This window comes from Triticum dicoccoides, chromosome 2A (genome assembly GCF_002162155.2).
Source record: "Triticum dicoccoides isolate Atlit2015 ecotype Zavitan chromosome 2A, WEW_v2.0, whole genome shotgun sequence".
NCBI classification, from domain to species: Eukaryota; Viridiplantae; Streptophyta; class Magnoliopsida; order Poales; family Poaceae; genus Triticum; species Triticum dicoccoides.
Window position 1 is genome coordinate 31,637,372 of NC_041382.1, and position 56,216 is coordinate 31,693,587.

Below are 56,216 nucleotides of genomic sequence, written 5' to 3' on the forward strand. Positions count from 1 at the left end.
ACCCTTGCCGCACAGCCAGCTTTGCACTATGATTCTTACCCAGACTAGCTTTGCCATTCATTTATGCTATTGGGAATCATGATCATCCATAATGAATAAACCATTCTTCTACTTCTAAACTTGATGGTTTAGAAGCAAGAACTGACGCTGATATTCAAGTGCTCTGCTTCTGCTCTGACATGTCACAGTTATGTATGTAAGTGGTCTACTAACGAAAGTTCATTGGTGACAAACTGACACTGATATTAAGATCATAATATGGCCAATAAAGCTTAGAAAAAAAACGTGGATGAAACTTTGAAAACATAGAATCCACAATTATGTGCATACCTTTGGAAAGCAGGCTCTGCACTATATTGAATTGTTCTGTACTTTAAGGTTTCAGGCTAATTCTAATGAACTACAAGCTGAAAGTGTCAAACAAATATTGTGACATCTATGCTGACCTAACAACACATACACGACCAGAACTTTACATATTCTGTGTGACAGTAGTGCGGCATCGTCCTTTTCATTCATCATCCTTTTTTGTTAGCCATGTGTTAATTGTCCTACTTAATTTCTAACTCATCATATTGCTCTTGATTTTTAGTCATGCTTCGAGCTTTGGTCCGTGCATCTACATGAAGAAAGCATGTCTTGGCTAAAGGTAAAATTGAAACTTGGAGGTGATCAAATCATATGCTTTGGTCTGTATAAGAGTGTAAATTAAGGATTACAAATTTCTTGGCACTAGATTTTGAGTTTATATTTTTAGAATTTTGTGACCTGGCCTGAAGTTCAGATTTTTTGAAGTTGATATATATCTTCTGTAGATCTTTTATTTTTCCTTTGGGTTTGGGGCCAGTATATACAGATTGAAAGTATTATTTTTTTAGAAAAATAAGATTTTGTAATTCTATTTCACCATAATTCATGTTTACATAGTTTTGAGAGGTACTTAACTTAAGTTTCCTCTTCAACTGACTAATTGTCAAGAAAGGAGATCAAAAGAATATTTCGGCGTGTAAGGAGACACAACGCTTGCATGCGAGGGAAGCTGCAGCAGGGATGATCAGTTTGTCACTACATGAATGGAGACCACATGCCATGATGTTTGACACACAATTCTTAATTAGAGAAAAAATTAAATTACTTGTTTTTATTCCGTGGTGCAAGGTATGCATGCATGCCACACACATATATCAGTTGTTGCAAGTTGAGATCATCCGCCAACTATCTTAAAAATCAATCTGCCAACTTAATTAATCAATCATGTTGAATTGTTGCCAACTTAATTAATCAATCATGTCGATTTTTAGACACGGTGACTAGAGGATGCAAAATTCCTGTTTAGTTGATTTTTAGTAGAAGGTTTTGTGCCAATGTAGAACAAAATCTGATTTGGTTGGTGTTATATATTGATAGGACTAATTAAGCTGCGTGCATGCTGAATGCCCTTCCTGATGTTTTCTACTGTTGAGATTACGCTTTTGGCTCAATGGGCATCACAGGTGGTGCACACCTCCTCCCCTTCATAGTGGTGGCGGATCGGCACGAACTTGTGGGGATGGAACCAGGACGGAGAGTGGGGCGCTTGGCGGTCCGTTGGGGAATACGGTGTGAAGAAGAGAGGGCGCCATGGTGAAGGAGATGTGGACATCATCCGGTTTTAAAGGAGGGGGCTCTAACGAGAAATGTCCCACTACAACGGGAAACCTAGCAGGAATGGAAGGGTCTGGCAGGAAAAGGAAAGGGTTCATCTTTGGTAGGGCTTTTGTGTTGGGCCCTCTCTCCTTCGTGATGGATAGTCTGGATAACCACATTCTACACCACACATATGGTCTGGGTTTGGGTGAGCCATACTATCCGCATTTTGGGGAGCATGCTGGACGCCCGTTTGATGTCCGAACACGCCCGAACGCATTTAGGGAATATAAAGAGAAGAAGGCATAGCCCATGTGTAGTTTGGAGGCAAACAAAGCATCATTCAATACAGTCACTAAATGAGGATGTGGTGGAACAAATGTTTCCTGGCTGAGTCCTTTCTCTTATTTAATTTTAATTCTTTTTTCTTATTATTTTGACCTAACGTGAGGCGCCTTATGAATCACCATTAGTTGTTGGTGTTCCAAATATATTAGAGAGCAACACAACGACAAAGAAGCCACAAACATAGTCAAAGGGCAGTGAATTGAAAGATGAATGATGTAGAGATGTAGAAGGTGACCGATAACAACTTGATGGAAAGGTCTGTTAGAGGGGTGAATGGTGTCTGTTGAAAAGAGAAAGGAAGATGCTTGTGTTTGTTGTCCCATGGAATATCACACACAATATGCGCATTCATGGACAAAAACTCAAGCAATATTTACATTCATTTGTTGGCCCGTGGCAACGCACGGGTTTTTTTTCGTCCCACCTTTCCTGGGTTGTTTTCGTCCTCCCTCCCACCTCTCAATTTCCCCGCAGTAACGATCCCACCTCTTAGTTTCGTCGGTTTTTTTTTCTGTTGGTTTTTTTCGTTTGGTTTATTTTCGTCTCATCTCTCACCACCCCTCCCATCTTAATTTTTTCTTCTTCCCACTTAAAACCGAATCACGTCCGATCCTCCTTCCATTTATTCGTGCTTGCTTTGGCAGGTATCGATTCAATTCAATCATGTAAATATTTTGGCAAGTTCTGATTCAATAAATCAAGAGCAATCAGCGTAGCCGGATTCGGTAATTGGTAATTGAAATTGTAGGCAAGAGATCTCCTCGTCCATCAGTGTTAACTTCCTCTTTTTTGACAATATGAGTCCCATCTTCCTAGCGCCAAAGTGTAATATATGGAAACAAACTCAACGAATTATAACAGTGATTAACCCGATTATTACATACCAAACATCAGGTACGCCATTAATTCGCTTCCTTCCCTTCCCTTCGTTCCTCAATCCCACGCTCATGGTGCTGTAGTGGCGGAGTTGCCGATGGCGACGAGGACAACCCGTGGCAGCCCCCATCCTACTCCCTCACTTCCTCCAAATTCCTCGACCCCTACCGTCTCGATCCCGTTCACGCTCTGATCCGAAGGCCGATGCAGCTCTGGCCGATTGACAATGCAGGTTCGGGATCGTTCCTTTCAGCGCCCACTCTTGGAAGAATCGGCAGCGTGCCATGTAGATCGAACCCGACCGAGATCACGGGATGCTTGCACAGGGCTCGCCGAGATTGCTATTCTGAACTTTTTTGTGAACAAAATGAAGAGTGAGACAGGATCTGCACTTGTGCTAATATAAAATATACTTGTGTAGTTGCAGGTTTTGTTTTAAAAATCCAATTGTTGTTTATCTTTTGTCGCGAAAATGATTACTAATTATGACATTGATTTTATTTCTTCTGGATGTTGTATATTCTTGGATTGAAGGGACTCCCCGACAAGGTGAAAGATCAGGTTACATCTGCATGTCGTTTTATACTTGTTTACCTGATTATTTGATGCATAATTTCACATGGGTAAACTAAATTTTTTTAGCCTGGTTTAGATGATGCAACCCAAATTTTGGCATTGGTCGTAATTTGGTAGTTCTTCAGCTGAGTGACACATTCATTTGGAGAAGCACTAGCTGGAATCAGAGACCTATTTTTTAATGTTTCCTGCTTATTATAAGTTAATGTGGTCCCGTTGTAACGCACGGGCGTTCTTCTAGTACCAATAAATGAACTCGTCTTTTACTCCTCTCTACGCCCTCATGTCGGCACGTTTGCACCTCGTCCACGCAACAAGAAGATCGACGTTCACCCGTTTATGCCACATGGCGAACGACGTATAAAATCCTCCCCTTTTTGCTAAAGTATGTTGTCTTGAACTTTGAAATAACACCACAAGGTTTTATGTGGTTGGATGATTAGGGGGACAGTGATATCCCAAACCCACCAGGGTTCAAAAAATCCCGATGCTCACATTTTCCTAGATTTATTTCAAGAATTCTGGTGATGTGCGCTCGGTGGGAGGAGGCATTCCCATCGACTAGATGATATATCGGCTTAGTCTCATAGGTCGTGAGTATGCCCGTTCATAGGGTTGGGTGTATGGGCCTATATATGAGGCGCTTGCGTTTGTACCGTGTTAAAAAGAAGGTTTTGTGTTGTGTCAAAACATTGAACAGGAAAAAAGTTTACTTTTTTTATTAACAAATAAAAAAGATAAAAGTAGAATTGGTAAAGGAAAGTGACAACGCGGCGTGGAAGAAGGCCGTGCGGACTCCATCTCTGACCATCGCCTTTCTTCCTCCTTCTCCCTCCCCCTTCCTCCTCCTATCTGCAAATCCTCCTCCCGCACCGCGACCCACGCCCCTCTCCCCCCCTCCGGCGGAGGCGGCCGTCGCGGTGGTGCACCCCCCGGCCCTCAAGCTGACCCCACCCAGCCGCTACGCGGAGGCGGCCGGCGCCGGCGCCGGCGGGGCGGAGCGGGGAGACATGCACAGATCGGCGGGGGTCGCGATGGCGTGGAACGTCTTCCGGTTCTGCACGGCGCTCCGGGGCCTGGGCTCCATCATGATCCTACTCGTCCTCGCCATCGTCGGCGTCACCTACTACGCCGTCGTCCTCTGCAACTACGGCCCCGCCCTCCTCCTCGGCGGCGGCGCCACCCTCGCCGCGCTCGCCGTGCTGCTCCTCTTCCACTTCCTGGTGCGTGCCGCTCTCGACCCGGGGCGGGGCGTATTTCGCGATTTCGCTTCCTGGCGCGCGCGGTCCCGGCGATTTCGTGATTTAGGCCGGAGATTCGCCGTCTGGCTGGGCCGGAAACGATGCGAATTTGCGGCGGGATTGGGAGTCGTCGTTAGCTGTTAAAATCTTGGTTCTTCAGAAAGCAATGTTTCCTACATGGGTGAAATCGATCGATTTTGGGGAGCTACGATGTTGAATGCGGCATATTCTTGGATTGTTGATGCAGGCACCGTGCTGCCTTTTAGCATATATATCTTCGTATGCTATGCTAGTTTCTTCTTAACATCGCTACGCTATGCTAGTTCTTCAGGAATCAATGTTTTTTTTTTAATTTGCAGAAATCAATGTTTGGTATGCATAGGTAGAAAAATTTCTATTTTGACCATTATGCTGGGGCCCAGGAGCATATTCTTGGGTTGCTGATGCAGGCATGCTATGCTGCCTTGTGGGACATCTTTCTGTGCCAGTCCGATGTTAGTTTCTTCTTAACATTTGCTTCTCTAGGTGGTACTTCTTGGTATGTAGCTAGTTGCAGGCGCGCTGATTAACATTTGTTTTCCTCATATGCTCTGTGGGAGCATAGTAGATCTCTGTAGGATGTGGACGCTTCCTAATGAGAGAAGTTCTGAAAAGATGCTATATTGGGCTGATCCAATGCATTTTGAATGCTATTGGATTATTGAGCCACAACATGAACTGCTTCTTCGCAGAATTACATGGCTGTGAATGCTAGTGGCATTATCTTGCGATTTAAGACATGGCCTGCGTGTGCTTTTGTCAGTGTTTTAATGGCACGGTTCTTTTGAATTTGCAGCTTGCTATGCTGTTATGGAGCTACTTCTCTGTTGTCTTCACCGACCCTGGTTCTGTTCCGCCAAATTGGAACCTTGATTTTGACGAGGAAAGGGGAGAAACTGCTCCGCTCTCTAGCTCAGACTTCAATAGCCAAATGAACCCACAGCAGTCTATGGCTCTCGGTGATACGGGAAATCCGAGGATGAGGTACTGTAGGAAGTGCAACCAACTGAAGCCCCCTCGGTGCCATCATTGCTCTGTCTGTAAGTTGTTCATAATTTATTCTTCAGGATGAATGCTATGTTATTCCAGTTATTATTACTAATTGCATATTCTGCATCGTACCGCTTATCTAGGCCTAAATTGTTTTTCAGGTGGAAGGTGTATCCTTAAGATGGACCATCACTGTGTATGGGTTGTTAATTGTGTTGGGGCGCTGAACTATAAATACTTTCTTCTCTTCCTGGTATGATTTTATTATCCTTGAGACAATGATGGTCCTCTTTGGAAGGCAGATTAGTTAAGCTTTTGTTTTTAAATTATTTTTTTACCTCTGAACTAGTTGCTCTTTCTTATCATGTATGTAGATATGCAATATTTGGTGATACTTTAACCATACCTTTTGAATTGAGAAACTGATTTCCTTTTTCCTGTGCAAATTTTGAAGCTTTAAGGAAAAAAATTATGGCATTTTGTGTGTCAACCACTTACTTAGTTCATCATTGATACTACAAATAGTTTCTGCTTTTGGATGATCCTGTTGTAAACGCATTTAGAAATAAAGTTATTTTTATGGGGTTTTAATATACAGTTTGTTATGCATTCCGAATAGATATTAGACATCAGGGGTTCGGCATTTTCCTGTATTCTTAGTTTCTTCTATGTAAGTACAGCAATGATTAAAGGCATCAAATGCAAATTATTAGTTTCTTAACAGATCATTGCATCATGGTTCCTTTGATTACTGTACTGAACAATGCAACACCTCGTCACATGTCCATGCCTCATGGCTCCTGTCAGTACTGTACTCTCTGCCACACCCCCTCCTCCATATATCTGTGCATAATTAGTCCCCTTGTCAGCCAGGTTATTGCTTGATTAGCTTAGCAAGCAGTTAGCCAACTCCCTTGATAACTTGAAATGCAAGATTCACTAGTCAAATTAGTAATTAGTAAAATGATTCTTCCACTAGTCAAATTAAATTTATTATAGTGTATTATGTTATGGAAATTGGTTTTGGCTCTCGAGCTCACCTGGACCTGAAATCTGCGCTGTCCAGATGCATAGAGATCCGTGTTGGTCTGTGTATTTGGTTCAGTATTCGCCTGTTTTAACTCATTTCCGCCAGATACATGGCCCACGCCTGCAACCTCATATTTATTGCTTCAGAATGGTTGAACCACTCGTCCAGACGGTTGTGGCCTCTTGTTCCGTCACATTGAACGTACCGGACGTCCACAGCGCTGGATGTGTATCACCTGCTTGTGCTTATGCAAACTCTATAATGTCTGATTAATTGAACCCATTTTTATCAATCTAGATGGTACACCTGAACATTAACGTTGTTTGTCACTGTAATTAAGTCATAGAATCACTCCGGGACCATCATGCAGTCACACACTTTCGATCAAGCAATTCAAAAAATCATCCAAGTGAAATTCATACAAAGTTATTACCCAGAAAATAGAAAAAAGCCTTGCCATTACACGATCTCGCTTGCATAAAATAATTTTCAGATACCAGTTTTTTTTTTGGACTGAAGGAGCTCAAAACTCCCAATTTCATTGCCTGAAATTGATAATTTCAGATATCAGTTGACATACCAATTCCACCAGCAACAAATCATACATCTATGCAAGTAGTAATCCATAATGCTCCTGCAAACCACTTTTGCAGCTGTGGTATATCCTAAATGCGTCACACCATTATTCTGTCAAGATTTAAGCACTGATTAATTATCTAACATGATTTCAGCAACAGAATTGGACACTTCATGGACATCGTATACATAATAATTTCAGTACACTTACAGTCTACTTCAATCCACAAAATCTTCGGATGTCCAACCGCTTTAATTTTGAGCACCCAACTTTGGATACCAAGCAAAATGTCTATCAACTATTACCTTTTTGTCAACTGCTTGTGAATCAATTTCCCCGTCGACTGCGCGGATGCTCTGTCGGCACCGCTCCTGAATCACAGCAAGCTGGTCTGCTGCCACAGCTCATTGACCTGCATTTTCCTCCATGACATACCCGTTGTCTACTTAGCTCTCGCTGTACGCCGGCCCGCCGTAGATCTCCATCCCCTACACTCGCCGTGTCTACTGCGTGGCAACCTTGACGAGCTGTCTGCAGAATCTCCTAACCAAGGCTCCGCCACCGCCACACCTGCTCCGTGCAATCCATTCGCAAATAGCCTTGTGGTCCTCTCTGCATCATCTTGCAGTCCACCCACCACCGCTACACTTTCGGCCTCATCTAATAAGACCAGCAACCTGGATGCAAGGCAGCTGAGCTTCCGAATCGACATACCTGTCATTCAAAATAAAGCATCTGATCCTGGAGAGTTACTTGTCCACAGGATCGACTGAAAACTGCCGCACCGCCGGAAACTCCTCCCCTGTCTCTAAATGACTGGGGTTATAGTTCTTTGCGTCCATATCTATACTTTTGGCCTCTTCAGCATTTCAATTGTTTCCACCGCATGACGCTTTGGTCGGCAAATTGCTGTTTTTTTTATTTGGGTCAGCAAATTGGTTGGTGAGCCGCATTCACTTCGTATCCTTCCAGGTGGAGCTGCAGGTCGATGCTTTGCCAAGGTCCAATCGGCCCACCTTTATGACTAAACCAGTGACGCCGTTCGTTTCCCGTCTGCAGCCTCTCTCCTAGTACGCTACGTATGTACGCCTGCGTCCCCTGTATTCCAGATCCAACAGTTCTGTATGTCACACTGAATAAATGCTGGCACAGATCCCATAGACCAATTGGACGTCCAGGATATAGGATGCATTTGGACCCCAAAGCCAAAACGCCCCTCCCATTATGCTAGTAGTTGTTACTTTCAAAAGCAACGAATTTAACCTTTTGTAGAGCAATAAATTGACCTAAATTGTGATGTTTCCCTTGCTTGGGATGGATTTGGATTGTGCAAATGATGATACAGTTGACTCCAAGTAGTTAATTTAGGACCATTTGAGCATGACAATGCAAGCCATCTCAACTAAAAATGAGTAAAACTGTATCCTAGAGTTCAATGCATGAGGTTCTTTCTTTACCCTATTGTATTGTATAGTAGGCCTTCAGTTTGTCCTCATGCATCATGCTAACAACATGTATCATACAGTTATTAAGTGAAATTGATTAACTTGTGTTTTGGAAATCCGCGTTCATTCATATAAATTGAAATATTAAGACCTTGCTTCTTTACTTAAAGAGTCATCTCATTTGTGCAGCATGTGTGTTCGGTGGTCTTTTTATTATAGTACAGTACAAGGACTGCTTGTTCAGTACTTATCTGGGACTTGTTTTGAAACAGTGTACTCTTCCATGCTGCTATGTTGATCATTAGTTTTCTTATACAAATAAATCTGTTTGTTTTTATGGTGCTTGCAGTTTTACACCTTCCTTGAGACATCGCTTGTTACCCTCTCTTTATTGCCTCACTTCATAGCCTTCTTCAGTGATGTCGAGATCCCAGGAACTCCTTCAGCACTTGCAACCACATTTCTCACATTTGGTAAATGCATTACTACTTTTTGGAAAAGAAAAGTATGCTTTCAGCGTGATTGATTGAACATCCACTAAAACTATGATGTTTCTTGCAGTGTTGAATCTGGCCTTTTCCTTGAGCGTTCTGGGTTTTATGATAATGCACATTTCACTTGTTTCTGGTAATACAACAACGATTGAGGCAAGTATCTTGTAATATAATGTTAAAGTTTATTGTTTGTTATATCATGATGAAATCAATTTGTTACTTTGTTGTTCAGGCATATGAGAAGAAAACTAGTCCACGTTGGATGTATGATCTTGGCCGGAAGAAGAATTTTGCTCAGGTCAGGTTTATAAAAAACTATATTTTTTCATAGTCATCTGGATAATTTTCTATGGTGCTAGTATGTGTCAAATTAGTTTTATTTCAAGAAAATGATAAACCTGTCTTGTTGAGGTGACTTTAAAGTTTAAACTTCCTATAAATACGATGACTACGTGTGGATTCAGATATTAATGGTAGCTCAGGCTCAACTCATATTCAGTAGTCATTATCACATAATATTTTCGTAGAGATGATTAAATAATCATTATGTGAGCTGAGCACATTGTTATAACAAGGTTTGTAATGGCATAACCTGAAATTTCCATGGGGCATGTATTAATACATAGAACTTTGGTAACTGCGGAAGAAGATTAAGCAATGGAAGTTAAATTTCCTTATTAAACCAGAATCTAGCACTTGTGGTTGATAAACGATCATGTTGGGATATTCCATGATATTCTCTTGTTGTAGTTTCATAAACCTTGAGTGTGCCCTTTCACAGGCAGTTCTGCCGGGTTCATGATACATATGTGCAACATACCATATCAATATTATTTTACTTGGGATTCTCTAGCATTTATATTTTATTTCTGTTCTGTACATGGACTGTGATGCCCAAATATAATCAAGGGGGCAAAATATGGAAACTGCATGTCCTTGATCATGTCCGTATTTATGACCTTCAACATCTGAAACATGACCTTTCTCCATTGTTATTTTCCTTCTTGCTGGCCATAGTAGCACCAGCAGACTTGGTAAACAACGACATTCCTGAAGTTACTTTCATGCAAAACTATGTTAGTAAACAATGGTCTTGTTATCAGGTCTTCGGAAACGACAAAAAGTATTGGTTCATTCCGGCATACTCAGAAGAGGACCTTCGAAGGATGCCCGCTCTGCAGGGCCTCGACTATCCTGTCAGGACAGACTTGGATGGGCAAGAGTTGTAACGACACGAATTTCCCCAGTGCCCCCGACCACACAACCTTGTGCTGGACGGACAGAATGTTTCATGTAAAATTCGACGGTTTTCACTTAAGCTGTCGATGGTATGGCAAAAGAAAATCAGGCATACTGTATACACCAGCTGTTGTGTTACACTCACTGGTCCTAGAGGGCATGTGATGTAAATTATTTCTAGCATATGTTCTCAAAAGGAAAAAGGGAAATTCCGGTGTCCTCTAGATGGGCATTGAGATGCATATGCTGTACTTTGACTGAGAGTAGCCAATTCAGAAAGATACCATTTGTTGATGAAAAATGACTTGCGTAACTCGGTGGATTTGTGGATATGTAATTTTTGTTGTTTTAAGTCTTGTATAATGTCCACTTTGTATGTCCATCTTTCCCTAAAAAAAACTTTGCATGTCCATCTTGCACCCCTTTTCTGAGTAGCACTGAAGTTGCTTGGTTTTGGCAGTAGATTACGATAGCAGTCTTGCTTGATTGATGTAGTATATGATTTTTGCCTTTTGGTCACCTGATTTGATGCATTCTGCCTGAAAGGTCTACAGTAGTTCGGAAATTGCTTTTGGAGCTCGTTAATTTGAAGAAGAAGAAGAATCCACATATTTGTAAGGATGTATTCTACACGTGCGTAAAGTTTGACCATGATATGTGTTTACCACGTGAGCTACGCCAAAAAAGGACACTTTTCGTGATTTTGAAAGCGGTGAACAGTCACTATTCACTTTTAAACTGTGCAGGTTTAGGTGTGGAATGAAATGTTCCAGGTTCAAAAATAAATAAATAAATAAAAATCGATGATTTTGTGTTTTGAATAAAAACTAGTTTGATTTGCCTGCCTCTCGGGTTGCTTGGGTGGAGGCGATCCAACTCCTAGCTAACAAACCCTAGTGCTAGGGTTTGACGAAAGGGTGGGAGTATCGCATATCATCGTGCTGCGGTTGGGTGTGGTGTCCTGCGCTATGGTGTTGGGGCTCGGGTGCCAGGCCTGATCTGCTGCTCTTATGATCTTTCTCTCCTTTCTCCGGGCGAATACCCAGATCCGCCTTGTTGAATTGACGATTGGCGTCCCTGCTTAGTTGGAAGCATCATTTCGGAGGGAACATCTGCGATGGCGTGTCCATCAGGGGCTGGTCGTTGGGAGGTGGTGGTAGGCAACTCAAGTACACTTGATATGTAAGCAGTGTCAGACGAGTCTTGTTAGTCGGGATCAGAGTGCACATGTACGCCCCCTTTAGATATGTCTCCTCTGTCAATGTCGATAAGACGAGGTAACGCCAGGCTCTTCTGCTCGCGCACTCTACCACCATGCCGTGGCATCGGCAGGTCGCGAGCGCGCTGGCCATGGAGCTCCCGCGGTGTCCGTGGCCGTCGCGGCGGCCGCGCTGTACGCGCGCGCCGCGTCGTCGCTCCTCCGGCCCGGGCTCCCGCTCCTCGCCGCCGCGCCGCTGGCCTTCGCCTCCTCCGCCATCGTCCGGGGCGTCGCCGCCTTCTTCCTCGCCTGGCTCGGCGCCTTCAAGGTCGCGCTCCTCGCCGCCGGCCGCGGCCCGCTCGACCCCGCCCTCCCCGTGCTCCCGTTCCTCTTCACCGCCTTGCTCCCCGTCAAGCTCCGCCGCGGCGGCGCCGCTGGAGCAATGTCCGAGGCCAAGGCGGCGCCCTCGCTCGCCTCCTGCGCGGTCAAGGCCGCCGTCATGGCCGCCCTCGTGGGCCTCTACCGGCTCAACGCCCGGCTGCACCTCTACGCGCGCCTGGCGCTGTACGGCGTCCACACCTACTGCTTCCTGGACCTGCTCCTCCCCTGCATCGCCGCCGCCGCGCCCGCGCTCGGCATGGAGACGGAGCCGCAGTTCGACCGGCCGTACCTGGCCTCCTTGCTGCGGGACTTCTGGGGCCGGCGGTGGAACCTCATGGTGTCGGCCATCCTCCGGCCGTCGGTGTACGACCCCGTGCGCGCCCGCGCGGGGGGCGCCGCGGGCGTGCTGGCCTCGTTTGCGGTGTCCGGGGCGATGCACGAGGCCATGGTGTGCTACCTCAGCCTGCGGTGGCCGCCCGGCGGCGGGATGGCCGCCTTCTTCGCCCTCCACGGCGCCTGCTGCGTCGCCGAGGGGTGGTGCGCGCGGCGGTGGGCGGCGAGGAGGCCGCCGCGCGCCGTGGCGACGGTGGGTGTGGGGCTGTTCGTGGCGGGCACGTCGTTCTGGCTCTTCTTCCCGGCGCTGCTCAAGGACGGCGTCGAGGAGAGGTTCCTGGACGAGTGGGCTGCCGTGGCGGCCTTCTTCCTCGACGCCGGCTGAAAGATGAATTCCATTGTTGTACAGTCGACGGAGTAGCTAGCAATAGTAATTGCTTCCATGAAAGCAGTCAAATCATGGATCACCAAGTGAACTACTCTGATGGTTCAGTGAAAACGAAACGAAAAGCGCCTGGAGTATCTCCAACAGAAGCGTTATATAAACGACGCGCGGTATAAAAATTACTTTTAGCGCGCGGGGACCCGGTTTGAAATCTCCAGCAGCCGCACAAAAAGCGCGCGTGTGTTATAATTAATGCAGCACACGCATCAAAAAGGCATCGCGCGCAGCATATTTAGTGCGCCCGGTCATTCGCGCGCTGCAAACTCTGGGCTGCTGCAGATGGGACCGCTTGATTGGGACCATTGGACTCGCACGCACAACATATTTTGCAGCGTTTGTTGAAGCAAACGTCTTCTAGCGCCCTAAAAAAATATGCTTGCGCGTTGTAAACCCGTTTTTTGGGCGCCGCGCATTGAGCGTCTGTTGAAGATGCTCGATAGCAATTAGAAGTTGGATGAAGCAGTTTAATTTTTTTTGATTTGTTAAAAAAGCGCCCAAATATCAGTCAAATAGTAGTCCATCACTGCTAAGAAACTGATAACAGAAATAGGGAATGCAAATGCTTAACTAAGGCCCTGTTTGGAATGGAGTTGGTGGAGCTCGGTTTTGACAGCTCCGTTAAAATGAGCTGAAGTGTGGTCCGCTTCGGGAGTGGAGTTACGAGGAGCCGAGAGGAACTGAACGCTCCCTAAATCTTTGTCTTTGGTTTTTGCATAAATCTCTCGATAGGTTTGCATTCAGAAACACGGTAGCCACCATGGTCAGAACTCAGAAGCACATCGATCAGTTGCTGACAAGAGAGGAAGAAGTAAAGTAAAGGAGAAGCAGAGGAAGACGACTTTAATCAAAGAATTCACAAAAGGCCATGTAGCATAGAGCCCAGTCTTGCAGCTTAGCATCATCATCATCAAATACCCAAAAAACACCGTTTCGAAAAGGAAATAGCCTCAAAATCATCAGCTACCGAAATAATTCTAGCGTTACAAACATTTTGAGACTTCAGCATGCAGTGCTAAAGAAAGTCCAGGTCGACGACTCTACCTTTCATCTTATCATTCAACGCCCCTTCTCGCGCTTTGCGTGGCACCCGGTGGAGAGCTCCCATGATACCTCCGGCCTGGTCATGGCTGCAATGTATGCAACTTCCATCACCTCCTGGTGGAATGATCTGATCTGTCCTCCCTGCAAGAAGGCCACATCTACACCAGCTGGAATATCTGAGAAGGCAAGGAACAGACGGGTATTCGAGCACAAGACTCTTGCTGAGCATAGCGTGTTTCTGCTCATTAATCAAGAAATCTTGCAACCTATGCTTTCCCTCCACTGGCTTAGAGCATCTATAGTCGCGGACAATCCAATCTCTCAAACACCTGCAGACGCGCCCACGGGCATTGACCGGTCACTCCCTCTTTTCCATAATAAAAAAAATGTTTTTCAAGCTAACAAAAGTTGAAAAACGTTCTTATACTATGGGACAGAGGGAGTAGATTCTTAGGTCATGACATGGATTGAACTTTTCTTGCGTACTCAAGGGGTATGTTGATATGTTAATCTCTACTGTTGATTTATCATAACTCAGAGCATTGAATCTCCACCCTTTCTTTTCTCCTGCTTTCCTTTTCGCCGGTGGATCTCACGCGAACGTCAACCGCCTCTACCGTCTGCCATGTGCCACCTTGGCCCATGTCTTCCTCTCAATCTTATCTCTTCCAGAGAAATCAAGGCTTCTTCCTCTCCCCGAAAATATCTCACGCCTCTCTCCTCTATTTCTCGGGTTACCGCATACACTATTAGGAAAAGGCCTGCTAGTGGCGCACCTGTTTTGGCTACTAATGGCGCACTACAGGTGCGCCACTAGCATCACGCCATTAATTTTTTTTACTATTAGTATCTGGTATACTAATGGCGCACCACGCAGTGCGCCATTAGTATGCCTCCCAGGGGGCCATATTTACCCATGTGCTCTGGCTTACTAATGGCACACTAGTTGATGATGCGCCATTAGTGTGCTCTGGCTCACTAATGGTGCACTAGTTGGTGGTGCGCCACTAGTATGAATATTAGGGATTTTTTCTTTTATGATATTTGCACAGGTTACAAAATATATTATTGGACAGAATATAGACAACACCACATAGCAACAGCAGATTCATCGAATACAATAGAAGATTAGTCTCCGAATACAATTCATCATATTAGTCTCCGAATTCAAAAGACTGAATAAAGATAGAACATTACAAGTCTCGAGACCGCGAGTAGCGAGTTTGTCTTCACATTATAAGTCGATATCGATCATCTAAACTACCATCACATAGAAGAGAGCTGCGGTCATCACGATGAGCATCATCGCGATGAAACTGGTCTTTATCCGGTTCCTCCTCCGCTCCCTCCTCTCTCCCGCTAGATAGCGCGCGTATCTAGATTCCGCCTCCGTCCTAGTGGTGTACCCTTTGTAACTGTTACCGCTGAAACGGTGAACCTGTCTCCGACACTCCTCCCAGTTGTCGTAGACTCCGGGAACCTTACCCTTATACACGACATACGACGGCATCTCTATGCACTAGCCAAACAAAACGTTAGTAGCAATTCACAGACAATACATAAGCAATATATAAGTATGCAACAAAAGGATCGGAAGAGAAAAGCAAGACATTAATAGCACGATTCATGGTCCTACTAATAAATAGTATCGATTACATCTAAGTTGAACGACTGTCCAAACCAAGGAGACATACAAGTTCATTAAAGTTTAATTACAACATGAGCTAATCGATATTTCAGAACTACACATAGCATCACTACTTTCGACTCAACTTAGGGACCGGAGAGTGGATGAAGCCGCCGTCTCTCGTGATGGTCATGAAATCGCGGGCGTTGTCAGCCTGCATTTGTAGCGTTGTGTCTATATCACTGTTGGACGGTTGATATCTGAGGTAGAACTGCCCCGAGGTACGAAGGACATCTTGATGGATGATTTCCGCAAACTCCGACTAGATGCGAAGGGATTCTTGTCTAATGTCCGCGTCCTGGATTGCCGACAAGCTTGCGGCCCAATCTTTGAGATTATTTGGTAGCAGAAGGTGATTATGGTCCCGTACGATCGCCCGCATGTGATGGAGGGTGCAATAGGCATCCTTCTAACCACCAGGTGGCTGCTTGACGCAGGGGAACGTCGTATTGTGGGCGAACACGTGCTTGCCGTACCTACAAACTGGCCTGGTGAAGGTGCCTCCAGATCTGGCATAGCCGGGGAGAATATCATCAAGAACTTTCTTGATATTTGTGTAGTCTTTCTTCGACTGACGGTCCGAGCCGAAATACGTGGCCATGGAATATTTCGGGCTTAAGAGGATGAGTGTGCAATATGTGTCACTGCACAAAACACGGAATGTTAGAAAAAAAAGAACGATCGAAATCTAGGAAATCATATGTTACGGGGCGGTGAGGGGATGACTTACTCGGGAAAGTAAGGCACGAGGAAGTTATCCTTATCTGGGTTTGCCAGAATGATGCCTTCGAGATATGAACTCGCGACTTGCTGGTCCCCAGCGCTGCCCAAGATCTTGGCACACATGTAGATGGGGTCGACTATAACGATGTCCGGGGTCTTGTCTCTAATGATCCACATCTCCATACTCAGCGAAAATAGCCGAGCGAAGGTGTAGTGCAGCGGATGAAGGTTAAACATAGCGAAGATGTCATCAAACCGCATGACGATCGTACCCCCGATGGCGTTATACACAAAGCCCTTGCCCTCTGGCACCTTGGCCACGATAACCGGGTATGCCACATCATTCTCGGAGAGACGCCGCTTCTCCAAAGAAAGAACATTGTCATGCAGACTCCGCATAGCACCGGTTGCAACATTGAGCAGATTAGTCGGTAGCATCGGCCTACCCGCCACATGCACCCTCCTCGAGATATCCTTAGGTGAAGGTGGACCGTCCTGAGCACGGATTGTACTCGGTGCTGGCTGGCTCGCACCCTTGTTACTCTTTCTTTTCCGTCCCTTCTTCTTCTGCTGTAATGGGATCGAGTTCTGCTCACAGACCGCCTTCTTGAGTGTGTTGGGGCTGATAATATTTCGCACCTCAGCTATCTGAGGCTCGGTGAAGGAGGCAGCTGGAGGCGTCTCCTGAGAACTGAACGCGATCCAGGAGACTTGGACCCTGCTCCAAGGAACAAAAGAGGCGGTCACGAGGGTGGGGGGCGCCCCCCTAGGGCGCGCCCCTTGCCTCGTGGACTTCTTCCTCCTATATATACACACGTACCCCCAAATGATCAGAACAAGAGCCAAAAACCTAATCCCACCGCCGCAACTTTCTGTATCCATGAGATCCCATCTTGGGGCCTGTTCCGGAGCTCCGCCGGAAAAGGGCCGTCATCACGGAGGGCTTCTACATCATCCTAGCCTCTCCGATGAAGTGTGAGTAGTTTACCTCAGACCTTCGGGTCCATAGTTAGTAGCTAGATGGCTTCTTCTCTCTCTTTGAATCTCAATACAAAGTTCTCCCCCTCTCTTGTGGAGATCTATTCGATGTAATCTTCTTTTTGCGGTGTGTTTGTTGAGACCGATGAATTATGGGTTTATGATCAAGTCTATCTATGAATAATATTTGAATCTTCTCTGAATTCTTTTATGTTTGATTGGTTATCTTTGCAAGTCTCTTTGAATTATCCGTTTGGTTTGGCCAACTAGATTGGTAGTTCTTGCCATGGGAGAAGTGCTTAGCTTTGGGTTCGATCTTGCGGTGTCCTTACCCAGTGACAGAAGGGGCAGCAAGGCATGTATTGTATCATTGCCATCGAGGATAACAAGATGGGGTTTATTTCATATTGCATGAATTTATCTCTCTACATCATGTCATCTTGCTTAAGGCGTTACTCTGTTTTTAACTTAATACTCTAGATGCATGCTGGATAGCGGTCGATGAGTGGAGTAATAGTAGTAGATGCAGAATCGTTTCGATCTACTTGTCATGGACGTGATGCCTATATACATGATCATGCCTAGATATTCTCATAACTATGCTCAATTCTGTCAATTGCTCAACAATAATTTGTTCACCCACCGTAGAATACTTATGCTCTTGAGAGAAGCCACTAGTGAAACCTATGGCCCCCGGGTCTATTCTCATCATATCAATCTCCATCACTTTAATCTTGCTTTGCTTTTTTACTTTGCCTTTACTTTTTACTTGGCATCTTTATACCAAAAATATTATATCTATCAGATCTCACTCTCGTAAGTGACCGTTAAGGGATTGACAACCCCTAATTGCGTTGGTTGCGAGTAGCTATCGTTTTGTGCAGGTACGAGGGACTTGAGCATGGCCTCCTACTGGATTGATACCTTGGTTCTCAAAAACTGAGGGAAATACTTATGCTACTCTGCTGCATCATCCCTTCCTCTTCGGGAAAAACCAACATAAGCTCAAGACGTAGCAAGAAGGATTTCTGGCGCCGTTGCCGGGGAGTCTACGCAAAAAGTCAACATACCAAGTACCCATCACAATCCCTATCTCTCGCATTACTATATTTGCCATTTGCCTCTCGTTTTCCTCTCCCCCCAATTCACCCTTGCCGTTTTATTCGCCCTCTCTCTCTATCCTCCCTCTCTATTTGCCTCTTTTGCCCATTTGCTCTTGTTTGCTTGTGTGCTAGTTTGCTTGTTTGTCGCGATGGCTCAAGATACTACCAAATTGTGTGACTTCACCAATACCAATAATAATGATTTCCTTGGCACTTTGATTGCTCCTCTTACCAATGCTGAATCTTGTGAAATTAATACCGCTTTGTTGAATCTTGTTATGAAAGATCAATTCGCCGGCCTTCCTAGTGAAGATGCCGCTACTCATCTGAATAGCTTCATTGATTTATGTGATATGCAAAAGAAAAAAGATGTCAATAATGATGTCGTTAAATTGAAGCTATTTCCTTTTTCGCTTAGAGATCGTGCTAAAGCTTGGTTTTCGTCTTTGCCTAAAAATAGTATTGATTCATGGAACAAGTGCAAAGATGCTTTTATCTCTAAGTATTTTCCTCCCGCTAAGATCATCTCTCTTAGAAACGATATTATGAACTTTAAACAACTTGATCATGAACATGTTGCACAAGCTTGGGAGAGAATGAAATTAATGATACGTAATTGCCCTACTCGTGGTTTGAATTTGTGGATGATTATACAAATTTTTTATGCCGGATTGAATTTTACTTCTAGAAATCTTTTAGATTCGGCCGCGGGAGGCACTTTTATGGAAATCACTTTAGGAGATGCTACTAAACTCCTAGATAATATTATGGTTAATTATTCTCAATGGCATACTGAAAGATCTTCTAATAAAAAAGTGCATGCGATAGAAGAAATCAAAGTGTTGAGTGGAAAGATGGATGAACTTATGAAATTATTTGCTACTAAGAGTGTTTCTTCTGATCCTAATGATATGCCTTTGTCCACTTTGATTGAGAATAACAATGAATCTATGGATGTGAATTTTGTTGGTAGGAATAATTTTGGTAACAACGCTTATAGAGGGAATTTTAATCCTAGGCCATACCCTAGTAATCCTTCTAATAATTATGGGATTTCCTACAACAACTCTTATGGAAATTATAATAAGATGCCCTCTGAATTTGAGAATAGTGTTAAAGAGTTTATGAATTCACAAAAGAATTTTAATGCTTTGCTTGAAGAGAAATTGCTTAAAGTTGATGATTTGGCTAGAAATGTTGATAGAATTTCTCTTGAGATTGATTCTTTAAAGCTTAGATCTATTCTTCCTAAGCATGATATCAATGAGTCTCTCAAAGCCATGAGAATTTCCATTGATGAGTGCAAGGAAAGAACCGCTAGGATGCGTGCTTCCAAAGATGCCTTTATTAAAGCGTGTTCCTCCAATTCCTATAAAAATCAAGATGAAGATCTAAAAGTTATTGGTAGGATCGAAAGTATGTCTAGAGGGGGGGGGCTGATTAGACTACTTGACCAAATAAAAATCTAGCCTTTTCCCAATTTTAGTTCTTGGCAGATTTTAGCTATCTTAGCACAAGTCAAGCAATCTCCACACAATTCAAGCAAGCATACAAAAGAGTATATGAGCAGCGGAAAGTAAAGCATGCAACTTGCAAGAATGTAAAGAGGAGGGTTTGGAGGATTCAAACGCATTTGGAGACACGGATGTTTTTGTCGTGGTTCCGATAGGTGGTGCTATCGTACATCCACGTTGATGGAGACTTCAACCCATGGAGGGTAACGGTTGCACGAGTCCACGGGGGCTCCACCCATGAAGGGTCCACGAAGAAGCAACCTTGTCTATTCCATCACGGCCGTCGCCCACGAAGGACTTGCCTCACTAGCGGTAGATCTTCACGAAGTAGGCGATCTCCTTGCCCTTACAAACTCCTTGGTTCAACTCCACAATCTTGTCGAAGGCTCCCAAGTGACACCTAGCCAATCTAGGAGACACCACTCTCCAAGAAGTAACAAATGGTGTGTTGATGATGAACTCCTTGCTCTTGTGCTTCAAATGATAGTCTCCCCAACACTCAACTCTCTCTCACAGGATTTGGATTTGGTGGAAAGAAGATTTGAGTGGAAAGCAACTTGGGGAAGGCTAGAGATCAAGATTCATATGGTTGGAATGGAATATCTTGACCTCAACACAAGTGTAGGTGGTTCTCTCTCAGAAAATGTGTATTGGAAGTGTAGGTATGTTCTGATGGCTCTCTCCATGAATGAAGAGTGGGTGGAGGGGTATATATAGCCTCCACACAAAATCTAACCGTTACACACAATTTGCCAAACTCGGTGGGACCGAATGGTTAAACTCGGTCGGACCGATTCAGCAAACCTAGTGACCGTTAGGATTTTCGGTGGGACTGAGATGCAACTCGGTAGGACCGATATGGTTAGGGTTAGGGCATAACATAATCTCGGTGTGACCGATTACACAAACTCGGTAGGACCGATTTTGGTAATAAGCTAACCAGAGAGTTGGTCAGGTAAACTCGGTGGGACCGATTCGCTCATCTCGGTGAGACCGAAGTGTTACAAAAGGGAAACAGAGAGTTTACATTGCAATCTCGGTGGGACCGATCGCTCATCTCGGTAAGACCGAAACGTTATAAAGGGAAACAGAGAGATTACAATCCCATCTCGGTGAGACCGAGATCCCTATCGGTGAGACCAAGATCCCTATCGGTGAGACCGATTTTCCTAGGGTTTGTGGCAGTGGCTATGACATTTGAAACTCGGTGGCGCCGGATAGAAAGAATCGGTGGGGCCGAGTTTGACTTTTGGTTTAGGTCATATGTGGATGTGGGAAGGTAGTTGAGGATTTTGGAGCATATCACTAAGCATTTTGAGCAAGCAAGCCATTAAGCAACACCTCATCCCTCCTTGATAGTATTGGCTTTTCCTATAGACTCAATGTGATCTTGGATCACTAGAATATAAAATGTAGAGTCTTGAGCTTCAAGCTTGAGCCAAACATTTTGTCCTTAGAATTTTGAGGGATCCACTTTCCTCATCCATGCCATGCCATTCATTGAGCTTTTCCTGAAATATTAATCTTGGAATAATGTTAGCTCAATGAGCTATATGTTGTTAGGAATTACCAAAACCACCCAGGGATAGTTGCACTTTCAATCTCCCCCTTTTTGGTAATTGATGACAACATATAGATCAAAGCTTCGACAAATGATAATAGGAGTGAAAGATATTGTCGCTTTGAGAAGTATGTGAAAAGCAAGAGCTCCCCCTAAATTTGTGCATATCTTAAGATTTGCTTTGGACTGCAAATGCACAATGAGTTAGGATCATGGGTTACTCTTCCATGTCACATACATCTTGGTGGAGCGCTCAAAATAATAAAGATTGAATATATGCACTCATCACCAAGCAAAGTGAACGATCATATAAGGATAAGTAAGATAATATCATCTAACAAGCATAAGTGTAGCTTATGATCAACCACATGATCATCAATGTCTCACAGATAATAGCATAGTATCTCAAGCAATCAAAAGACAAACAAAGTTCAACCATCAAAGCAAGAGAGAATAAAAAGCAACGCTCTCTCTCAAAGCCTATGATCTATACATGTTTCTCCCCCTTTGGCAACAAGTTACCAAAAAGTTCATAGAAAATGCATAGCACTAAAACGTCTCTCAAGCTTGGTCTTCAGGTGGTGGTGTCCGGAGAACTCCAAGAACGAAGGCTTCAGTCGAAGTAGATGGAGCTGATGGAGTAGGTGCTGGAGCTGGTGGCACTGAAGCTATAGCTGGTGCAGATGACGTGGCTCTGGTGTCTGGAATAGGCACTGCAGCAGACCTCTGAGCTCTAGGCACTCTGGCAAATGCATCAGTGGTTGTCTTGCCCTTCCTCTCCTGCATATCATCTTGAAGTTGCTCCACAACAGACTGAATCTCAGTTACCTTCACATCCAAGTCATAGAATTTTTGCTCCACGATTCTTTCCAAGCTCTCCTGGTTTTGAGTCTGGGTGGCCAGTCCCTTCTCAATCCTAGAGTGGATGCAATCAGGTAGCCAAGCTGATCTTGCTTGCTCTTCAGGAGATACTGAGATGCTTCTTCAGTAGTTGGCATCCTTGCAGCTTTTTCTGTTTTTGCCTTCTCTCTCTTGGCTTGTGCTTGTACTGAGGATGGTTCATCTTCATCCATAACCACTTGGTTGTCCTCAAAGTCAGGATAGAGAACAAAGTGTTCCTTATCCAACAGATATTTTCCTGTGCCCATCTTTGAGTTAATAAACTCCTAAATTTGTGGGGCATATCCACAACTTCTCTTTTGGACTGCTGTTGTCCTCTTGATAGTCTCAACCATGAGGCTCATGACCTTGAATTTCTGTGGCACATCAAATATGTGTAGCAAATTAATTGCATGCCCTCTGATCATGTTGTGGTCACCTGACTTGGGAAAAAGAGTGTGCCTTAGGATCCAGTTGATCGTTGGCAGTCCTGACAGAAGAAAATGGACTGACCCAAACTTGAAAGTCTCAAGAGCTTTGTCTGGGATCTCCTTGTACATCTGTGACATAGAATTGTGATGCATCTTTTTCTTGGCATAAACATCCAAGTCATCTTCACTTTCCTTTGGGGCATTGATCAGATTGGCCCATTCCTCAATAGTTGATTGGTATCTCGTTCCTTCAGACATCCAAACTATTCTGCCATCTGGATAGAAATGTGCTGTGGAGTAGAATTGCATAATGAGCTCATCATTCCAGTTTGTGAGCTTCTACCCAATAAAGTCTGCAACTCCACACGCATTGAAGCTGTCATACACTCTAGGATAGTGTTCTTCATTCTCCTTCATGTAGGTTCAGTCGACCCACCTCATATCACACACTATAAGCTTCTTGTCCAACAAGATTGTCTCATAGAAGTCCTGCTGTTCCTTTGTGTGGAACCTGTAATCAACAGCAGTCCTTCTCCTGGTGGCATATGGATCTGACTCTCTCCATAGCCTCAATCCTGAGTCTCTCCCGATCTTCATGTTCTCAGCCACAGGATGAGCATCATTGTGGTCTGGAATCTTGGGTTTGAGTTTTCTCAGGACTTGTCCTTCATCATATTCATCAGCAGCAACTTCAGGCACTGGGGCCTTGTTCTTCTCAGCAGCTGGTATACTCCTGGTATTCCTCTTAGGTGCACTCTTGGGCTTGGAGGCTGCTTTGGGTGCTTCTTTGGGCTTTGATGTTGCAGCCCCTGACTTTATAGCATCACCCATCAGCTTTTGTGCCTTGGGTGCTGGTGCAGCAACCTCTTCTTCCTCTTCCTCTTCAGAATCTCTCATGATTGAGGATCTCCCAAGCACTCTAGCAGTTTTTTTTGATACTCTCCTTCCTCTTCTTCCCTTCTGCAGCAGCCTCTTTGGGTTCAGATCCCAAAGGGACTTGAGTAGATGCTCTGGCCTTAGACATTGGAATTCTCTTTGCAGGAACCTTTTGCTTCATGCCTGGCTTGGTGGCAGCAGCAGTGTTATATTCCTTCTTAACCACTTTCTTCTTGGAAGTGGCCTCATCCTCAACTGCCACATAGTCTTCATCCTCAGATTCAGAGGTCTTCTTCTTTCTGGCCCTGGTGGCAGCTTTGGGTAAGTTGCTTGGGGTGCTCCTGCTACCATCATCTGAACTGCTAGAGGGACTAGTGCCCTCACTCAGGTGAACCTGCTCCTCTGACCTGTTCTGGCTGTCACTCTGATCAGACATATTGCAAACACTGACAGCAGACCCTGTGAATAGATATAGATGAGATAGAGTGGATGAGCATCACAAAATGCAGAGGTTTTTGCAAAAGAATGAGTCAAAAACTTAGTTTTAGTTTTCCACAGAAAGCATTTCGGATCAACCGATTTGTAAACTCGGTGATACGAAGCAGCTGTTGGAACCTAAACTAGTGAACTCGGTCAGACCGAGTCACAGTTCGGTGGCACCGAGACTGCTAGGGTTTCACAAAGTCCTGAACTCGGTCACACCGATTTGCAATTCTCGGTCAGACCAAAAATTACATGTGCGATGGCCTGAGCCGAATCGGTGGTACCGAGTTCCACAACTCAGTGGGTCCGAGATGGTTTCGGTGTTGGAAATATGCCCTAGAGGCAATAATAAAATGATTATTATATTTCCTTGTTCATGATAATTGTCTATTATTCATGCTATAATTGTATTATCCGGAAATCGTAATACATGTGTGAATACATAGACCACAATGTGTCCCTAGTGAGCCTCTAGTTGACTAGCTCGTTGATCAACAGATAGTCATGGTTTCCTGGCTATAGACATGGGGATGTCATTGATAACGGGATCACATCATTAGGAGAATGATGTGATGGACAAGACCCAATCCTAAGCTTAGCTCAAAGATCGTGTAGTTCGTTTGCTGTAGCTTTTCTGAATGTCAAGTATCATTTCCTTAGACCATGAGATTGTGCAACTCCCGGATACCATAGGAGTGCTTTGGGTGTGCCAAACGTCACAACGTAACTGGGTGACTATAAAGGTACATTACAGGTGTCTCCGAAAGTGTCTGTTGGGTTGGCACGAATCGAGACTGGGATTTGTCACTCCGTATGACGGAGAGGTATCTCTGGGCCCACTCGGTAATGCATCATCATAATGAGCTCAAAGTGATCAAGTGGTTGATCACGGGATCATGCATTACGGTACGAGTAAAGTGACTTGCCGGTAACGAGACTGAACAAGGTATTGGGATACCGACGATCGAGTCTCGGGCAAGTAACGTACCGATTGACAAAGGGAATTGTATACGGGGTTGCTTGAATCCTCGACATCGTGGTTCATCTGATGAGATCATCGAGGAGCATGTGGGAGCCAACATGGGTATCTAGATCCCGCTGTTGGTTATTGGCCGGAGAGCCGTCACGGTCATGTCTACGTGTCTCCCGAACCCATAGGGTCTACACACTTAAGGTTCGGTGACGCTAGGGTTGTAGAGATATGAGTATGCAGTAATCCGAAAGTTGTTCGGAGTCCCGGATGAGATCCTGGACGTCACGAGGACTTCCGGAATGGTCCGGAGGTGAAGAATTATATATAGGAAGTGTAGTTTCGGCCATCGGGAAAGATTCGGGGTCACCGGTATTGTACCGGGACCACCGGATGGGTCCCGAGGGTCCACCGCATGGGGCCACCCATCCCTGAGGGCCCCATGGGCTGAAGTGGGGAGGGGAACCAGGCCATAGTGGGCTGGTGCGCCCCCCTTTGCCCCCCCCGCGCCTAGGGTTGGAAACCCTAGGGTAGGGGGCGCCTCCACTTGCCTTGGGGGGCACTCCACCCCCTTGGCCGCCGCCCCCTTGGGAGATCCCATCTCCAGGGCCGGCGCCCCCAGGGGGCCTATATAAAGGGGGGGAGGGAGGGCAGCCGCACCTCAAGTCTTGGCGCCTCCCTTTGCCCTGCTACACCTCTCCATCTCGCAGAAGCTCGGCGAAGCCCTGCTGCGATCATTGCTGCATCCACCACCACGCCGTCGTGCTGCTGGATCTTCATCAACCTCTCCTTCCCCCTTGCTGGATCAAGAAGGAGGAGACGTCATCCGCTCCGTACGTGTGTTGAACGCGGAGGTGCCGTCCGTTCGGCACTTGGTCATCGGTGATTTGGATCATGGCGAGTACGACTCCATCATCCCCGTTCTCTTGAACACTTCCGCTCGCGATCTACAAGGGTATGTAGATGCACTCTCCTCTCATTGCTAGTTGACTCCATAGATTGATCTTGGTGAAACGTAGGAATTTTTTTTGTTTTCTGCAACGTTCACCAACAGTGGCATCATGAGCTAGGTCTATGCGTAGTTCTCTTTGCACAAGTAGAACGCAATTTGTTGTGGGTAGATGTTGTCAACTTTCTTGCCGCTACTAGTCTTATTTTGCTTCAGCGGTATTGTGGGATGAAGCGGCCCGGATCGACCTTACACGTACGCTTACGTGAGACAGGTTCCACCGACTGACATGCACTAGTTGCATAAGGTGGCTAGCGGGTGTCTGTCTCTCCCACTTTAGTTGGAGCGGATTCGACTAAAAGGGTCCTTATGAAGGGTAAATAGAAGTTGACAAATCACGTTGTGGCTTTTACGTAGGTAAGAAAACGTTCTTGCTAGAACCCTATTGCAGCCACGTAAAACTTGCAACAACAATTAGAGGACGTCTAACTTGTTTTTGCAGCAAGTGTCATGTGATGTGATATGGCCAAAGTTGTGATGAATGATGAATGGTATATATGTGATGTATGAGATCATGTTCTTGTAATAGGAATCACGACTTGCATGTCGATGAGTACGACAACCGGCAGGAGCCATAGGAGTTGTCTTTTTTTTTGTATGACCTGCGTGTCATTGAGAAACGCCATGTAAATTACTTTACTTTATTGCTAAACGTGTTAGCCATAGTAGTAGAAGTAATAGTTGGCGAGCAACTTCATGGAGACACGATGATGGAGATCATGGTGTCATGCCGGTGACAAGATGATCATGGTGCCCCAAGATGGAGATCAAAGGAGCTATATGATATTGGCCATATCATGTCACTATTATTTGATTGCATGTGATGTTTATCATGTTTTTGCATCTTGTTTACTTAGAACGACGGTAGTAAATAAGATGATCCCTCATAATAATTTCAAGAAAGTGTTCCCCCTAACTGTGCGCCGTTGTGACAGTTCGTTGTTTTGAAGCACCACGTGATGATCGGGTGTGATAGATTCCAACGTTCACATACAATGGGTGTAAGACATATTTACACATGCAAACACTTAGGTTGACTTGACGAGCCTAGCATGTACAGACATGGCCCAGAACACAGAAGACCGAAAGGTCAAACATGAGTCATATAGAAGATACGATCAACATGAAGATGTTCACCGATGTTGACTAGTCCGTCTCACGTGATGATCGGACACAGCCTAGTTAACTCGGATCATGTTATACTTAGATGACTGGAGGGATGTCTATCTGAGTGGGAGTTCATTCAATAATTTGATTAGATGAACTTAATTATCATGAACTTAGTCTAAAATCTTTACAATATGTCTTGTAGATCAAATGGCCAACGTTGTCCTCAACTTCAACGCGTTCCTAGAGAAAACCAAGCTGAAAGACGATGACAGCAACTATACGGATTGGGTCCGGAACCTGAGGATCATCCTCATAGCTGCCAAGAAAGATTATGTCCTAGAAGCACCGCTAGGTGATGCACCCGTCCCACAGAACCAAGACGTTGTGAACACTTGGCAGACACGTGCTGATGATTACTCCCTCGTTCAGTGCGGCATGCTTTACAACTTAGAACCGGGGCTCCAAAAGCGTTTTGAGCGACACGGAGCATATGAGATGTTCGAAGAGCTGAAAATGGTTTTCCAAGCTCATGCCCGGGTCGAGAGATATGAAGTCTCCGACAAGTTCTTCAGCTGTAAGATGGAGGAAAATAGTTCTGTCAGTGAGCACATACTCACAATGTCTGGGTTGCATAACCGCTTGACTCAGCTGGGAGTTAATCTCCCGGATGACGCGGTCATTGACAGAATCCTTCAGTCGCTTCCACCAAGCTATAAGAGCTTTGTGATGAACTTCAATATGCAGGGGATGGAAAAGACCATTCCTGAGGTATATTCAATGCTGAAATCAGCAGAGGTAGAAGTCAAAAAGGAACATCAAGTGTTGATGGTGAATAAAACCACTAAGTTCAAGAAAGGCAAGGGTAAGAAGAACTTCAAGAAGGACGGTAAGGGAGTTGCCGCGCCCGGTAAGCAAGCTGCCGGGAAGAAGCCAAAGAATGGACCCAAGCCCGAGACTGAGTGCTTTTATTGCAAGGGAAGTGGTTACTGGAAGCGGAACTGCCCCAAATACTTAGAAGACAAGAAGGCCGACATCACAAAAGGTATATGTGATATACATGTAATTGATGTGTACCTTACCAGTACTCGTAGTAGCTCCTGGGTATTTGATACCGGTGCGGTTGCTCACATTTGTAACTTAAAGCAGGAGCCGCGGAATAAGCGGAGACTGGCGAAGGACGAGGTGACGATGCGCGTCGGGAATGGTTCCAAGGTCGATGTGATCGCCGTCGGCACGCTACCTCTACATTTACCTACGGGATTAGTTTTAAACCTCAATAATTGTTATTTAGTGCCAGCTTTGAGCATGAACATTGTATCAGGATCTCGTTTAATTCGAGATGGCTACTCATTTAAATCCGAGAATAATGGTTGTTCTATTTATATGAGAGATATGTTTTATGGTCATGCTCCGATGGTGAATGGTTTATTCTTAATGAATCTCGAGCGTAATGCTACACATATTCATAGTGTGAATAACAAAATATGTAAGGTTGATAATGATAGTCCCACATACTTGTGGCACTGCCGCCTTGGTCACATAGGTGTCAAACGCATGAAGAAGCTCCATGCAGATGGACTTTTAGAGTCTCTTGATTACGAATCATTTGACATGTGCGAACCATGCCTCATGGGTAAAATGACCAAGACTCCGTTCTCAGGAACAATGGAGCGAGCAACCAACTTATTGGAAATCATACATACTGATGTGTGCGGTCCAATGAGTGTGGAGGCTCGCGGTGGCTATCGTTATGTTCTCACCCTCACTGATGACTTGAGTAGATATGGGTATGTCTATTTAATGAAACACAAGTCTGAGACCTTTAAAAAATTCAAGGAATTTCAGAGTGAGGTTGAGAATCAACGTGACAGGAAAATCAAGTTCTTGCGATCAGATCGTGGGGGAGAATACTTGAGTCACGAATTTGGCACACACTTAAGAAAATGTGGAATAGTTTCACAACTCACCCGCCTGGAACACCTCAGCGTAATGGTGTGTCCGAACGTCGTAATCGCACTCTATTAGATATGGTGCGATCTATGATGTCTCTTATCGATTTACCACTATCATTTTGGGGCTATGCTTTAGAGACTGCCGCATTCACTTTAAATAGGGCTCCGTTGAAATCCGTTGAGATGACACCGTATGAATTATGGTTTGGGAAGAAACCTAAGTCGTCATTTCTAAAAGTTTGGGGATGCGATGCTTATGTCAAGAAACTTCAACCTGAAAAGCTCGAACCCAAGTCAGAAAAATGCGTCTTCATAGGATACCCTAAAGAAATTGTTGGGTATACCTTCTACCTCAGATCCGAAGGCAAGATCTTTGTTGCCAAGAATGGGTCCTTTCTAGAGAAAGAGTTTCTCTCGAAAGAAATAAGTGGGAGGAAGCTAGAACTTGATGAAGTATTACCTCTTGAACCGGTAAGTGGCGCAGCTCAAGAAAATGTTCCTGAGGTGCCTGCACCGACTAGAGAGGAAGTTGATGATGATGATCATGAAACTTCAGATCAAGTTGCTACCAAACTTCGTAGGTCCACAAGGACACATTCTGCACCAGAGTGGTACGGTAACCCTGTCTTGGAAATCATGTTGTTAGACAACGGTGAACCTTCGAACTATGAAGAAGCGATGGCGGGCCCAGATTCCGACAAATGGCTGGAAGCCATGAAATCCGAGATAGGATCCATGTATGAAAATGAAGTATGGACTTTGACTGACTTGCCCGTTGATCGGCGAGCCATAGAAAATAAATGGATCTTTAAGAAGACAGACGCGGATGGCAATGTGACCATCTATAAAGCTCGGCTTGTCGCTAAGGGTTATCGACAAGTTCAAGGGGTTGACTACGATGAGACTTTCTCACCCGTAGCGAAGCTGAAGTCCGTCCGAATCATGTTAGCAATTGCCGCATTCTATGATTATGAGATATAGCAAATGGACATCAAAACGGCATTCCTTAATGGTTTCCTTAAGGAAGAATTGTATATGATGCAGCCGGAAGGTTTTGTCGATCCTAAGAATGCTGACAAGGTGTGCAAGCTCCAACGCTCGATTTATGGGCTGGTGCAAGCATCTCGGAGTTGGAACATTCGCTTTGATGAGATGATTAAAGCGTTTGGGTTTATGCAGACTTATGGAGAAGCCTGCGTTTACAAGAAAGTGAGTGGGAGCTCTGTAGCATTTCTCATATTATATGTAGATGACATACTTTTGATGGGAAATGATATAGAACTTTTGGACAGCATTAAGGCCTACTTGAATAAGAGTTTTTCAATGAAGGACCTTGGAGAAGCTGCTTATATATTAGGCATCAAGATCTATAGAGATAGATCAAGACGCCTCATAGGTCTTTCACAAAGCACATACCTTGATAAGATATTGAAGAAGTTCAATATGGATCAGTCTAAGAACGGGTTCTTGCCTGTGTTGCAAGGTGTGAAATTGAGCTCAGCTCAATGTCCGACCACAGCAGAAGATATAGAAGAGATGATTGTCATCCCCTATACCTCAGCCATAGGGTATATTATGTATGCCATGCTGTGTACCAGACCTGATGTAAACCTTGCCGTAAGTTTGGTAGGAAGGTACCAAAGCAATCCCGGCAAGGAACACTGGACAACGGTCAAGAATATCCTGAAGTACCTGAAAAGGACTAAGGACATGTTTCTCGTTTATGGAGGTGACGAAGAGCTTATCGTAAAGGGTTACGTCGACGCTAGCTTTGACACAGATCTGGATGACTCTAAGTCACAAACCGGATACGTGTATATTTTGAATGGTGGGGCAGTAAGCTGGTGCAGTTGCAAGCAAAGCGTTGTGGCGGGATCTACATGTGAAGCGGAGTACATGGCAACCTCGGAGGCAGCACACGAAGCAGTCTGGGTGAAGGAGTTCATTACCCACCTAGGAGTCATACCCAATGCGACGGGGCCGATGACTCTCTTCTATGACAACACTGGAGCTATTTACCTTGCCAAGGAGCCCAGGTTTCACAGGAAGACCAGGCATATCTAGCGTCGCTTCAACTCCATTCGTGAAAGTGTTCAAAATGGAGACATAGAAATTTGTAAAGTACATACGGACCTGAATGTAGCAGATCCGTTGACTAAACCTCTCCCTAGAGCAAAACATGATCAACACTAGAATTCCATGGGTGTTCGATTCATCACAATGTAACTAGATGATTGACTCTAGTGCAAGTGGGAGACTATTGGAAATATGCCCTAGAGGCAATAATAAAATGATTATTATATTTCCTTGTTCATGATAATTGTCTATTATTCATGCTATAATTATATTATCCGGAAATCGTAATACATGTGTGAATACATAGACCACAATGTGTCCCTAGTGAGCCTCTAGTTGACTAGATCGTTGATCAACAGATAGTCATGGTTTCCTGGATATAGACATGGGGATGTCATTGATAACGGGATCACATCATTGGGAGAATAATGTGATGGACAAGACCCAATCCTAAGCTTAGCTCAAAGATCGTGTAGTTCGTTTGTTGTAGCTTTTCTGAATGTCAAGTATCACTTCCTTAGACCATGAGATTGTGCAACTCCCGGATACCGTAGGAGTGCTTTGGGTGTGCCAAACGTCACAACGTAACTGGGTGACTATAAAGGTACATTACAGGTGTCTCCGAAAGTGTCTGTTGGGTTGGCACGAATCGAGACTGGGATTTGTCACTCCGTATGACGGAGAGGTATCTATGGGCCCACTCGGTAATGCATCATCATAATGAGCTCAAAGTGATCAAGTGGTTGATCATGGGATCATGCATTACGGTACGAGTAAAGTGACTTGCCGATAACGAGACTGAACAAGGTATTGGGATACCGACGATCGAGTCTCGGGCAAGTAACGTACCGATTGACAAAGGGAATTGTATACGGGGTTGCTTGAATCCTCGACATCGTGGTTCATCCGATGAGATCATCGAGGAGCATGTGGGAGCCAACATGGGTATCCAGATCCTGCTGTTGGTTATTGGCCGGAGAGCCGTCTCGGTCATGTCTACGTGTCTCCCGAACCCGTAGGGTCTACACACTTAAGGTTCGGTGACGCTAGGGTTGTAGAGATATGAGTATGCAGTAATCCGAAAGTTGTTCGGAGTCCCGGATGAGATCCTGGATGTCACGAGGAGTTCCAGAATGGTCTGGAGGTGAAGAATTATATATAGGAAGTGTAGTTTCGGCCATCGGGAAAGATTCGGGGTCACCGGTATTGTAGCGGGACCACCGGATGGGTCCCGGGGGTCCACCGGGTGGGGCCACCCATCCCGGAGGGCCCCATGGGCTGAAGTGGGGAGGGGAACCAGGCCATAGTGGGCTGGTGCGCCCCCCCTTTGCCCCCCCGCGCCTAGGGTTGGAAACCCTAGGGTGGGGGGCGCCTCCACTTGCCTTGGGGGGCACTCCACCCCCTTGGCCGCCGCCCCCTTGGGAGATCCCATCTCTAGGGCCGGCGCCCCCTAGGGGGCCTATATAAAGGGGGGGGGAGGGTGGGCAGCCGCACCTCAAGTCTTGGCGCCTCCCTCTCCCCTGCTACACCTCTCCCTCTCGCAGAAGCTCGGCGAAGCCCTGCTGCGATCATTGCTGCATCCACCACCACGCCGTCGTGCTACTGGATCTTCATCAACCTCTCCTTCCCCCTTGCTGGATCAAGAAGGAGGAGACGTCATCCGCTCCGTACGTGTGTTGAACGCGGAGGTGTCGTCCGTTCGGCACTTGGTCATCGGTGATTTGGATCACGGCGAGTACGACTCCATCGTCCCCGTTCTCTTGAACACTTCCTCTCGCGATCTACAAGGGTGTGTAGATGCACTCTCCTCTCGTTGCTAGTTGACTCCATAGATAGATCTTGGTGAAACGTAGGAATTTTTTTTGTTTTCTGCAACGTTCACCAACATTCAGCGGGAACCTAACCCTATATTTTCAATTCACGACTAAACTACAGAGTGTTTTGACTGGATAAGAATGATCTCAATCGTGGCAAGATACATGGCGAACACAATGTGCTAGGAATCAGATAGGGATAGCACAGTGATCGAGTTCATACCCTAGTTCGGCGATGAACTCGCTATGGCGGCAACGGCGGGGATGATTCCCGTTGACGGCGGCGGAGACCAGCGGCAGGAGGCGGCTGGCGACGAGGAAGACGATCCGGAGACCCTGGAGGCAGAGCGGGCTAAGTGCGGGTCGAGGAGGTTCAGAAAGTTTTCCAAAATTTGACCCGTGGGTATATATAGCCCGACCCTGTCGGTGTGACCGAGTGGAACAACTCGGTGGCACCGAGATTCATAACTACAAACAGTTACTAAAACTCGGTGTGACCGAAAAGTTCAAATCGGTTGCACCGAGATTGAAAACCTAGATCGACTTAGTGATCTCGGTATGACCGAAATGGATGAATCGGTCAGACCGAAATGCACAAAGAAGTTTTGGAAGTTTAAGTCTATGACGAATCGGGGACTCCGAGTGCTCCTCACACAGAGTGGTTCGAATCTGACTTGATCAATTTTTTTGATGTAGCATGAATAGAGTTTGAGACGAGAAAAGCATAGATAGCTAGAGAGGGTTCTTAGGCATTCTTGTCCATCCACTTGGCAAAAGAAAAGAAAACCAATCAATCAAAACAACAAGTGGATGTCCTCTAATGAGTAAAATATGCAATCAACATGCTCACACAATAAAATGGCAATTGAAATATGTGGCAAAGCATGCACAACCAATTCTAGCATCTATCAAACAATTTGCGATGACTAGGTCATCTATATATGAGTATATTGACTTAGGAGTCAAATGAGAACATTTGATCATAGGTCATACTCATCGTTTAAGCACAAGTGGGGTTACCACTTTTACATAAAGCATTGTTGTGTTCACACCATTAGAGTTGCTTTAGCTCAATTCTTAGAGTAAAGCTCCCCCTAGATGTGAGATCCCCCCTAAGAGGGATGAACTAACCTTGGGTTTTGTCGATGATGACTTCATGTAGATGTTGAAGATGTGGATGCTCAATGTTGATGTAGATCATTTGAAGCTATCCATTGGAGTGAGTTGCACTTTCAATACCTACACGGGTTAGTCCCACAAGGAACAAACAAGGATATCCATAGACATAAAGTGACGCACACACAAAATGATGTCTATGAAAGCTTTTAGGTTACCCTGTCCCTTGTCTTACCAACAAGAGGGTTTGTGACTCCTTGAACTAGTGCAAGATGTGGAAGTTGATTGCACTTGTTCTTGCCAAGATGATAAGAGTGAAGTATGTTGGCGGAGTCACCCTCAAGAACTCTCTAGTTCTTCTTCTTCGGGATCCACACCATCTTGATGGGAATCCTCGGTGTTGTAGTTGTACTTGATGAAGTGGAACTTGAAGTAGTCTTGGGAACCCACTTGACCAAGGCCTTAGGAGCTTCTTCAAATGCATCAATTTCTTCTTGAAGCTTGTACTTGCCTTTTTGCTTGTGGTCTTGTGGTGGAAGACCATCTTGAGCTTGTGTCCCTTTGAAAGAAGTAGGATCATACTTCTATTGTTGAGGAGCAAACTTCGTCTTGGGGTATTGATCTTCTTCCCACTCAACTCCATTGTCATTGAACTTTCGTTCAAAACCAACACCTTGATTCTTCCGGTGCCTTCCTTGCTTGCATACAATTTCCTCGAATTGCTTACTTCCGGCAAGGCTCTTGTAAACACCTTTCTCTATAATTCCCTTCAATAAGCTATTTTCTTGCTCAAGTGTAACTTGGCTAAGAGAGTCATTAGTGGAATCAAGAGAACTACTAGAAGCAACAATATTGGATTTAGCATGATTATTGTTACTACTAGAGGAAGAATCTTTCTTGTTCTTGTTACTAGACTTGACTTGAGGCATGTAAGTGGATAATAGTAAACGCTTGGCAATGTAAGAAGAACTTTTCTTACGAAGATCATCATTGATTGCTTTTAAGAACTCATGCTCTTGCTCAAGGCTGAGCTTTTCAAAGCGTAATTTCTCATGAGTCCTTAAAAGTTCTCGATAATCTCCTAAGATAGTTTCATGAGCTAACTTAAGAGTGTTTAGTTCTTTAGTTAGAGACTCAGTCTTCTCCTTATCATTGTCATTCCTTTTATCTTGATTAGCATGATTAATTGACGTTTCATCACAGTATTCATCACTAGAGTTGTCAACAAGTAAATCATCATCACCTAACAAGTCATCTTCATCACTATTGAAATCAACATACTCGGGGTGTGATACCTTTGGGCCTTTAGCCATGAAGCATGTTCCAACTCCTTCATTTGGTGAGTCAAATATGTCGTAGGAGTTGGTTGTCACAAGTGCTAGACCGGCAACACGTTCGTCTTGAGTATATTCGGAGTCGGAGTGATAGCTTCTCTCGGAGTGGTTGTCGGAGTCGGAGCCAGATACCCATTCACCAACATGAGCTTGATGTCTTCGTTTTGTGTAGCTCCTTGATGACTTGTCCTTTCTTTCCGAATACTTGCTTCTCCGTGAGGGTCTTCGTTCATAACGATCATCTCTACTCCTTCTTTCTCTAGATGGTGATTCTTCTCTTCTACTTCTTCTCTTGGGAGAATCTTCTCTTCTCTTGTAGGGGGCCGTACACTCATTGGAATAGTGTCCGGGCCTTCCACAATTGTAGCAGTTTTGCTCTCGACTAGAAGATCTTTTGTCATTGTAGGACCTTGACTTGGAGCTTCTCTCTTTGCTTCTACTCTTGTAGAACTTGTTGAAGTTCTTCACGATTAAGCTCAATTCTTCATTGAAGGTTTGTTTCTCACTCGATGATGTGGGGGCTTCACATGAGGCTTTGTAAGCACCACTTGATTTGTTGTGAAGTTCCTCTTTATCCTTGAGTGACATCTCATGAGCAACAATTCTTTCAATGACTTCCGTTGGCTTGAGATCATTGTAATTTGGCATCATTTGGATCAATGTGCACACGGTATCATATTTTCCATCCAAGGCTCTTAGGATCTTCTTGATGATGAATCTATCGGTCATCTCTTCACTCCCTAAGCCGGCAATCTCATTTGTGATAAGAGCAAGCCTAGAGTACATTTCAGCGACACCTTCACCATCCTTCATTTTGAACTTGTCAAGTTGACTTTGAAGCACATCCAATTTGGATTCCTTGGCGGAGTCGGTACCTTCGTGCATATCTATCAAGGTATCCCAAATTTCCTTTGCATTCTCAAGACGGCTGATTTTGTTGAATTCTTCGGGGCACAATCCGTTGAAGAGGATATCACAAGCTTGAGCATTGTATTGCAGCATTTTCAACTCTTCCGCGGTGGCTTCACGGTTCGGTTCTTTCCCGCCAAAGAATTCACCTTGCAAGGCAATACACACAATAGCCCAAACGGCGGGGTTATGTCCAAGAATATGCATTTTCATCTTATGCTTCCAACTAGCAAAATTAGTGCCATCAAAGTAAGGACCTCTACGGTGATAATTTCCCTCGCTAGACGCCATACTCTCCTAGGTTGTGAAACCAAGGCTATGACCGCCAAAAGCTATGGAAATCAAAGCAAATGGAGACCAAAGCTCTGATACCACTTGTAGGATCGAAAGTATGTCTAGAGGGGGGGGTGATTAGACTACTTGACCAAATAAAAATCTAGCCTTTTCCCAATTTTAGTTCTTGGCAGATTTTAGCTATCTTAGCACAAGTCAAGCAATCTCCACACAATTCAAGCAAGCATGCAAAAGAGTATATGAGCAGCGGAAAGTAAAGCATGCAACTTGCAAGAATGTAAAGAGGAGGGTTTGGAGGATTCAAACGCAATTGGAGACACAGATGTTTTTGTCGTGGTTCCGATAGGTGGTGCTATCGTACATCCACGTTGATGGGGACTTCAACCCACGGAGGGTAACGGTTGCGCGAGTCCATGGAGGGCTCCACCCACGAAGGGTCCACGAAGAAGCAACCTTGTCTATTCCATCACGACCGTCGCCCACGAAGGACTTGCCTCACTAGCGGTAGATCTTCACGAAGTAGGCGATCTCCTTGCCCTTACAAACTCCTTGATTCAACTCCACAATCTTGTCGGAGGCTCCCAAGTGACACCTAGCCAATCTAGGAGACACCACTCTCCAAGAAGTAACAAATGGTGTGTTGATGATGAACTCCTTGCTCTTGTGCTTCAAATGATAGTCTCCCCAACACTCAACTCTCTCTCACAGGATTTGGATTTTGTGGAAAGAAGATTTGAGTGGAAAGCAACTTGGGGAAGGCTAGAGATCAAGATTCATATGGTTGGAATGGAATATCTTGACCTCAACACAAGTGTAGGTGGTTCTCTCACAAAAAATGTGTATTGGAAGTGTAGGTATGTTCTGATGGCTCTCTCCACGAATGAAGAGTGGGTGGAGGGGTATATATAGCCTCCACACAAAATCTAACCGTTACACACAATTTGCCAAACTCGGTGGGACCGAATGGTTAAACTCGGTCGGACCGATTCAGCAAACCTAGTGACCGTTAGGATTTTCGGTGGGACTGAGATGCAACTCGGTAGGACCGATATGGTTAGGGTTAGGGCATAAAGTAATCTCGGTGTGACCGGTTACACAAGCTCGGTAGGACCGATTTTGGTAATAAGCTAACCAGAGAGTTGGTCAGGTAAACTCGGTGGGACCAATTCGCTCATCTCGGTGAGACCGAAGTGTTACAAAAGGGAAACAGAGAGTTTACATTGCAATCTCGGTGGGACCGATCGCTCATCTCGGTAAGACCGAAACGTTACGAAGGGAAACAGAGAGATTACAATCCCATCTCGGTGAGACCGAGATCCCTATCGGTGAGACCGATTTGCCTAGGGTTTGTGGCAGTGGCTATGACATTTGAAACTCGGTGGCGCCGGATAGAAAGAATCGGTGGGGCCGAGTTTGACTTTTGGTTTAGGTCATATGTGGATGTGGGAAGGTAGTTGAGGATTTTGGAGCATATCACTAAGCATTTTGAGCAAGCAAGCCATTAAGCAACACCTCATCCCTCCTTGATAGTATTGGCTTTTCCTATAGACTCAATGTGATCTTGGATCACTAAAATATAAAATGTAGAGTCTTGAGCTTCAAGCTTGAGCCAAACTTTTTGTCCTTAGAATTTTGAGGGATCCACTTTCCTCATCCATGCCATGCCATTCATTGAGCTTTTTCCTGAAATATTAATCTTGGAATAATGTTAGCTCAATGAGCTATATGTTGTTAGGAATTACCAAAACCACCCAGGGATAGTTGCACTTTCAGATGTGTCTCCTATTAAATCTTTGTTTTACAATATGAATCTTGATGAAACTGAATATGATCTTCCTTTACCTAGAAGGCGTTCTAAAACTTCAGAGTATTTAGATCTTAATGATGAAATTAATGAAAGTGGGATTGAAAGAAATAAAAATTTAGATGTTGCTAAACCCACTATATTGGATTTCAAGGAATTTAATTATGAAAGTTGCTCTTTAATTGATTGTATTTCCTTGTTGCAATCCGTGCTAAATTCTCCACATGCTTATAGTCAAAATAAAGCCTTCACCGAACATATTGTTGATGCCTTGATGCAATCTTATGAAGAAAAACTTGAGTTGAAATTTTCTATCCCTAGAAAACTCTATGATGAGTGGGAACCAACTATTAAAATTAAAATTAAAGATCATGAGTTTTATGCTTTGTGTGATTTGGGTGCTAGTGTCTCTATATTTCCCAAGACTGTGTGATTTACTAGATTTCCGCGATTTTGATGATTGCTCTCTAAACTTGCATCTTGTGGATTCCACTATTAAGAAACCTATGGGAAGGATTAACGATGTTCTTATTGTTGCAAATAGGTATTATGTGCCCGTAGATTTCATTGTTCTTGATATAGATTGCAATCCTTCTTGTCCTATTATTCTTGGTAGACCTTTCCTTAGAACGGTTGGTGCGATTATTGATATGAAGGAAGGGAATATTAGATTTCAATTTCCATTAAAAAAGGGCATGGCACACTTTCCAAGAAAGAAAATAAAATTGCCATATGAAACTATCATGAGAGCCACTTATGGATTGCCTACCAAAGATGGCAATACTTAGATCTATCCTCGCTTTTATGCCTAGCTAGGGGCGTTAAACGATAGCGCTTGTTGGGAGGCAACCCAATTTTATTTTTATTCCTTGCTTTTTGCTCCTGCTTAGTAATAAATAAATTATTTAGCCTATGTTTTGGTTGTGTTTTTTTGTGTTTAATTAGTGTTTGTGCCAAGTAGAACCATTGGGAAGACTTGGGGAAAGTCTTGTTGAACTTGCTGTAAAAAACAGAAACTTTAGCGCTCACGAGAACTGCTGTCATTTTTATTTGAAGAGTGCTATTTAGTTAATTATTTTTACAGATGATTAATAGATAAATTCCTCACGTCCAACAATTTATTTTGGAATTTTTGGGGTTCCAGATCTTGTGCTAGCTACAGATTACTACGGACTGTTCTGTTTTTGACAGATTCTGTTTTTCGTGTGTTGTTTGCTTATTTTGATGAATCTATGGTTAGTAAAATAGTTTATAATCCATAGATAAGTTGGAATACAGTAGGTTTAACACCAATATAAATAAATAATGAGTTCATTACAGTACCTTGAAGTGGTCTTTGGTTTTCTTTCGCTAACGGAGCTCACGAGTTTTCTATTTTGAGTTTTGTGTTGTGAAGTTTTCAAGTTTTGGGTGAATTCTTTTTATGGATTATGGAACAAGGAGTGGCAAGATCCTAAGCTTGGGGATGCCCATGGCACCCCCAAGATAATCCAAGGACACCAAGAAGTCAAAGCTTGGGGATGCCCCGGGAGGCATCACCTCTTTCGTCCACTTCCATCGGTAATTTACTTGGAGCTATATTTTTATTCACCAACATGATATGTGTTTTGCTTGGAGCGTCTTGTATTATTTGTGTCTTTGTGTATTAGTATGCCACAATCATCCTTGCTGTACACACCTTTTGAGAGAGCCATACATGAATTAAAATTTGATAGAATACTCTATGTGCTTCACTTATATCTTTTGAGCTAAGTAGTTTTGCTCTATGTGCTTCACTTATATCTTTTGAGCGTTATAATTTTGCTCTATGTGCTTCACTTAGATCTTTTAGAGCACGGTGGTGGATTTGTTTTAAAGAAACTATTGATCTCTCATGATTCACTTAAATTATTTTGAGAGTCTCTTAATAGCATGGTAATTTGCTTAATAATAATATGCTTGGTATTCAAGATTTGTGAAACTTTATTTTGAGTGTGTTGAATACTAAAAAAAGATTGAAGCTTGATAATTGTTTTGAGATATGGAGGTGATAATATTAAAGTCATGCTAGTTGAGTAGTTGTGAATTTAAAGAATACTTGTGTTAAAGTTTGTGATTCCCGTAGCATGCACGTATGGTGAACCGTTATGTGATGAAGTCGGAGCATGATTTATTTATTGATTGTCTTCCATATGAGTGGCGGTCGGGGACGAGCGATGGTCTTTTCCTACCAATCTATCCCCCTAGGAGCATGTGCGTAATACTTTGCTTTGATAACTTCTATATTTTTGCAATAAGTATATGAGTTCTTTATGACTAATGTTGAGTCCATGGATTATACGCACTCTCACCCTTCCACCTTTGCTAGCCTCTCTAATGCCGCGCACCTTTCGCCGGTATCATACACCTTCCATATACCTTCCTCAAAACAGCCACCATACCTACCTATTATGGCATTTCCATAGCCATTCCGAGATATATTGCCATGCAACTTTCCACCATCTAGTTCATCATGACACATTCATCATTGTCATATTGCTTAGCATGATCATGTAGTTGACATAGTATTTGTGGCAAAGCCACCGTTCATAATTTTTCATACTTATCACTCTTGATTCATTGCATATCCCGGTACACCGTCGGAGGCATCCATATAGAGTCATACTTTGTCTTAGAATCGAGTTGTAATCATTGAGTTGTAAATAAATAAAAGTGTGATGATCATCATTATTAGAGCATTGCCCCAGTGAGGAAAGGATGATGGAGACTATGATTCCCCCATAAGTCGGGATGAGACTCCGGACGAAAAATAAATAAAAGAGGCCAAAGAAGCCCAAATAAAAAAAGGAAAGAAAAGAGGCCATAAAAAAGAGAAAAGGCCCAAATATATATATATATATATATATATATATATATATATATATATATATATATATGAGAGAAAAAGAGAGAAGGGACAATGTTACTATCCTTTTACCACACTTGTGCTTCAAAGTAGCACCATGATCTTCATAGTAGAGAGTCTCTCATGTTATCACTTTCACATACTAGTGGGAATTTTACATTATAGAACTTGGCTTCTATATTACAATGATGGGCTTCCTCAAATTGCCCTAGGTCTTCATGAGCAAGCAAGTTGGATGCACACCCACTTAGTTTCTTTTTGAGCTTTCATATACTTATAGCTCTAGTGCATCCATTGCATGGCAATCCCTACTCACTCACATTGATATCTATTGATGGGCATCTCCATAGCCCGTTGATACGCCTAGTTGATGTGAGACTATCTTCTCCTTTTTGTCTTCTCTACAACCACCATTCTAGTCCACCTATAGTGCCATATCCATGGCTCACGCTCATGTATAGCGTGAAGATAGAAAAAGTTTTGAAAAAGTTAGAGTATGAAACAATTGCTTGGCTTGTCATCGGGGTTGTGCATGATTTAAATACTTTGTGTGGTGAAGATGGAGCATAGCCAGACTATTTTGTAGGGATAACTTTCTTTGGCCATGTTATTTTGAGAAGACATAATTGCTTTGTTAGTATGCTTGAAGTATTATTATTTTTATGTCAATATAAACTTTTGTCTTGAATCTTTCTAATATGAATATTCATACCACAATTAAGAAGATTTGCATTGAAATTATGCCAAGTAGCACTCCGCATCAAAAATTCTCTTTTTATCATTTACCTACTCGAGGACGAGCAGGAATTAAGCTTGGGGATGCCTGATACGTCTCCAACGTATATATAATTTTTGATTGCTCCATGCTATATTATCTACTGTTTTGGACTATATTGGGCTTTATTTTCCACTTTATATTATTTTTGGGACTAACCTATTAACCGGAGGCCCAGCCTAGAATTGCTGTTTTTTGCCTATTTTAGTGTTTCGAAGAAATGGAATATCAAACAGAGTCCAAACGGAATAAAATCTTCGGGAACGTGATTTTCTCACCGAACGTGATCCAGGAGACTTGGACCCTGCTCCAAGGAACAAAAGAGGCGGTCACGAGGGTGGGGGCGCCCCCCTAGGGCATGCCCCCTGCCTCGTGGGCCCCTCGGTGCTCCTCCGGCGTACTTCTTCCTCCTATATATACACACGTACCCCCAAACGATCATAACAGGAGCCAAAAACCTAATTCCACCGCCGCAACTTTCTGTATCCACGAGATCCCAACTGGGGGCCTGTTCCGGAGCTTCGCCGGAAGAGGGTCGTCATCACGGAGGGCTTCTACATCATCCTAGCCTCTCCAATGAAGTGTGAGTAGTTTACCTCAGACCTTCGGGTCCATAGTTACTAGCTAGATGGCTTCTTCTCTCTCTTTGAATCTCAATATAAAGTTCTCCCCCTCTCTTGTGGAGATCTATTCGATGTAATCTTCTTTTTGCGGTTTGTTTGTTGAGACCGATGAATTGTGGGTTTATGATCAAGTCTATCTATGAATAATATTTGAATCTTCTCTGAATTCTTTTATGTTTGATTGGTTATCTTTGCAAGTCTCTTCGAATTATACGTTTGGTTTGGCCAACTAGATTGGTAGTTCTTGCCATGGGAGAAGTGCTTAGCTTTGGGTTCGATCTTGTGGTGTCCTTACCCAGTGACAGAAGGGCAGCAAGGCACGTATTGTATCGTTGCCATCGAGGATAACAAGATGGGGTTTATTTCGTATTGCATGAATTTATCTCTCTACATCATGTCATCTTGCTTAAGGCCTTACTCTGTTATTAACTTAATACTCTAGATGCATGCTGGATAGCGGTCGATGAGTGGAGTAATAGTAGTAGATGCAGAATCGTTTCGATCTACTTGTCACGGACGTGATGCCTATATACATGATCATGCCTAGATATTCTCATAATTATGCTCAATTCTGTCAATTGCTCAACAGTAATTTGTTCACCCACCATAGAATACTTATGCTCTTGAGAGAAGCCACTAGTGAAACCTATGGCCCCCGGGTCTATTCTCATCATATCAATCTCCATCACTTTAATCTTGCTTTGCTTTTTTACTTTGCCTTTACTTTTTTACTTTGCATCTTTATACCAAAAATACCAAAAATATTATATCTATCAGATCTCACTCTCGTAAGTGACCGTGAAGGGATTGACAACCCCTAATCGCGTTGGTTGCGAGTAGCTATATTTTTGTGCAGGTATGAGGGACTTGAGCGTGGCCTCCTACTGGATTGATACCTTGGTTCTCAAAAACTGAGGGAAATACTTACGCTACTCTGCTGCATCATCCCTTCCTCTTCGGGGAAAACCAACGCAAGCTCAAGACGTAGAAGGCCCCAAGAATTCATCATCGTACCCATGATCGGCAAAGTACTTATTGACGTTGGTAAATGTACCGTTGTCATTGTTGTCGTCATCCGGATCCTGTGCCATATGCATGTTCGGATCATGTGCCATAGGGATGTCCAACCTGTCCGGTAGTGTTGCGGCGGTCTTGCCATGGCTTGGGACTGGCACGACTGGCGGTGTTGTCTGTGGGGTGGTGTCCCCCATCCCCAAACGAATCTGGCTCTTCGGCCAAAGCAGGGGCTAGCCTACGTAGGCGCTGAGGGTCATCACATCATCTTCATCGGCCCCAGCGGGTCGAATTGGAGGTAACAACTCATCGCAGCCTGGCAGCACCCGAACCAGTTCAACCCTATACATGGTGGGTGGCATCAGATTACCGTGGAACACGGGGTTGCCCGGTTGAACGATTCTGCCCTTGGCGACATCGATCAACTCGCCGCCCACGAAGTGTAGGAGAGTGCATGGAACGTCGCAGCGCCCTGCGAAAACATGTAGGGCGTCAGGGATGCCTAGTCAAAGGCAAGGAGATGAAGTCATCGGCCGAGAGGCTTAGTTACCGTGATGGTGTCGAGCTCGGCTAATGTCAAGGCACCGCCAACGGCGGGCGTGCAACTGACGGAGGGGACGCTTGCTGCCGAGGTGCCGACCGGCGTACACCCAAGTGCATTAAGCTCCAATGCATGTGCCGGCGTCGGAGACACCAATGGCGCTGTTCGGGAACGTTGCAGAAAACAAAATTTTTCCTACGATTTCACCAAGATCCATCTATGAGTTCATCTAGCAACGAGTGATTGGATGCATCTACGTACCTTGTAGATCGTGAGCGGAAGCGTTCAAAGAATGGGGATGAGGGAGTCGTACTCGACGTGATCCGAAACACCGGAGATCCTAACGCCGAACGGACGGCACCTCCGCGTTCAACACACGTACGGTCAGCGTAACATCTCCTCCGTCTTGATCCAGCAAGGGGGAAGGAGAGGTTGAGGAAGATGGCTCCAGCAGCAGCACGACGGCGTGGTGGTGATGGAGCTGCAGTACTCCGGCAGGGCTTCGCCAAGCTCTATGGAGGAGGAGGAGGTGTTAGAGAGGGAGAGGGAGGCACCAAAGGCGTAGGTAAGAGGTCCTCCATCCCCCCCACTATATATAGGGGGCCTAGGGGGGGCGCTGGCCCTAGGAGATGCAATCTCCTAGGGGGCGGCAGGCAAGGGGTGGGGGGGCTTGCCCCCCAAGCAAGGGGGCGCCCCCCTTTAGGGTTTCCCCACTTTGGGCTGGATCCCTTCCCACTTCAGCCCATGGGGCCCTCCAAGATAGGTGGCCCCACCCGGTGGACCCCCGGGACCCTTCCGGTGGTCCCGGTACAATACCGGTGACCCCGAAACTTGTCCCGATGGTCGAAATAGCACTTCATATATATAATTCTTTACCTCCGGCCCATTCTGAAACTCCTCGTGATGTCCGGGATCTCATCCGGGACTCCGAACAACATTCGGGTTACTGCATATACATATCCCTACAACCCTAGCGTCACCGAACCTTAAGTGTGTAGACCCTACGGGTTCGGGAGACATATAGACATGACCGAGATTGCTCTCCGGTCAATAACCAACAGCGGGATCTGGATACCCATGTTGGCTCCCACATGCTCCTCGATTATCTCATCGGATGAACCACGATATCGAGGATTCAAGCAACCCCGTATACAATTCCCTTTGTCAATCGATACGTTACTTGCCTGAGACTCGATCATCGGTATCCCAATACCTTGTTCAGTCTCGTTATCGGCAAGTCACTTTACTCGTACGGTAATGCATGATCCCATGACCAGACACTTGGTCACTTTGAGCTCATAATGATGATGCATTACCGAGTGGGCCCAGTGATACCTCTCCGTCATACGGAGTGACAAATCCTAGTCTTGATCCGTGTCAACCCAACAGACACTTTCGGAGATACCCGTAGTATACCTTTATAGTCACCCAGTTACGTTGTGACGTTTGGTACACCCAAAGCACTCCTACGGCATCCGGGAGTTACATGATCTCATGGTCTAAGGAAAGGATACTTGACATTGGAAAAACTCTAGCAAACGAACTATACGATCTTGTGCTATGTTTAGGATTGGGTCTTGTCCATCACATCATTCTCCTAATGATGTGATCTCGTTATCAATGACATCCAATGTCCATAGTCAGGAAACCATGACTATCTATTGATCAATGAGCTAGTCAACTAGAGGCTTACTAGGGACATGTTGGTGTCTATTATTCACACATGTATTGCGATTTCCGGATAACACAATTATAGCATGAATAAAGACAATTATCATGAACAAGGAACTATAATAATAATGCTTTTATTATTGCCTCTAGGGCATATTTCCAACAGTCTCCCACTTGCACTAGAGTCAATAATCTAGTTACATTGTGATGAATCGAACACCCATGGAATTCTGGTGTTGATCATGTTTTGCTCTAGGGAAAGGTTTAGTCAACGGATCTGCTACATTCAGGTCCGTATGTACTTTACAAATATCTATGTCTCCATCTTGAACATTTTCACGAATGGAGTTGAAGCGACGCTTGATGTGCCTGGTCTTCTTGTGAAACCTGGGCTCCTTGGCAAGTGCAATAGCTCCAGTGTTGTCACAGAAGAGTTTGATTGGCCCCGACGCATTGGGTATGACTCCTAGGTCGGTGATGAACTCCTTCACCCAAATTGCTTCATGTGCTGCCTCCGAGGCTTCCATGTACTCCGCTTCACACGTGGATCCCGCCACGACGCTCTGCTTGCAACTGCACCAGCTTACTGCCCCACCATTCAAAATATACACGTATCCGGTTTGTGACTTTGAGTCATCCAGATCTGTGTCGAAGCTAGCGTCGATGTAACCCTTTACGACGAGCTCTTCGTCACCTCCATAAACGAGAACCATTTCCTTAGTCCTTTTCAGGTACTTCAGGATATTCTTGACCGTTGTCCAGTGTTCCTTGCCGGGATTACTTTGGTACCTACCTACCAAACTTACGGCAAGGTTTACATCAGGTCTGGTACACAGCATGGCATACATAATAGAACCTATGGCTGAGGCATAGGGGATGACGCTCATCTCTTCTATATCTTCTGCCGTGGTCGGACATTGAGCTGAGCTCAATTTCACACCTTGCAACACAGGCAAGAACCCCTTCTTAGACTGATCCATATTGAACTTCTTCAATATCTTATCAAGGTATGTGGTTTGTGAAAGACCTATGAGGCGTATTGATCTATCTCTATAGATCTTGATGCCTAATATATATGCAGCTTCTCCAAGGTCCTTCATTGAAAAACTCTTATTCAAGTAGGCCTTGATGTTGTCCAAGAGTTCTATATCATTTCCCATCAAAAGTATGTCATCTACATATAATATGAGAAATGCTACAGAGCTCCCACCCACTTTCTTGTAAACGCAGACTTCTCCATAAGTCTGCGTAAACCTAAACGCTTTGATCATCTCATCAAAGCGAATGTTCCAACTCCGAGATGCTTGCACCAGCCCATAAATCGAGCGTTGGAGCTTGCACACCTTGTTAGCATTCTTAGGATCGACAAAACCTTCCGGCTGCATCATATACAATTCTTCCTTAAGGAAACCATTAAGGAATGCTGTCTTGACGTCCATTTGCCATATCTCATAATCATAGAATGCGGCAATTGCTAACATGATTCGGACGGACTTTAGCTTCGCTACCGGTGAGAAAGTCTCATCGTAGTCAACCCCTTGAACTTGTCGATAACCCTTAGCGACAAGCCGAGCTTTATAGATGGTCACATTACCATCTGCGTCTGTCTTCTTCTTAAAGATCCATTTATTTTCTATGGCTCACCGCTCAACGGGCAAGTCATTCAAAGTCCATACTTCGTTTTCATACATGGATCCTATCTCGGATTTCATGGCTTCTAGCCATTTGTCGGAATCCGGGCCCGCCATCGCTTCTTCATAGTTCGAAGGTTCACCGTTGTCTAACAACATGATTTCCAAGACAGGGTTGCCGTACCACTCTGGTGCGGAACGTGTCCTTGTGGACCTACGAAGTTCAGTAGCAACTTGATCTGAAGTTTCATGATCATCATCATTAACTTCCTCTCTAGTCGGTGCAGGCACCTCTGGAACATTTTCTTGAGTTGCGCCATTTTCCGGTTCAAGAGGTAATACTTCATCAAGTTCTACTTTCCTCCCACTTACTTCTTTCGAGAGAAACTCTTTCTCTAGAAAGGATCCATTCTTGGCAACAAAGATCTTGCCTTCGGATCTGAGGTAGAAGGTATACCCAATAGTTTCTTTAGGGTATCCTATGAAGACGCATTTTTCCGACTTGGGTTCGAGCTTTTCAGGTTGAAGTTTCTTGACATAAGCATCGCATCTCCAAACTTTTAGAAACGACAGCTTAGGTTTCTTCCCAAACCATAATTCATACGGTGTCGTCTCAACGGATTTCGACGGAGCCCTATTTAAAGTGAATGCGGCAGTCTCTAAAGCATAGCCCCAAAAAGATAGCGGTAAATCGGTAAGAGACATCATAGATCCCACCATATCTAATAGAGTGCGATTACGACGTTCGGACACACACCATTACGCTGAGGTGTTCCAGGCGGCGTGAGTTGTGAAACTATTCCACATTTTCTTAAGTGTGTGCCAAATTCGTGACTCAAGTATTCTCCTCCACGATCTGATCGTAGGAACTTGATTTTTCTGTCACGTTGATTCTCAACCTCACTCCGAAATTCCTTGAACTTTTCAAAGGTCTTAGACTTGTGTTTCATTAAATAGATATACCCATATCTACTCAAGTCATCAGTGAGGGTGAGAACATAACGATATCCACCGCGAGCCTCAACACTCATTGGACCGCACACATCAGTATGTATGATTTCCAATAAGTTGGTCGCTCGCTCCATTGTTCCTGAGAACGGAGTCTTGGTCATTTTACCCATGAGGCATGGTTCGCACGTGTCAAATGATTCGTAATCAAGAGACTCTAAAAGTCCATCTGCATGGAGCTTCTTCATGCGTTTGACACCTATGTGACCAAGGCGGCAGTGCCACAAGTATGTGGGACTATCATTATCAATCTTACATCTTTCGGTACTCACACTATGAATATGTGTAGCATTACGCTCGAGATTCATTAAGAATAAACCATTCACCATTGGAGCATGACCATAGAACATATCTCTCATATAAATAGAACAACCATTATTCTCGGATTTAAATGAGTAGCCATCTCGTATTAAACGAGATGCTGATACAATGTTCATGCTCAAACTTGGTACTAAATAACAATTATTGAGGTTCAAAACTAATCCCGTAGGTAAATGTAGAGGTAGCGTGCCGACGGCGATCACATTGACCTTGGAACCATTCCCGACGCGCATCGTCACCTCGTCCTTCGCCAGTCTCCGTTTATTCCGCAGCTCCTGCTTTGAGTTACAAATGTGAGCAACTGCACTGGTATCAAATACCCGAGAGCTACTACGAGTACTGGTAAGGTACACATCAATTACATGTATATCACATATACCTTTCGTGATGCCGGCCTTCTTGTCCGCTAAGTATTTGGGACAGTTCCACTTCCAGTGACCACTTCCCTTGCAATAAAAACACTCAGTCTCGGGCTTGGGTCCATTCTTTGGCTTCTTCCCGGCAGCTTGCTTGCCGGGCGTGGAAACTCCCTTACCGTCCTTCTTGAAGGTTTTCTTACCCTTGCCTTTCTTGAACTTAGTGGTTTTATTCACCATCAACACTTGATGTTCCTTTTTGACTTCTACCTCTGCTGATTTCAGCATTGCAAATACTTCAGGAATGGTCTTTTCCATCCCCTGCATATTGAAGTTCATCACAAAGCTCTTGTAGCTCAGTGGAAGCGACTGAAGGATTCTGTCAATGACCGCGTCATCCGGGAGATTAACTCCCAGCTGAGTCAAGCGGTTATGCAACCCAGACATAGTGAGTATGTGCTCACTGACAGAACTGTTTTCCTCCATCTTACAGCTGAAGAATTTGTCGAAGACTTGATATCTCTCGACCCAGGCATGAGCTTGGAAAAACCATTTTTAGCTCTTCGAACATCTCATATGCTCCGTGTCTCTCAAAACGTTTTTGGAGCCCCGGCTCTAAGCTGTAAAGCATGCCGCACTGAACGAGGGAGTAGTCATCGGTACGTGCCTGCCAAGCGTTCATAACGTCTTGTTCTGCAGGGAGAACAGGTGCGTCACCTAGCGGTGCTTGTAGGACATAATCTTTCTTGGTAGCTATGAGGATGATCCTCAGGTTCCGGACCCAGTCCGTGTAGTTGCTGCCATCGTCTTTCAGCTTGGTTTTCTCTAGGAACGCGTTGAAGTTGAGGACTACGTTGGCCATTTGATCTACAAGACATATTGCAAATATTTTAGACTAAGTTCATGATAATTAAGTTCATCTAATCAAATTATTCAATGAACTCCCACTCAGATAGACATCCCTCGAGTCATCTAAGTATAGCATGATCCGAGTTAACTAGGCCGTGTCCGATCATCACGTGAGACGGACTAGTCAACGTCGGTGAACATCTTCATGTTGATCGTATCTTCTATACGACTCATGTTCGACCTTTCGGTCTTCTGTGTTCCGAGGCCATGTCTGTACATGCTAGGCTCGTCAAGTCAACCTAAGTGTTTGCATGTGTAAATCTGTCTTACACCCGTTGTATGTGAACGTCGGAATCTATCACACCCGATCATCACGTGGTGCTTGGAAACAACGAACTGTCGCAACGGTGCACACTTTCTTGAAATTATTATGAGGGATCATCTTATTTACTACCGTCGTTCTAAGTAAACAAGATGCAAAAACATGATAAACATCACATGCAATCAAATAATAATAGTGACATGATATGGCCAATATCACATAGCTCCTTTGATCTCCATCTTGGGGCTCCATGATCATCTTGTCACCGGCATGACACCATGATCTCCATCATCGTGTCTCCATGAAGTTGCTCGCCAACTATTACTTCTACTACTATGGCTAATGCGTTTAGCAATAAAGTAAAGTAATTTACATGGCGTTTCTCAATGACACGCAGGTCATACAAAAAATAAAGACAACTCCTATGGCTCCTGCCGGTTGTCATACTCATCGACATGCAAGTCGTGATTCCTATTACAATAGCATGAACATCTCATACATCACATATATATCATTCATCATTCATCACAACTTTGGCCATATCAGATCACAAAACACTTGCTGCAAAAACAAGTTAGATGTCCTCTAATTGTTGTTGCAAGTTTTACGTGGCTGCAATAGGGTTCTAGCAAGAACGTTTTCTTACCTACGTGAAAGCCACAACGTGATTTGTCAACTTCTATTTACCCTTCATAAGGACCCTTTTCATCGAATCCGCTCCAACTAAAGTGGGAGAGACAGACACCTGCCAGCCACCTTATGCAATTAGTGCATGTTAGTCGGTGGAACCGGTCTCACGTAAGCGTACGTGTAAGGTTGGTTCGGGCCGCTTCATCCCACAATACCGCTGAAGCAAAATAAGACTAGTAGCGGCAAGAAAGTTGAGAACATCTACGCCCACAACAAATTGTGTTCTACTCGTGCAAAGAGAACTACGCATAGACCTAGCTCATGATGCCACTGTTGGGGAACGTTGCAGAAAACAAAATTTTTCCTACGGTTTCACCAAGATCCATCTATGAGTTCATCTAGCAACGAGTGATTGGATGCATCTACATACCTTGTAGATCGCTAGCGGAAGCGTTCAAAGAACGGGGATGAGGGAGTCGTACTCGACGTGATCCGAATCATCGGAGATCCTAGCGCCGAACGGACGGCACCTCCGCGTTCAACACACGTACGGTCAGCGTAACGTCTCCTCCTTCTTGATCCAGCAAGGGGGAAGGAGAGGTTGAGGAAGATGGCTCCAACAGCAGCACGACGGCGTGGTGGTGATGGAGCTGCAGTACTCCGGCAGGGCTTCGCCAAGCTCTATGGAGGAGGAGGAGGTGTTGGAGAGGGAGAGGGAGGCACCAAAGGCGTAGGTAAGAGGTCCTCCATCCCCCCCACTATATATAGGGGGCCTAGGGGGGGCGCCGGCCCTAGGAGATGCAATCTCCTAGGGGGCGGCGGCCAAGGGGTGGGGGGCTTGCCCCCCAAGCAAGGGGGCGCCCCCCTTTAGGGTTTCCCCACCCTAGGCGCATGGGCCCTAGGGGAAGTGGCGCCCCATCCCACTTTGGGCTGGATCCCTTCCCACTTCAGCCCATGGGGCCCTACGATATAGGTGGCCCCACCCGGTGGACCCCCGGGACCCTTCCGGTGGTCCCGGTACAATACCGGTGACCCCGAAACTTGTCCCGATGGTCGAAATAGCACTTCCTATATATAATTCTTTACCTCCGGACCATTCCGAAACTCCTCATGATGTCCGGGGTCTCATCCGGGACTCCGAACAACATTCGGGTTACTGCATATACATATCCCTACAACCCTAGCGTCACCGAACCTTAAGTGTGTAGACCCTACGGGTTCGGGAGACATATAGACATGACCGAGATTGCTCTCCGGTCAATAACCAACAGCAGGATCTGGATACCCATGTTGGCTCCCACATGCTCCTCGATGATCTCATCGGATGAACCACGATGACGAGGATTCAAGCACCCCGTATACAATTCTCTTTGTCAATCGGTATGTTACTTGCCCGAGATTCGATCGTCGATATCCCAATACCTCGTTCAATCTCGTTGCCGGCAAGTCACTTTACTCGTACTGTAATGCATGATCCCGTGACCAGACACTTGGTCACTTTGAGCTCATAATGATGATGCATTACCGAGTGGGCCCAGTGATACCTCTTCGTCATACGGAGTGACAAATCCCAGTCTTGGTCCGTGTCAACCCAACAGACACTTTCGGAGATACCCGTAGTATACCTTTATAGTCACCCAGTTACGTTGTGACGTTTGGTACACCCAAAGCACTCCTACGGCATCCGGGAGTTACACGATCTCATGGTCTAAGGAAAGGATACTTGACATTGGAAAAACTCTAGCAAACGAACTATACTATCTTGTGCTATGTTTAGGATTGGGTCTTGTCCATCACATCATTGTCCTAATGATGTGATCTCGTTATCAATGACATCCAATGTCCGTAGTCAGGAAACCATGACTATCTGTTGATCAACGAGCTAGTCAACTAGAGGCTTACTAGGGACATGTTGGTGTCTATTATTCACACATGTATTACGATTTCCGGATAACACAATTATAGCATGAATAAAGACAATTATCATGAACAAGGAAATATAATAATAATGCTTTTATTATTGCCCCTAGGGCATATTTCCAACAGGCGCCACATGCGCATTGTGCGAGTAGCTGGCCGTGAAGCTGGGAACCGGGGGCGGCCCCTGTTGGCCGCCCACAATCCACGCCTGCAGCCCCTCAATCAAGGTAGGCACACTGGCGGTGAGTGTCGTTCCCAGTTGTTGTTGCACTTGCTCTTGGACAATCTTCGGAATCCGTGCCACTTGTGACTTGAGGTATTGAACCTCACGCAACTGGCTTTCCGAGCTGGTCTTTCTCTCCTTTCGCCCACCATGTTATAGTATGACGACCATTTTGTGGACAAGCCTTTGCCGGCCACACAACCAGCTGACGACGGCTTACTGATCTTATCCTTGTTTTTCATTACGTTCAATGCCCTATTTAGAGTGCTGTCCCAAGGGGAGCTCCAAGCCGACCCCGCGCTACTGCTTTTAGTCTCCTGCGGAAGGAATGTGAACCATTTAGAAATTTGGCTTCATTAATTAGAATGCAACCATATGGAGCTAATTACGCGGGGGTGTATTCCTTACCAGAACAAGCTCAAGCGCCTTGGTCTTCGCATCCGTGGTAAGCTCCTTTGTTACCGGGTCCTCCTTGTACCGGGCCCTGACATAGTTCCTGGTTTGCTTGTCACGGTATTTCTCGAAGCGGGGCGGTAGGCCTTGCTCGGCACGCTCCGCGTCCTCCTTGTCCCATATAGGTTCCGCCACTCTGTAACCGCCGGGACTGAGTTGGTGGACCGCTAAGTTCAACTCCCGCATTTCTTTCCCCCACTGACTTGATTCGGAGGTTGCGCTGCTCTCGCACTTGATCTTGAACTCCTTGTAGTCATCTTCGCTGATCGAAGGATTTTTCGCCTTGATATTCTCATAACTATCACCTTTGTCAATCATTCTCTTCACCATGCTTCTCCAAGTAGACAGGGCCATGCTCATCCTCGTGAGGGCGGCACTATTCACTTTATTCCCTGAGAGGCGTGTGTTTGCAAAGTTAGCAGGGAACTTGTATCGTTCGTGCAGCTTCGTGAAGAGGAGGCTGCGCAAATTCCCTCAGTCCTTATGCCTTAGGTTCTCGGTGTTGATCGAGACGGTGCTCCGGAGAATGCACCCGAGCTGAACCGAGTACCCCTTGACTAATTCTTTGGGCGCCATTGGATGCCCGTCGGAGTTCACTTCAGTAAATTCCTCCTTGATGGTGCCGAGCACGTTCGGGCGCCGGTCCTTCCGTTGCCTCTTCGGTTGGCTGCCATATGTGCATGCGCTGCCATCATCAGTGGTGGCATCCTCGGCGGCACCATCAGCGGTGTCATCCCCGACGCCACTAGGGGTTGTGTAGTCAGGATCGGTGTCTTCCGCGGCGTCCTCATAGCGGTGAGGTTCTTCCTCCATCTCCTGGGACAGCTCCCAGAATTGCTTGCCTGAACCGCCGGCCTCATCGTTGTGGGCCATGTTTCGCTCTAAATAGGAAAAAAGTTTGGTCAAAATGTTGGTTATTGTCAAGGAACAAGATCATGGTCTCATCATTTAGGGTTTGTCGACACCGAGGCATCCTAAAAGCTAAGCTTTTATCATTTAGGGTTTGTCGACGCCGAGGCACCCTAAAAGCCTAAGCTTTCATCATTTAGGTTTTCATCGACACCGAGGCACCCTAAAAGACAAGGTTTATAATTTATGGTTTGTCGACACCAAGGCATCATAAAAGCTAACCTGGGAAGGAGAATTCTAAGTTGGGCCTAATCACTTGGCTCTATTGCCACCTATGGTTTAATGCAGCAAGAATAAATGGCCAGTTGATCCTACTTAATTAAGTACTAAGATACCCCGACCCATGCATTAGTCGCAAGTAACCCATATGTCCTATTTTTAGCAAAGTCATGCTAAAATTCACGGAAAATTTCAGCATGACGTTTGCTGAAAATAGGGCATATGGAGTACCCGAATTTGCCGGAACGGAAGTTTATCGACATTCCAGCAAACTCAAGGGCCTCTCGGGGTACCTGCAAAATCATCACGACACGATGGTCGGAGACATGACCTTTGCTGAAAATTGTTTTCTATAAAAGATGATCATGCCAGCCAGCCAGGCAGGTGATTGTCACTCAAATTAAGCTGGGCTTAGACTGACTGAAGAATTTGTCTTCCTCCCTTTCTTTTTCTCTCTTCCTTTCACATTAACTTTACTTTCCAAAGGAAATAAAAATACAATGCATACATACATACTAAAGCAGGTAAATAGATAGTTAGATAGATGAGCATGTTCAGTTTACAAGAATGAATATAAACAAGCAAAGAATGCATGCATGCATATCAAGCTTGCCTTGACAAATCTACCAAGCCTGCCTAAAGCATGTCTGCATGATGGGTATCACACTATCAGTTACTCCCAGTTAATTACTAGTCATGCCAAATAAGATACTCCTCCTCATCATCATATAAAAAAATGACCAATCAGCACATGCATCAATATGCTCCTCTCCTCTGCTATTACTTCTCTGCTGCTACAAACATAACCACAACAACAATAACAACTAGTGACCACCAACCAATAGCAGTCTCATTCACCACACAATTCAACCAGACAACACAGACAGACTTTCAGGGATGGTTTGATCAACCTAGAGAGTCTCTCTTTAACAGTAGCGAAATGGTTTGATCATTTTACATGCTGGTGTGGTAAAGGAAAATATTGATAAAATAGCTCTAGCTCTCAAGAGTCTAAACGGAAGCATGTGAAAAATGGCCAAGATTGCACCTTCTATCTACTATGGCCTTAAGTCCCAATTTAGTTTTGCAAGCCAAAGCATGAAAATGGCCAAGATTCGCATAACAGAGGAGCTCACCGTCTGGTGACGAGGCAGAGGCAGGTCGGCAGTGGCCGGCGTTGAAGAGGGGGGCGTCGTCGAGGAGGGCGGTGAAGAGGGGGGCGTCAGCGTCTCACCTGGATGCTCTACACGACGGGGGAGGGGCGGCGTTCGAAGGCAATGGAGATGGTGGGCACGGCCCTGAACTCGGGGTTGTCGGTGGAGGAGGAGATGGTGCGGGGAGCCGGTGGCGGGTGGAGTCGTCAGC

At 44.9% G+C, this 56,216-nt stretch overlaps 2 protein-coding genes across 2 annotated transcripts; both read left to right on the forward strand.

The window, feature by feature from the left end:
• The first annotated feature begins 4,230 nt into the window (after positions 1-4,230).
• Positions 4,231-10,860, forward strand: LOC119352952 (probable protein S-acyltransferase 14). Its single transcript, XM_037619536.1, has 7 exons — positions 4,231-4,649; positions 5,503-5,746; positions 5,858-5,949; positions 9,098-9,221; positions 9,310-9,395; positions 9,475-9,540; positions 10,346-10,860. Exons 1-7 carry the CDS (start codon positions 4,437-4,439, stop codon positions 10,469-10,471), a joined length of 951 nt encoding a protein of 316 aa, XP_037475433.1. The 5' UTR covers positions 4,231-4,436; the 3' UTR covers positions 10,472-10,860.
• A 738-nt stretch (positions 10,861-11,598) lies between these two features.
• LOC119357504 (probable long-chain-alcohol O-fatty-acyltransferase 5) lies at positions 11,599-12,891 on the forward strand. The gene is made up of 2 exons (XM_037624428.1): positions 11,599-11,650; positions 11,814-12,891. The coding sequence occupies exons 1-2, from the start codon at positions 11,599-11,601 to the stop codon at positions 12,776-12,778; spliced, it is 1,017 nt and encodes a 338-aa protein (XP_037480325.1). The 3' UTR covers positions 12,779-12,891.
• The last annotated feature ends 43,325 nt before the right edge of the window (positions 12,892-56,216 follow it).

Bases quoted from the DNA above. Each gene is read 5' to 3' on its own strand.
- LOC119357504 (XM_037624428.1), top strand. From the start codon at position 11,599: ATGGCGTGTCCATCAGGGGCTGGTCGTTGGGAGGTGGTGGTAGGCAAC. The intron at 11,651-11,813 runs GTACACTTGATA...TGGCATCGGCAG, and splicing joins GGTGGTGGTAGGCAACTCAA to GTCGCGAGCGCGCTGGCCAT.
- LOC119352952 (XM_037619536.1), top strand. From the start codon at position 4,437: ATGCACAGATCGGCGGGGGTCGCGATGGCGTGGAACGTCTTCCGGTTC. The intron at 4,650-5,502 runs GTGCGTGCCGCT...TTGAATTTGCAG, and splicing joins TGCTCCTCTTCCACTTCCTG to CTTGCTATGCTGTTATGGAG. The intron at 9,222-9,309 runs GTAAATGCATTA...TGTTTCTTGCAG, and splicing joins AACCACATTTCTCACATTTG to TGTTGAATCTGGCCTTTTCC.